Source organism: Loxodonta africana, unplaced genomic scaffold (genome assembly GCF_030014295.1).
Source record: "Loxodonta africana isolate mLoxAfr1 unplaced genomic scaffold, mLoxAfr1.hap2 scaffold_100, whole genome shotgun sequence".
NCBI classification, from domain to species: domain Eukaryota; kingdom Metazoa; phylum Chordata; class Mammalia; order Proboscidea; family Elephantidae; genus Loxodonta; species Loxodonta africana.
Window position 1 is genome coordinate 42,704 of NW_026974869.1, and position 72,089 is coordinate 114,792.

Here is a 72,089-nt window from a genome sequence, read left to right on the forward strand (position 1 = left end):
TATTCACTCTACATAATTTTTCAAATAAAACACTTTCCTTTAAATAGTGTCCCTGAGATTAGTTGTATATTGATCTTTTTGACACGAATTGTAGCAAAGCATTCAAGGTATTATAACATTGTAGGTTAAATTCAGAGTAATAAATGGCCCAAAAGAGTTATTTGAAATCTGAATGGTTGTTATTATGAACAAGACTGCTTTACCACTAGCAGGCCATGTTTTTAAAACTGAAAAATCAGCCACCGTGTTGAAAACCATATTCTTTTTCATTAGAAACCCACTGCCATCGAGTTGATTCCGACTCATAGCGACCCTATCGGACAGAGCAGAACTGCCCCATAGAGTTTCCAAGGAGCGCCTGGCAGATTTGAATTGCTGACCTCTTGGTTAGCAGCTGTAGCACTTAACCACTACGTCACCAGGGTTTCCAGTTAGACATTTAGATTATTTTACATATATAAAAAATAGTTTAAAATTTTATTTTAATTGAGATATATCATCTTTCATATAGAGATCTGTTTCATTCTCCTAGAAGACTTTTTTTTTTTTTTTTAATAAATCATTAAACAGGGAGTTGGGAAATGGATCTGCAGAATTACATAAAAGATTTTCCTGTCACCCCACTTGGGCACAGTATTAGAGAGGCACAGCAAGTCTGTCAAAAAATTTTTAAGTTAAATTATATTATTTGTTTGTCATATATATTAAACAGTCACAGACAAAGCTGCACATATTAGGAAAATCAAGCTACTTGACACTTCTACAGGATGACAGAAAAATAAATTCACAAAGAAATCCAAAGCTGTGAAATCTCTAATTTGAAACACATTTTAGGAAGTGTTACCATTCTATGAGCTTGCAGGATTGCTTTTTTTTTTTTTTTTTTTGCCTCAGCAAATAAGTCTTCAATCATTTACCATGAAAAAATTTAGTAGAAAAAAGAATCAAATGTTCAAACTCATTTTCTCGTCCTTATATAAGACTTTAAACCTCTCGGTGGACACAGGCTGGCTGCCTGATCAGGGTGGAATTCATATTTTGTTTCTCAGAGACCTTCTGGGAAAACTAGACCTGTAGTCCGTGATTAAGCACATTGTACAAATTACAAGTGATATTTTATTAGTCCTGGTGTCTGCATCCCTAGAGGGAGGGAGGGAAATGAACAAAGGGTCAAGCCTCAAAATATATTTGTTCAAGTGAAAAAAAAAAAAATCAAATAATTGATATTAGCTGATTGCTTTAAAATTTTTTTTTAAAAAGTTAACTATTTAACCTTTAAAATATGTATGTAGATTTTGACTCCACATAGTAATCAGCTGATGTATAGTTTGATTTTTTTTCTATACAAAATATGCATGAAATACTGAGGATATTATTAATGTGCTAAATTTTGCAATAATTTTATTCCCAAAATAGGAAGGTTGGCTTGGCCATGGAAGTAAGGGACTCTGATTTCTGAAAGTCCACAGATCAAATACAGATGCTGTAATCCCTAAGGGTTAAAGTGCCCACGTGTAGAGTAGAATTTAGAGTTTGGCATGGTGCTCAATAACGTTGTTCTATTTCGGTGAGATGTACTTAATCTGTAAAAATTGAAGTGAGTTGAAATTTTAAACAGTCAATTCCCTTACCTGATTCTGTGGGATGACATGAAATAGCTGCTGTGCTCAAGAATGGGAAAAGAAAAATTGCAATGACTTAAGAAGAAACTCGATGTGGGTTAGATTTTGGGAAAAAAATACACAGGTTTATTCTCTCATGCACAGACAGGGATGTAAGTCACATCGTAAGATCTTATCTTCATTTTTCTCCAATTATGATATATATGTTATTTTATAATTCATAAATTATAATTTATAATAATTATTCCTTAATTTGAAATATTTTGTCTCATTATTCTCTAAATCACTTTCCAAAGAAAACTCCAGGGGCCAAACAATCACTGAATCAGTTTTAGGAGGAAACACAGGTGTTTAGGAACCCTAATCTCAGATTTTTACTGAACGATTGAGTCCTATGAATAGTCAACATTTGCCTCACATTCAGTCACTTGTGGAAGGATTTCTAGAATGTCGAAGTGACATTTGTAAGTTTTGAATACTGTGAAACTTGTACAGTTTCTGGCAGTTTCTTTAAGAACGAGAGAGCAAAAATACAAATATAAAATCGATATGACTGTGGAAGAGGCCTGCACAGGTGAGAGGATCTGCAGTTCAAGTTTCTTAAGTTTCAGTGAAAATCTACCTCTGAAGTTAGGTTTGATACCTTTAAGTGGTGCTTGTTGTTATTGTTTTATTATCACTTGATATTGTGTGAGAAAAATATTTAAGTGTATTATACACAGAGAGTTGTCAGCTACTTTGAGAGAACATGAAAACCTAGAACTCTTCCTGTGGCATAAAAAGAGAGATATCTCTCAGGGGCCAAACAACTTACAATGTTGTCCAGCATGCTGTAAGCCCTCAATAAATATTAGCTTTAATGATGATTATTAATGATGATGCTGTTTTTACTGCCTTTTTGGATTATTATTTTACACAAACCAAGATTGATTCAAGGATGGAAGCATCTCCTCCACTGCTTTGCTCAAATGTGGACACAAATCCTTCTAAAAGCTTTCCCCATCCCAGTGTGACATGGTTCTACTAAAGTTTCAAGAGAAAAAGAAACAAAACTAGAACAAACTATCTACAGGGAGAATTACTTAAAATAAGCCCTGTACATACAGTCACTCTCTCTGATAAGGTTCAAAGACCTAAAGTTTGGTATTGAAGAAATCTGAAGTATAAGAGAGTAATCAGTAAATAAATAGAGAGAGATAAATGAATGAATGAATAACCAAATAAGCAGAGATATCAAGTTTGGTTCTCCAGAATAGAGAGAGATAAATGAATGAATGAATAACCAAATAAGCAGAGATATCAAGTTTGGTTCTCCAGAGCTCTAGTCAAAACCTGATTTTTGTGTGTTCATCTGACATCCTGCAATTTTGTTGGATTTGTAGATTAAATCTAATAGTTTATTTTTGTTTTTGTTGGTTTGTTGTGTGTGTGTGTGTATTCTTTGTTGTTGTTGTTAGGTGATGTCAACTTTGTTCTGACTCATAGCGACTCCTATGTACACCAGAAGGAAACACTCCTCCGTCCTGTGCCATCCTCACAATCATTGTTATGCTTGAGCCCAGAGTATTTCTTAGGATATTCTGTATATAAGATCATGTCATTTGAACAGGAACAAATTTACTTCTTTTCAAATTTGAATGCCATTTCCTATTTTTTTTTTTTCCTAACTTTTCTGGCTAGTATTTACGTAATAATATGGAATAAGAGTTGTGAAGTCAAGCATCCTTGTTTTGTTCCTGATGTTACGGAAAAACTTTTACTTTTTCACCAATGTGTGTGATGTCAGCCGTGGGCATTTCATAACTGTCCTTAATCAGATACAAGCAGTTTCCTTACATTTCTAGTTTGTTGGGAGATTTTATTCTGAAAGGGAGGGTACTGGAGTGTGTCAAATGATTTTTCTGCATCAATTAATATAATCATTTTTGTTCATTCTCTTAATTAATTGATATTTATGTTTAACCACTTCTGCATTTATGGGATAAGTTTCACTGGGTCGTGGTGTATAGTCCTTCCAATATGCTGCCCTATTTGGTTTGCTAGTATTTTGTTGCAATTTGCTGCTGAATTTGGTTTGTTAGTATTTTATAGACGATTTGCATCCATATTCATAAGGTACATTGTGATTTATTTTATTTTTTTTTTTTGCTTTGGTATCAGGGTGATAATGTCATTCTAGAATGAGTTGACTTCTATTTTTTGGAAGAGTTTGAGAAAGATTATTGTTAATTTCTATCTGGTGTCTTTTTATAATTTCTATCTCCTTATTGGCAGTCTCTATTTGTTAAGACATTATTTTACTGGTTACCTTTAGTCCTTTGTACATGGTATCCATTAGCACCTTGAACATATTTAATACAGTTTATTTATATTATTTCTCTAGTAATTCCAATATCTGAGTTGACTCAGGGATTGTTTCAAATTTATTTATTTTTTCCTGTGAATGAGCCATGTGCTCCTGTTTATTTGCACGCCTAATATTTTGTTGTTGCTGTTGTGGAAAACTGAAAATTGTGAATTACAAACCATAATTATTAAAATTATTGACAATGGATTAAAAACAATCTTGTCAGTGATTATCTTAAATACTTCACAGAAAATGTATACTTTCTTCCAATACCATTATTCATGCACTGTTTGAGCACTGGTTGGATTTTATGGTCATGGCTTATATCCAATTTTATATTTAGTGCCAGGTAGTTTAGCAAGTCACTGCATTATTTATTATCAACAATTAGACTCTAAGAATTTCTCTTGTATTGCTGAATGGAATACAAATGATTAAACCCACATTGCAATAACACATTCATAGCTGTACATGTACTTAAAATATGACCAAGCAATTTCAATCTTTGATGTATATACAAGATAATTCAGTTAATATGTTCTCAAAAAGCATTTGTGCATGAAGTTTTATGGCAGTTTTATTCATGATAGCCAAACATTTCCTGCATCAGAACGGAAACAATTGCTCAGGAACCATACAATGGAATGCAGCTTTGTAATATAAATGATGGAGTTACAGAGACACACAAAAATATGGTTAAATCTTTTAAATGTGTTGACTGAAAGAAGCCAGATATCAAAGTGAACTTTTTTTTTCTGATTCCAAAGTTTCTACCCAATGGTGATGAGAAATAAGAGCTTCTTTTTTTTATTTAATGGTGATAGAAGTCAGAATAATGACTGCGTTTGTGGGGCCAAGAGGTCAACGTGAAAGTAGCACAAGAGATGCTGAATGATGAAAACGTTCCACCTGTGGCTTCCCCCGAACTATAATGATGACAACTCCATACTTCCAATTATTTAGTCCAAGTCTTAGCCCAATTCTGAATGCCTCTTATTTTGTAGCGTTTCATATCCCAATGTGTCCACAAAACTCAAATATCTGCTTTCTCCCAGTCTCCTGAATCTGGCCAGTTTTTGCTCCACCACTAATACCACTTCGATCCAAGGCCATATTTTGTCACAACTGGGCCACTGTAATGGCCTCCTTGTGTTCACATCAATTCTATACTCACAACTCAGCAATGGTTGCCCAGCATTTTGGGTTAAAATCCAGAATCCTCATACTGATCTAATTTATACTACATGTTCTGGCCCCATTACATCTACCTATTGCCTAAGTCTCATCAATTTACTCCTTGATCTTTTCTGACTATGCAGGGCATGTTCCCATCACGGAAGTTCTCACTTGCTCTTTGCTTTTCCCAGAACACTTTTCCTCAGATGTCCACTTGATTCTCTTCCTTAACTCCTTTTAGTCTGACAAATTGTCACATTCTTGTTTCTCCCTTCTCTATTTTACTTATAATTGCAAACATCTTTTAGTTTCCCTATTCCAATTTTCCACTTAGTTTTTCTTCATGGCAATTAATACTTTTTGATATACTGTACAATTTATGCATTAATTTTATATTGTCTTTCACCTCACAATGAAATGTGAACTTTAAGAGAGCAGACATCTCAGTTTTATACTGCTCAACCCCATATCACCAGTGCCTATAATTGCGTCACATACAAAGTTAAAGCATTAAAACTTTTGTTCAATGAATGAAAGAACGAGCGGATATATGAAATCTGCTCTATACTACAGTTTGGTCATCATATATATTATCTAGGTATTACGCATTTTGCAATAAATTATATTTTCTATGCATTTTATTTCAGCAAATTAAAGAAGAAAAATATTTGCTATGACATAGGAGTATTGTGTTTATAGGTACTAAATCTACTGCTTTAGAAGATAAACCACGTAGATAATAGCAACCATTCTCTTGCTTATACATTGTAAATCAATCCAGTTCCAATAGCAGTGATTTAGTTATTTCTGAAGAGAGGAGAAATGAAGGCATTTGTCTAATTATTTATTTTGTAAACATTTCTTTGAGCTTACATCTCTCTAGACAGTAGGCTAATCAAATCATGTTGTTCAGTCTCAAACTATAAAGGGTTCCTAAAGTCGTATTTTCTGTACAAATGTCTATTTTTCCAAAACTCTTTTCATAGCCCCCATGACCTCCTTATTCCTAAGTTTAAAACAGTCTTTTATTTACTGATATCGCTTTGGCTTCCTCTCCATATGAAAGTTCTATAACTACACCATTCATTCCCTCTTTTTTGTTTTGATGTCATCGTTTACATATTGATGTCTTTTGTTCCCTGTTTTTAGCCTTTTAGCTTTATTTTTAAAATTCTTTATTTGGGTTGGTATCTGGGTGGTCTGTCCTGCATCCAAATATCAGATTATTGTTTAATGTTTTTGGTTCTCTATTCGAAGGACTCTCTTTAATATTTCTTGTAAGTTTGGTCTGGTTTTTACAAATTCCCTTAATTTCTGCTTATCTGGAAATATTCTAATGTTGCCATTGTATTTGAGAGACAGTTTTACTGAATATAGAATTGCTGACTGAGTTTTTTTTGTTTTTTGGTTGTTTTTACTTTCTACCTTTTATATAGGTCTTCCCACTGTCTTCTTGCCTACGTGGTTTTAGCTACATAGCTGGAGATTAGTTTTATTGGTTCCCCTTTGCAGATAGGTGACTTTATTTTTCCTTAGCTGATCTCAGGATTCTTTGTCTTTGGACCTTTTTATTTGCACATTTGTTTATAAGTCTTGGTGACTTTCTTTGGGCTCTATCCTGTATGGGGTTCATTGCGCTTCTTGGATGAGTATGTTCTTGTCTTTCATGATGATAGATAGCGAAGTTTTCTGCCAGGATTACTTTGACAATTGTCTCTGTGTTTTGCATTGCACCCCTGCCCCATCCATTGGATCTCTTATCATATGCAAGTTTTTCCTCTTGATAGTGTCCCACATGATTATTAGGATTTCTTCATTCTTTTTCCTGATTTTTCCTCAAAGTGGTATCAAGGGACTTTTCTTTAATTTCACTAATCTGTCTTCCATTGCTTCAATTCTGGTCCTATATCCTTCTTTTGAGTTGTCTGTTTCTGAAATTTTATTCTTAATCTTTTGGCTTTCTAGTTGATGTTTTTGTATGGTTTCTAGTTGTTTCGTTTTTATATTGTTTTCCTGAATTCTTTATCGCTTTTATGAGTTGTAAACAACTTGACAACAATGTTTTTTTTCTTTGTTTGTTGCTTTCTTTCATTTTGTCAGTGCCTTCCTCGATTTTGTCTATATTTTTCTCGGTTTTGCCTGTGTTTTCACAGGCTGTTTCTTACCCCCGGCAGTTTTTTTGTTCTTTATTTCAGTCACTTGCTGACTCCATCTTGTCCTGCTTCTTTTTGTGATTTGATATTGTCTGTTGTTTCCGAAGCATCAAGAAATTATTATATCTATTTATTTACTGTGTGTTTGTTGAACCCTGAAATTTTGTTTTGTTTTGATATATCCAAGTAGGCTGGGCCTGTGTTTTGCTCTGGTCTCTAATTTTGCCATTTGGATGCTCTTTTTCACTACCTTTCTCAGGGTTGGTGGAGGAATGACTGACTGCTTGTGTGAGTGTGGGTCTCTTGTGGGGCTGCTGAGGATACAGGTGGTGTTTCTGTTGAGGTGGTGTGTTTGTCTGTCCAGCTGGACCCTGGCTGTGGGTGCAGTGGGTGATCTTCCTAGTTTTGGGGTTGGGTGCTGTGTGCTCTGCTGATTGCAGGGTGGTTGGGTTTGGGGTATCTGGGTTGTTGGTCCCCAGATGAGTTGTCCGGAAACTCTCATCAATGGTTCCAGGTGAGCAGGGTTATGTGGGGATGTTTAGAATTAGAATATAGAATACAGAAGAATATACAATACACATTATAGAAGAATATACACAGTAGACTATACAATACAGAATATAGATTATACAAGAGCATATAATACAGAATTTAGAATATAGAAAGTAGAATGTAGAATACACAATATAAAATGTAGAATAAAGACTATAGATTACAGATTATAAAATACAGAAAATTATGGAATGTAGAATGTAAAATATAGAAGAATACACTATATTCTATTTTCAAAGTTCTTTTATATTCTGTATTCTATCTTCAGTGTTCTATGTTCCATATTCCATGTTTCAAATTCTCTATTTTCTATAATCTATGTTCTTCTATATTCTGTATTTTTGTATATTCTATAATCCATACTCTGCATTCTATATTTGATGTTCTACGTTCTATATTTTTCTACATACAATATTCTTCTATGTTCTATATTTCATATTCCATATTCTACATTGTATATTTTAAATTCTTCCATATTCTATGCTCTATATTCTGTATTCTACATTCTAAATTCTTTATTCTATGTTCTTCCATATTCTTCTATATTCTATATACTATATTTTTCTGTATTCTATATTCCATAGTCTACATTCTTCCTTCTATATTCTACATTCTTCTATATTCTGTATTCTATATTCTTCTATAGTGTATATTTTGTTTTATTCTATATTCTTATTCCATTATCTTCTATGATCTATATTCTTCTATATTCTGTGTTCTTTGTGCTTTATTTATATTCTATATCTTGTATTCTACATTCGATATTCTTCTATATTCTATATTTTCTATATTCTATATTCCATCCTGTGTTCTGTATTCAATGTTCTTTCTATATTCTATAATTTTCTGTATTCTATATTCTACATTCTATATTCTTCTATAGTCTGTATCATATATTGTTCTATATTGCATATTCTGTATTTTGCATTCTGCATTCTATATTCCATAATCTTCTATATTGTATAATGTATATTCTCTATATTATGCATTTTTATTCTATATTTTATATTCTGTATTCTACATTCTATTTTCTAAATTCTGTATTTTCTATATTCCATTGATTGTATTCTATATTCATTTTTCTCTATAGTCTATATTTTTAATAATTTTCTGTATTCTATATTCCATATTGCATATTATGTATACTCTATTCTACATTCTGTATTCCCTTATAGTCTATCTTCTATATTTAATTCTACATTCTATATTCCAGAATCTTCAATATTCTATAATCTATATTCTTCTATATTCTATGTTCTTTATTCTATATTTTATTTCTATATTTTGTATTCTACTTTGTACATACTCTATTCTATATTTATCTTTATTTTATATTTTTCTATATTCTCTATTCCATCCCTGTATTCTATATCACATATTCTATATTCTGTGTTCTATATTCTATGTTCTATATTCAATATTTTTTATATACTACATTCTTTTGTATTCTATATTCCATAGTCTATATTCTACATTCTGCATTCTATATTCTATAGTCTTCTATATTCTGTATTCTATACTCTTCTACATTCTTATTCTACATTCTATATTCTTCTCTTATAATCTATATTCTTCTATCTGCTATATTCTATATTGTATATTCTAAATTGTATATTAAATATTCTACAGTCTACATTCTATATTCTAAATTTTGTAATATTTTTTCTTCTCTACACTCTATTCCACATTCTATGTTCTCTATTCTACATTCTATATTCCATTTTCTTCTATATTCAACATGTTCTATTCTAAATTTTTCTGAATTCTATATTCTTCTATATTCTATATTTTTAGTGTTTATTCTACCTTCTAATCTCTATATTCTATATTCTTCTGTAATCTAATATTCTCTTGTATTCTCTATTCCATATTCTCTGTTCTACATTCTATATTCTTCTATAGTCTGTAATCTATATTCTTCTACTTTCTTTATTCTATATTCTTCAATAGTGTATATCCGATACCTTATATTCCATATTTGTCCATGTTCTATTTTCTTCTACGTTCTATCTTCTATTTTCTGTAGTCTGTCATCTATATTCTGTATTCTTCTATATTCTGCATTCTATATCCTATATCTTCTATATTCTAAATTTTTGCTCTATATTTTCCTATATTCCATATTCTGTTTTTCAGTTTTCTATATTCTTCTATAATTATACTCTACATTCTTCTATTGTCCATATTCCATATTCTTCTATACTCTATATTTTTTCTTTTATATTCTGCATTGTATTTTCTATGTCCTATGTTCTTCTATATACTATATTCCTCTATATTCTATGTTCTACGTTCTAAATTCTTCTATATTCTGTATTTTATATTCTACATTCTAAATTCTATATTCTCCTATGTTCTATATTCTTTTATATTCTCTTTCTATATTTTTACATATTCTAGGTTCTATATATCATACTCTGTATTCTATATTGTATATTCAAAGTTCTATGTTCTATATTCTTTATTTTTATATATACTATATTTTTCTGTGTGGTATATTCTATGTTCCATATTCTACATTCTGTATTCTTTTAAATTCTGTATTCTTTTATATTTTACATTCTACATTCCATAATTCTCTGTATTCTACAATCTGTATTCTATAGTCTTTATTCTATATTTTATATTCTGTAGTCTACATTGTATATTCTAAATTCTGTATTCTATGTTCTTCAGTAATCTATATTCTTTCTTGTATAGTCTTCTACTGTGTACATTCTTCTATAATGTATATTCTGTATTCTATATCCTAATTCTTCTATATTTTCTATTCCATATTCTGTATTCTTCAATATTCTGTATTCTACATTCTACTATATTCTTTTTCTTGTATTTTCCATACACTCGTATATTCTATATTCTTCTATATTCCGTATTCTATGTTCTCCTATGTTCTATATTTTACATTGTACATTCTATATTCCATTATTTTCTATATTGTATGATTTATAATCTTCTATATTCTATACTTTCCTGTATTCTTCATTGTATACTTTGCATTGTATAATCTGTATTCTACATTGTACATTTTATATTCTTCTGCATTCTATATTCTAAATTTATACTCTATTTTCTTTTATATCCTGTATTCTTTATGCTATAGTCTTCTATAATGTATATTCTATATTCTTCTTTATTCCAAATCCTCTATACACTATATTGTTCTGTTTATAAAGTTCTTTTATATTCTGTATTCTATCTTCAGTGTTCTATGTTCCATATTCTATATTCTATATTTTAAATTCTCTATATTCTACAATCTATGTTCTTCTATATTCTATATTTTTGTATATTCTATATTCCATACTCTGTATTCTATATTTGATGTTCTATATTCTGTTTTGCCACATACACTATTCTTCTATATTCTATATTTCATATTCCATATTCTACATTCCGCATTGTATATTTTAAATTCTTCCATATTCTATGCTCTGTGTTCTATATTCTACATTCTAAATTCTATATTCTTCCATATACTTCTAGTCTATATTTTTCTATATACTATATTTTTCTGTATTCTCTATTCCATATTCTATATTCTTTCTTCTATATTTTATATTCTACTATGTTCTGTATTCTATATTCTTCTATATTGTATATTCTGTATTTTAAATTCTATATTCCATTATCTTCTATATTCTATAATCTATATTCTTCTATAGTCTGTGTTCTTTACCCTTTATTTTATATTCTGTATTCTACATTCTATATTTTTCTATACTCTATATTTTCTATATTACATATTCCATACTCTGTGTTCTATATTCAATGTTCTTTTTCTATATTTTTCTATACAATTTTCTGTATTCTATATTCTTCATTCTTTACTCTATATTCTTCTATAGTCTGTATCATATATTTTTCTATATTGTAAATTCTGTATTTTACATTCTACATTCCATAATCTTCTATATTGTATAATGTATATTCTCTATATTATGTATTTTTTCTATATTTTATATTCTGTATTCTACATTCCGTATTCTAAATTCTATATTTTTCTATACTCCATTGTCTATATTCTATATTCAATGTTGTTTTCTATATTCTATATTTTTTATAATTTTCTGTATTCTATATTCCATATTGCATATTCTGTAAACTATATTCTACATTCTATATTTTCTTATATTCCATCTTCTATATTCTATATTTAATTCTATATTCGAGAATATTCTATATTCTTCTGTATTCTATGTTCTTTATTCTACTTTGTACGTACTCTATTCTACATTCTATATTTAAGTCTATTCTATATTCTCTATTCCATACTCTATTCTATATTCCATGTTCTATATTCTATATTTTTTATATCCTATATTCTTCTGTATTCTACATTCTATATTCCATATGCTATATTCTACATTCTGCATTTTATATTCTTCTATGTTCTGTATTCTATACTCTTCTACATTCTATATTCTTCTGTTGTAATCTATATTCTTCTACCTGCTATATTCCATATTGTACATTCTAAATTCTATATTCAATATTCTAGTCTACATTCTATATTCTAAATTTTTCAATATGCTTTATTCTTCTCTATTCCCTATTCCATATTCTATGTTCTCCATTCTCCATTCCATTTTCTTCTATATTCTATATTCTACATTTTATATTCTAATTTTTTTCTGAATTCTATATTTTTTATGTATATTCTACCTTCTAATCTCTATTCTTCTGTAATCTATTCTCTTGTATTCTCTATTCTACATTCTACATTCTTCTATATTTTGTCATCTGTATTTTACTACTTTATTCTCTATTCTTCAATACTGTATATCCTATACCCTATATTCTGTTTGTCAATATTCTATTTTCTTCTACATTCTATCTTCTATATTCTGTAGTCTGTCATCTATATTCTTTATCCTTCTATATTCTGCATTCTATATCCTATATCTTCTAAATTTATGCTCTATGTTTTCCTATATTCTGTGTTCTATATTTTTCAATATTCTACATTCTTCTATAATTATATTCTACATTCTCCTATTTTCCATATTCCTTATTCTTCTATACTCTATATTTTTCTATATTCTTTTTTCTTTTATATTCTGTATTGTATCTTCTATGTTCTTCTATATACTATATTCCTCTATATTCTATAGTCCATATTCTATATTCTACGTTCTAAATTCTTCTATATTCTATATTTTATACTCTACATTCTAAATTCTTTTATATTCTATTTCTATATTCTTCCATAATCTAGGTTCTATATTCCATTCTCTGTATTTTATATCGTATATTTAAAGTCCTATGTTCTATATCGTTTATGTTTCTATATACTGTTTTTCTGTATGGTATATCCTATGTTCCATATTCTGTATTCTATATTCTACATTCTGTATTCTTCTATAGTATGCATTCTATATTCTTCTATATTTTACATTCTACATTTCATAATTTTCTATATTCTATAATCCGTAACCAATACTCTTCATTTTATATTTTATATTCTGTATTCTACATTCTATTTTCTATATTCCAAATTCTGTATTCTATGTTCTTCTATAATCTATATTCTGTATCGTATAGTCCTGTAGGGTAGCCCGCATGCACGAACAGGCCCAAATAGCGGAGCCCCGCAGGTATGGCGAAGCCCCGCAGGTAAGGCGAAGCCCGAAAGGAGAGTCCCGCAGGCAACAATAGTCTCGAAAGGAGAGCCCCGCAGGCATGAACAGGCCCGAACAGAGAGTCCCGCAGGGAAGAATAGGCCCGAACGGAGAGTTCTGCAGGCAAGTATACGCCCAAATGGAGAGTCCCGCAGGCAAGAATAGGCCCTAACGGAGAGTCCCGCAGGCAAGAATATCCCCTAATAGAGAAGCCCCACAGGCAAGAACAGGCCCAAATAGCGGAGCCCCGCACGCAGAAAAAGGCCTGAATAACGGAGCTCCACAGGCACTAAGAGGCCCGAATAGAGGAGCCCTGCAGACAAGAGGAAGCCTGAAAGGAGAGTCCCGCAGGCAAGAATAGTCCCGAACTGGGACTCACGCAGGCAAGAATAGGCCCGAATTGGAGCCCAGCAGGCAAGAAAAGGCCCTTACACAGTCCCGCGGGCAAGAATAGGCCTGAAGAGAGGAGCCCCGCAGGCAAGAATAGGCCCAGAGTTCCACAAGCAAGAATAGGCCCGAATAGGGTAGCCTGGAGTCGAGAATAGGCCCCAACGGAGAGTCCCGCAGGGGGGAACAGGCCCGAAAGGAGAGTCCGGCAGCCGAGAAAAGGCTCGAACAGAGATTCCCACAGGCCAGAATAGAGGAGCCCTGTAGGCAAGAAGAGGCCTGAACAGGGCCCCGAAGGCAAAAATAGACCTGAACGGAGAGTCCCGCAGGAAAGAACAGGCCCAAACGGAGAGTGCTACAGGCAAGAATAGGCCAGAACGGAGATTTCTGTAGCCAAGAATAGGCCCCAACAGAATCCGGAAGGCAAGAACATGCCCTAATAGTGGAGTCTCGCACTTACCAACACGCCGAATAGCGGAACCGCCACACAGGATCACGCACAAATACCGGAGCCCCGCAGGCACTTACACGCCCGAATAACGGAAGCCCACAGGCTCAAACAGGCCCGAATAACGGAGGCCCGCAGGCTCAAACAGGCCCGAATAACGGAGGCCCGCAGGCTCAAACAGGCCTGAATAACGGAGCTCCGTAGGCACGAACAGGCCCGAATAGAAGAGCCCCGCAGGCAAGAGGAGGAAGGAAAGGATGCTCCCGCAGGCAAGATTAGGCCCGAAGAGAGAGTTCTGCAGGTAAGAATAGGCCCGAACGGAGATTCCCACAGACCAGGTTAGAGGAGCCCTGTAGGCAAGAATAGGCCTGAACAGGGTCCCACAGGCAAAAATAGACCTGAACGGAGAGTCCCGCAGGCAAGAATAGGCCCAAACAGAGATTGCTGTAGCCAAGAATAGGCCCGAACAGAGTCCGGAAGGCAAGAATAGGCCCGAATAGAGGAGCCCCGCACGCAAGAACAGGCCCGAACAGAGTCCCGCAGGCAAGAATAGGCCCAAACAGAGATTGCTGTAGCCAAGAATAGGCCCGAACAGAGTCCGGAAGGCAAGAACAGGCCCGAATAGAGGAGCCCCGCACGCAAGAACAGGCCCGAATAGCGGACCCGCCACACAAGAACACACACGAATATCGGAGCTCCGCAGGCACAGCAGGCCCGAATAGAAGAGCCCCGCAGGCAAGAGGAGGAGAAAGGATGCTCCCGCAGGCAAGATTAGGCCCGAACGGAGGTTCCACAGGCAAGAATAGGACCGAACAGAGTGTCCCATAGGCATGAATGGGCCCTAACAGAAGGTCCTGCAGGCGAGAATAGGCCGGAAAGGAGAGTCCCGCAGGCCAGGATAGGCCCGAACGGAGATACCCGAATGCAAGAATAGGCCCAAATAGAGGAGCCCCGCAAGCAAGAATAGGCCCTAAGGGAGAGTCCCGCAGGGGAGAACAGGCCTGAACGGAGAATCCCACAGGCAAGAAAAGGCCAGAATAGAGGAGCCCTGTAGGCAAGAATAGGCCTGAACAGGGTCCCGCAGGCAAGAATATAGAATGTTGAATACAGTATAAAGAATATGGAATATAGAATACACAAAAATATAGTATATGTAAATATATAGAAAATAGAAGATTGAATATAAAAAATATAGAATATAGAAAAATTTCAAATGTTTAATATAGAATGTAGAATATAGAAGATTTTAAAATGTAGACTATACAATATGGAATATAGAATACAGAAGAATATAATATAGAGAAATATAGAATATAGAACATCAAATAGAGAATAGAGAGTATGGTATATAGGATATAGGAAAATATAGAATATAGAAGAACATAGAATTTAGAATGTGGAATATAGAATATAGAAGAATTTAGAATATAGAATATGGAATATAGAAGGAAATAGTACATAGAAGAAAACTGAACATAGAACACAGAAGATAGAATACAGAATGTAAAAGAATATAGAAAATAGTAGAATATAGAATATACAAGAACATGGAATACAGAAGAATATAAACAAGAATATAGATTATAGAATATACATTACGGAAGAATATAGAATACAGAATATAGAAGAGTATTGAATATAAATTTAGAATATAGAAGAATATAGAATATAGAAGGCTATAGAAAATACAAGAAAAAGAATATAGTAGAATGTAGAATACACAATATGGAAGAATAAAAGAATTAGAATATAGAATATACGTTATAGAAGAATATACACAGTAGAAGACTATACAATACAGAATATAGATTATACAAGAACATGTAATACAGAATTTAGAATATAGAAAGTAGAATGTAGAATACAGAAATAGAATATAAAATATAGAATAAAGACTGTAGAATACAGATTATAGAATATAGAAAATTATGGAATGTAGAATGTAAAATATAGAATACACTATATTCTTCTATTTTCAAAGTTCTTTTGTATTCTGTATTCTATCTTCAGTGTTCTGTGTTCCATATTCTATATTTTAAATTCTCTATATTCTATAATCTATGTTCTTCTATATACTATATTTTTGTATATTCTATATCCCATACTCTGTATTCTATATTCTGTATTTTTCTACATACAATGTTCCTCTATATTCCATATTCTATATTCTACATTGTATATTTTAAATTCTTCCATATTCTATGTTCTGTATTCTACATTCTAAATTCTTTTCCTTCCATATTCTATATTTTTCTGTATACTATAATTTTCTGTATTCTACATTCCATATTCTACATTCTTCCTCCTATATTCTATATTATTCTATATTCCGAATTCTATATTCTTCTATGTTGTAGATTCTGTATTTTACATTCTATATTCTATATTCCATTATTTCTATATTCTATAATCTATATTCTTCTATATTCTGTGTTCTTTATGCTTTATTTCATATTCTATATTTTGTATTCTACATTGTATATTCTTCTATATTCTATTTTTTCTATATTCTATGTTCCATACTCTGTGTTCTATATTCAATGTTCTTTTTCTATATTCTATATTTTTCTGTATAATTTTCTGTATTCTATATTCTACATTCTATATTCTTCCTGTACCATATGTTGTTCTATATTGTATATTCTGTATTTTACATTGTACATTCTATATTCCATAATCTTCTATATTCTAGAATGTATATTCTCTATATTATGTATTTTTATTCTATATTTTATATTCTGTATTCTACATTCTATATTCTAAATTCTATATTTTTCTATATTCCATTGTCTGTATTCTATATTCAATGTTTTTTCCTATAGTCTATATTTTTTTATAATTTTCAGTATTCTATATTCCATATTGTATATTCTCTAAACTATATTCTACATTCTATATTCTCTTATATTCCATCTTCTATTAAAAAAAAAATTTTATTCTATATTCCAGAATCTTCTATATTCTGTAATGTATAGTCTTCTATGTTCTATGTTCTTTATTCTATATTTTATATTCTGTATTGTACTTTGTACATACTCTATTCTATATTCTATATTTATCTCTATTGTATACTTTTCTATATTCTCTATTAATACCCTGTATTGTATATTCCATATTCTATATTCCAAATTCTTCTATATTCCATATTCCACATTCTAAATTCTATGTTCTTCTATATTCTATATTTTCCTATATCCTATATTCCATACTCTATTCTATATTCGATGTTCTATGTTGTATATTCTGTATTTTTCTCTATACTATATTTTTCTGTATTCTATATCCCATATTGTATATTCTACATTCTGTATTCTAAAATCTTCTATATTCTACATTCTGTATTCTATATTCTTCTATATTCAATGTTCTATATTCAATCTTCCATTTTCTATATTTTTACATATACTATGTTTTTGCGTATTCTGTATTCCATATTCTTGATACTATAGTCAACATTCTATGTTCTTCTATACTCCGTATTCCATATTCTCCTACATTCTTTATTTTACATTCTACATTCTATATTCCATAATCTTCTGTATTGTATAATTTACAATCTTTTATATTCTGCAATCTATATTCTCCTATATTTTTCATTCTATACTTTGCATTCTGTAATCTGTTTTCCACATTGTACATTTTATATTCTTCTGTATTCTATATTCTAAACATATATTCTATGTTCTTCTATATTCTGTTATCTATGCTATATTCTTCTATAATGTATATTCTATATCCTTATTTATTCCAAATCCTCTATACACTATATTCTTCTATTTTCAAAGTTCTTTTATATTCTGTATTCTATCTTCAGTGTTCTATGTTCCATATTCTATATTTGAAATTCTTTACATTCTATAATCTATGTTCTTCTGTATTCTATATTTTTCTATATTCTATATTCCATACTCTATTCGGTGTTCTATATTCTGTATTTTTCTACATACAATATTCCTCTATGTTCTATATTGCACATTTCATATTCCATATTCTACTTTCTGCATTGTATATTTTAAATTCTTCCATATTCTATGTTCTGTATTCTTCCATATTCTTCTATGTTCTATATTTTTCTACATACTATATTTTTCTGTATTCTATATTCCATATTCTTCATTCTTCCTTCTATATTCGTCTATATTCTGTACTCTATATTCTTCTATATTGTATATTCTGCATTTTATATTCTATATTTCATTATCTTCTATATTCTTTAATCTATATTCTTCTATATTCTGTGTTCTTTATGCTTTATTTCATATTCTATATTTTGTATTCTACATTCTATATTCTTCTATATTCTATATTCCATACTCCATGTTGCATATTCAGTGTTCTTTTTCTGTACTCTATACTTTTCTATATAATTTTCTGTATTCTGTGTTCTTCCATAGTCTGTATCATATATTCTTCTATATTGTATATTCTGTATTTACATTCTACATTCCGTAGTCTTCTATATTCTGTAATGTTTATTCTATACATTATGTATATTTTTATTCTGTTTTATATTCTATATTTTTCTATATTCCATTGTCTGTATTCTATATTCAATTTTTTTCTATACTCTATATATTTTATAATTTTCTGTATTCTATATTCCATATTGCATATTCTATATACTATATTCTACATTCTATATTCTCTTATATTCCATCTCGCATATTCTATATTTAATTCTACATTCTATATTCCAGAATCTTCTATATTCTATAATCTATATTCCTTTATATTTTATGTTCTATATTTTATATTCCGAATTCCACTTTGTACATACTCTATTCTATAGTCTATATTTATCTCTATTCTATGTTTTTTCTATTTCTCTATTTCGTGCTCTGTATTCTATATTCCATATTCAATGTTCTATATTCTGTATTTTTATATACTATATTCTTCTGTATTCTACATTCTATATTCCTTATTCTATATTCTACATTCTGCATTCTATACTCTTCTACATTCTTATTCTATATTCTTCACTTATAATCTACATTCTTCTATCTGCTGTATTCTATATTGTACATTCTAAATTCTATATTCAATATTCTACAGTCTGCATTCTATATTTTAAATTTTTCAATATTCTTTATTCTTCTCTATACTCTATTCCATATTCCATGTTCTCCATTCTAAATTTTATATTCTATTTTCTTCTATATTCTACATTTTATGTTCTAAATTTTTCTGAATTCTTCTATCTTCTATATTTTTATTGTATATTCTGCCTTCTAATCTCTATATTCTTCTATAATCTAATATTCTCTTGTATAGTCTATTCCGTATTCTCTATTCTACATTCTTCTATGTTCTATATCCTTTTATATTCTATTTCTATATTTTTCTATAGTCTAGGTTGTATATTCCATATTCTGTATTCTATACTGTATATTCTATGTTCTATATTCTAAAATCTTCCATATTCTACATTCTGTATTCTAAATTCTACATTCTATATTCTTCTAGATTCTGTATTCTAGATTTTTCTATATTCTATGTTCTATATTCAATCTTCTATTTTCTATATTTTACATATACTATATTTTTGTGTATTCTATATTCCATATTCTAGATACTATATTCAACATTCCATATTCTTGTATATTCTGTATTCCATTTTCTCCTATATTCTACATTTTACATTCTACATTGTATTTTCCATAATCATGTATATTGTATAATTTATAGTCTATATTCTGTAATTTATATTCTCCTATATTCTTCATTCTATAGTTTGCATTCTATAATTGCTATTCTACATTGTACATTTTATATTCTTCTGTATTCTATATTCTGAATTTATCTTCTATTTTCTTCTCTATTCTGTATTCTTTATGCTATGTTCTTCTATAACGTATATTCTATACTCTTCCTTATTCCAAATCCTCTATATATTATATCCTTCTATTTTCAAAGTTCTTTTATATTCTGTATTGTATACTCAGTGTTCTATGTATCATACTCTATATTTTAAAGTCTCTGTATTCTATGATCTGTGTTCTTGGATGTTTTTCTACATTCTGTATTTTTGTGTATTCTATATTCCATACTCTGTATTCTATATTCGATGTTCTATATTCTATATTTTTCTTCATACAATATTCTTCTATATTCTATATTGCATGTTTTGTATTACATATTATATGTTCTACATTCTATATTTTAAATTCAACTATATTTTGTATTCTATAGTCTATGTTTTTCCACATTCTATCTTTTTATATACTATATATTTCTGTATTCCATATTCTACATTTGTCCTATATTCTATCTTCTTCCATATTCTGTTTTCCTCTATATTGTGAATTCTGTACTTTACAATCTATATTCTATTGTCTTCTATATTCTATAAAATATATTTTATGTTCTGAGTCATTTATACTTTATTTTACAATCTATGTTTTTAATTCTACATTATATATTCTATGTTCAATAATCTATATTCTTCTATATTCTATATTTCCTGTATTCTCTATTCCATACTGTGTTCTATATTGAATGTTCATTTTCTATATGTGGCAAACAGGTCATCCGTGTCCCCACATCCATAAACCACTGGACTGCTGGGGCCCAGGCTGCCAGGATTTAGGCCTTGCCTTTGGAGCCCGGCCACATACACAGCTTTTCACCGGAGGCGGGGATGGGTAGAAAGCAAAAATTTGGAAAATGGCAGCGTCTCCTCGATTTTCCTGGCATTGTCTTTTTGAGCAGAATGCTTTTTTTCCTAGTAGGATGAGGCACTGACACAAAAGGCAAGATTATGTGTGCAGGAAAGGTGTGTGCTGAGAGGGTGACGACGATAAGACCAGGTTGGGATCTTTCATCCCAGGAAAGGACCAGCACAGGGGAAATCTTGAAAACGTGGCCTTCAGTTGACTTTGCCTGTGCTCTCCTTTGGCTGAGTGACATCCTGTGTTTCCTAGCAGGAGAAGGCATTTGTGGAGAGAGGCGGATTCCATGTGTGCAGGCAAAGTGTGTGCTGAGATGCTGAGTCGCTGGAGACCAGGGTGGACTCTTCAGACCCAGAATAGGCCTCTGGCAGGTATGTGTCAATGTTTTCTGCCCTGTGCTCTCAGCTGGGTATTTGCATACAATGTGACCAGCGGAATTAGTAGTCTCCGGAGAGGCTGCCACATGTCAGCAAGCTTCACCTGGCCAGGGTCGGCCCGTGATGTAGATCCCCGGTCAATCACCACTCTCTAGACCTTGCAGATAGACCAGCAGATCTTGTCTGCCCATGGGCAACCAGTAGAGCCAGAGGCCTTCCCCCTTTGCTCTTTCGTCTCTAGGCACCCTGTCAGGCACTCCAAGCTGTGAAGTGACTCAGGGGGAGAAGGAAGAGATTTCAGAGAGCGAACACATCCAGAGAGAGACAGAGAGAGGCAAGAGATGCTGAGTGGGGTTGCATTGCGTACTGATATCCTCTGGAAAGTGGGAAAGAGGTACCTGGCCTGTTGTAGCAATGCCCTGAACCAGTCGGAACCAGAAGCTCCCCTGTGCCTGCGTAGGCTTTCCCAGGGTGTGCTCAAATCCTGTGGCATAGGTCATAATGGAGGGCCCTGTGTCATCTGCCTGGCAGGCCAGATCTCTGCCATTGGCTCAGTCTTGTCACCAGGCCCATCATAAGCTCCGCCCACTGTTCCGGTGGTGGGACTGTCTCCATGGTGATGGCAAAGGAGCCTTAGTCCCGCCCACCTGGCCTTGACTTCACCTAGCTGGCCTGCTGACCCTCACTCAGACCTCTGTGTTGATAAAAATGAATATCCGCCAGCGCCCAGGTGTCAGCATCTGGGATAAAGGATTCGGGACCTTGCCTGGGGCAGAAGGCAGCCTAGGCCAGCTGGTACCTGGAAGTCTAGTGACTTGTGACACTGCTGCCAATGACAAATGGTGACTCCCACTCTCACATATCCCCTGGTGGCAGAATGATAGCGATGGGTGGAGAAACATCGCTCCGGAGCACACGTTCAATGGGGCACCGGCCAAAGGCCAGGGCCAGTAGTGGACGTGGCCGAGCTGAAGGGCGAGCCAGTGAAGGGCCCACGGATTCCTCCTGTATGTGGGAAACATGTCATCCGGGTCCCCACGTCCGTAAACCATTGGATTGCTGGGGCCCAGGATGCCAGGATTTCGGCCCTGCCTTGGCTGCCCGGCCACATACGCAGCCTTCCACCGGAGGCGGGGATATGTAGACAGCAAAAATTGGGAAAACGGCAGTGTCTCCTCGATTTCCCTGACATGGGCCTTTTTGGGCGGCATGCTTTTTTCCTAGTAGGATCAGGCAGTGACGGAGAAAGGCAGGATTATGTGTGCAGGAAAGGTATGTGCTGAGAAGGCGACAAGGTTGAGACCAGGTTGGGATCTTCAGTCCCAGGAAAGGCCCCTGGCAGTTGTGGGTCAATGTTCTCTGCCCATCCCACCTGGCGTGGGGAGGTTTACAGCATACAAAGCAGCAGCGGAATTATTCTTCCCCCAGAGGTTGCGTCTGCCCACAAGCTCCACCTGGCCAGGGTCCGCCCCTACCGTATTGCCCATGTCAAGCAACAGAAGCTAAGACCTTCCAGAGAGACTAACTGCTGTTCTCTACCCACGGGGACGCGGTACAGCCAGAAGCCTCCCCTGTTTCCTCTCCAGGCTCTCTCTCAGGCCCCTCATAGCTGTGATTTGTCTCAGGGGTAGAACGGAGAGATTTCTCTGAATGAACACATACAGAGAGGGGCCATAGATGCTGAGGAAGGGCGCCTTGCCTACTGATATCCCAGCGTAAGTGGACAAGAGGTACCTGCCTGCTGTCCCAGTATGTCGAACCTGTCCACATCAGGGGTTGCCTGCTGTGAAGTTATTCCCTGGGTGCCCTCGATTTTGTGGCCAAGGACAGAAGGGGCCGTTGTGTGTCCATGGGTAAAATGGAGGCCTCTGCCTAACTGGCCTGTTAGGCCGGACCTCTCCTATTGGCTCAGAGTTTGTGACCCGTCCCCGTCAGAAGTTCCGCCCAGCCTTCCGGTGGCTGTCTCCGTGGTGATTGAGAAAGAAGCCTTAGGCCCCGCACTCAGCCTTCACCTGTCCTACCTGGCCTCTTTACCCTCGTACAGACCGCTGTGTGGATGAAAGAAAGGATGTCGGCCAGTGACCACGTGTCCTCATTTCCTTTGAAGGATTAGGCTCCTTGCCTGGGCAGAAGACAGCCAAGGTCAGCCTGAGCCTAGACTCCTAGTGACCCGTGACACTGCAGACAGTGATAGATGTTCACGTCCACGCTGAGGTATCCGCAGGTGGCGGATTGAGAGTGGTCGGAGGAGAAGTGGAACTAGAAATCACACACTCACGGGGGCACGGGCCAAAGGTCAGGGAAAATAGCTGAGGTCGTGGAGCTCTAGCGGGGCCAGGCTAGGGCCCAGGCCTCCCTCCTGTACGTGGCAAAGAGGTGATCCATATGCCGCCATCCGCAGACTCTGGACTGCTAGGGCCCTGGATGCCCGAATTTCGGCCTTGTCTTCGGAGAAGTGACGCACACGCAGTGTGCCCCGGAGCCTGTGGACCAGCACAGGGCAAAATCGTGAAAAGGCGGGCTTCAGTTGACTTTGCCTGTGCTCTCCTTTGGCTGAGTGACATCCTGTGTTTCCTAGCAGGAGAAGGCATTTGTGGAGAGAGGCGGATTCCATGTGTGCAGGCAAAGTGTGTGCTGAGATGCTGAGTCGCTGGAGACCAGGGTGGACTCTTCAGACCCAGAATAGGCCTCTGGCAGGTATGTGTCAATGTTTTCTGCCCTGTGCTCTCAGCTGGGTATTTGCATACAATGTGACCAGCGGAATTAGTAGTCTCCGGAGAGGCTGCCACATGTCAGCAAGCTTCACCTGGCCAGGGTCGGCCCGTGATGTAGATCCCCGGTCAATCACCACTCTCTAGACCTTGCAGGTAGACCAGCAGATCTTGTCTGCCCGTGGGCAACCAGTAGAGCCAGAGGCCTTCCCCCTTTGCTCTTTCGTCTCTAGGCACCCTGTCAGGCACTCCAAGCTGTGAAGTGACTCAGGGGGAGAAGGGAGAGATTTCAGAGAGCGAACACATCCAGAGAGAGACAGAGAGAGGCAAGAGATGCTGAGTGGGGTGGCATTGCGTACTGATATCCTCTGGAAAGTGGGAAAGAGGTACCTGGCCTGTTGTAGCAATGCCCTGAACCAGTCGGAACCAGAAGCTCCCCTGTGCCTGCGTAGGCTTTCCCAGGGTGTGCTCAAATCCTGTGGCCACTAGGTGTCATAGGTCATAATGGAGGGCCCTGTGTCATCTGCCTGGCGGGCCAGATCTCTGCCATTGGCTCAGTCTTGTCACCAGGCCCATCATAAGCTCCGCCCACTGTTCCGGTGGTGGGACTGTCTCCATGGTGATGGCAAAGGAGCCTTAGTCCCGCTCACCTGGCCTTGACTTCACCTAGCTGGCCTGCTGACCCTCACTCAGACCTCTGTGTTGATAAAAATGAATATCCGCCAGCGCCCAGGTGTCAGCATCTGGGATAAAGGATTCGGGACCTTGCCTGGGGCAGAAGGCAGCCTAGGCCAGCTGGTACCTGGAAGTCTAGTGACTTGTGACACTGCTGCCAGTGACAAATGGTGACTCCCACTCTCACATATCCCCTGGTGGCAGAATGATAGCGATGGGTGGAGAAACATCGCTCCGGAGCACACGTTCAATGGGGCACCGGCCAAAGGCCAGGGCCAGTAGTGGACGTGGCCGAGCTGAAGGGCGAGCCAGTGAAGGGCCCACGGATTCCTCCTGTATGTGGGAAACATGTCATCCGGGTCCCCACGTCCGTAAACCATTGGATTGCTGGGGCCCAGGATGCCAGGATTTCGGCCCTGCCTTGGCTGCCCGGCCACATACGCAGCCTTCCACCGGAGGCGGGGATATGTAGACAGCAAAAATTGGGAAAACGGCAGTGTCTCCTCGATTTCCCTGACATGGGCCTTTTTGGGCGGCATGCTTTTTTCCTAGTAGGATCAGGCAGTGACGGAGAAAGGCAGGATTATGTGTGCAGGAAAGGTATGTGCTGAGAAGGCGACAAGGTTGAGACCAGGTTGGGATCTTCAGTCCCAGGAAAGGCCCCTGGCAGTTGTGGGTCAATGTTCTCTGCCCATCCCACCTGGCGTGGGGAGGTTTACAGCATACAAAGCAGCAGCGGAATTATTCTTCCCCCAGAGGTTGCGTCTGCCCACAAGCTCCACCTGGCCAGGGTCCGCCCCTACCGTATTGCCCATGTCAAGCAACAGAAGCTAAGACCTTCCAGAGAGACTAACTGCTGTTCTCTACCCACGGGGACGCGGTACAGCCAGAAGCCTCCCCTGTTTCCTCTCCAGGCTCTCTCTCAGGCCCCTCATAGCTGTGATTTGTCTCAGGGGTAGAACGGAGAGATTTCTCTGAATGAACACATACAGAGAGGGGCCATAGATGCTGAGGAAGGGCTCCTTGCCTACTGATATCCCAGCATAAGTAGACAAGAGGTACCTGCCTGCTGTCCCAGTATGCCAAACCTGTCCACATCAGGGGTTGCCTGCTGTGAAGTTATTCCCTGGGTGCCTTTGATTTTGTGGCCAAGGACAGAAGGGGCCGTTGTGTGTCCATGGGTAAAATGGAGGCCTCTGCCTAACTGGGCTGTTAGGCCGGACCTCTCCTATTGGCTCAGAGTTTGTGACCCGTCCCCGTCAGAAGTTCCGCCCAGCCTTCCGGTGGCTGTCTCCGTGGTGATTGAGAAAGAAGCCTTAGGCCCCGCACTCAGCCTTCACCTGTCCTACCTGGCCTCTTTACCCTCGTACAGACCGCTGTGTGGATGAAAGAAAGGATGTCGGCCAGTGACCACGTGTCCTCATTTCCTTTGAAGGATTAGGCTCCTTGCCTGGGCAGAAGACAGCCAAGGTCAGCCTGAGCCTAGACTCCTAGTGACCCGTGACACTGCAGACAGTGATAGATGTTCACGTCCACGCTGAGGTATCCGCAGGTGGCGGATTGAGAGTGGTCGGAGGAGAAGTGGAACTAGAAATCACACACTCACGGGGGCACGGGCCAAAGGTCAGGGAAAATAGCTGAGGTCGTGGAGCTCTAGCGGGGCCAGGCTAGGGCCCAGGCCTCCCTCCTGTACGTGGCAAAGAGGTGATCCATATGCCGCCATCCGCAGACTCTGGACTGCTAGGGCCCTGGATGCCCGAATTTCGGCCTTGTCTTCGGAGAAGTGACGCACACGCAGTGTGCCCCGGAGCCTGTGGACCAGCACAGGGCAAAATCGTGAAAAGGCGGGCTTCAGTTGACTTTGCCTGTGCTCTCCTTTGGCTGAGTGACATCCTGTGTTTCCTAGCAGGAGAAGGCATTTGTGGAGAGAGGCGGATTCCATGTGTGCAGGCAAAGTGTGTGCTGAGATGCTGAGTCGCTGGAGACCAGGGTGGACTCTTCAGACCCAGAATAGGCCTCTGGCAGGTATGTGTCAATGTTTTCTGCCCTGTGCTCTCAGCTGGGTATTTGCATACAATGTGACCAGCGGAATTAGTAGTCTCCGGAGAGGCTGCCACATGTCAGCAAGCTTCACCTGGCCAGGGTCGGCCCGTGATGTAGATCCCCGGTCAATCACCACTCTCTAGACCTTGCAGGTAGACCAGCAGATCTTGTCTGCCCGTGGGCAACCAGTAGAGCCAGAGGCCTTCCCCCTTTGCTCTTTCGTCTCTAGGCACCCTGTCAGGCACTCCAAGCTGTGAAGTGACTCAGGGGGAGAAGGGAGAGATTTCAGAGAGCGAACACATCCAGAGAGAGACAGAGAGAGGCAAGAGATGCTGAGTGGGGTGGCATTGCGTACTGATATCCTCTGGAAAGTGGGAAAGAGGTACCTGGCCTGTTGTAGCAATGCCCTGAACCAGTCGGAACCAGAAGCTCCCCTGTGCCTGCGTAGGCTTTCCCAGGGTGTGCTCAAATCCTGTGGCCACTAGGTGTCATAGGTCATAATGGAGGGCCCTGTGTCATCTGCCTGGCGGGCCAGATCTCTGCCATTGGCTCAGTCTTGTCACCAGGCCCATCATAAGCTCCGCCCACTGTTCCGGTGGTGGGACTGTCTCCATGGTGATGGCAAAGGAGCCTTAGTCCCGCTCACCTGGCCTTGACTTCACCTAGCTGGCCTGCTGACCCTCACTCAGACCTCTGTGTTGATAAAAATGAATATCCGCCAGCGCCCAGGTGTCAGCATCTGGGATAAAGGATTCGGGACCTTGCCTGGGGCAGAAGGCAGCCTAGGCCAGCTGGTACCTGGAAGTCTAGTGACTTGTGACACTGCTGCCAGTGACAAATGGTGACTCCCACTCTCACATATCCCCTGGTGGCAGAATGATAGCGATGGGTGGAGAAACATCGCTCCGGAGCACACGTTCAATGGGGCACCGGCCAAAGGCCAGGGCCAGTAGTGGACGTGGCCGAGCTGAAGGGCGAGCCAGTGAAGGGCCCACGGATTCCTCCTGTATGTGGGAAACATGTCATCCGGGTCCCCACGTCCGTAAACCATTGGATTGCTGGGGCCCAGGATGCCAGGATTTCGGCCCTGCCTTGGCTGCCCGGCCACATACGCAGCCTTCCACCGGAGGCGGGGATATGTAGACAGCAAAAATTGGGAAAACGGCAGTGTCTCCTCGATTTCCCTGACATGGGCCTTTTTGGGCGGCATGCTTTTTTCCTAGTAGGATCAGGCAGTGACGGAGAAAGGCAGGATTATGTGTGCAGGAAAGGTATGTGCTGAGAAGGCGACAAGGTTGAGACCAGGTTGGGATCTTCAGTCCCAGGAAAGGCCCCTGGCAGTTGTGGGTCAATGTTCTCTGCCCATCCCACCTGGCGTGGGGAGGTTTACAGCATACAAAGCAGCAGCGGAATTATTCTTCCCCCAGAGGTTGCGTCTGCCCACAAGCTCCACCTGGCCAGGGTCCGCCCCTACCGTATTGCCCATGTCAAGCAACAGAAGCTAAGACCTTCCAGAGAGACTAACTGCTGTTCTCTACCCACGGGGACGCGGTACAGCCAGAAGCCTCCCCTGTTTCCTCTCCAGGCTCTCTCTCAGGCCCCTCATAGCTGTGATTTGTCTCAGGGGTAGAACGGAGAGATTTCTCTGAATGAACACATACAGAGAGGGGCCATAGATGCTGAGGAAGGGCGCCTTGCCTACTGATATCCCAGCGTAAGTGGACAAGAGGTACCTGCCTGCTGTCCCAGTATGTCGAACCTGTCCACATCAGGGGTTGCCTGCTGTGAAGTTATTCCCTGGGTGCCCTCGATTTTGTGGCCAAGGACAGAAGGGGCCGTTGTGTGTCCATGGGTAAAATGGAGGCCTCTGCCTAACTGGGCTGTTAGGCCGGACCTCTCCTATTGGCTCAGAGTTTGTGACCCGTCCCCGTCAGAAGTTCCGCCCAGCCTTCCGGTGGCTGTCTCCGTGGTGATTGAGAAAGAAGCCTTAGGCCCCGCACTCAGCCTTCACCTGTCCTACCTGGCCTCTTTACCCTCGTACAGACCGCTGTGTGGATGAAAGAAAGGATGTCGGCCAGTGACCACGTGTCCTCATTTCCTTTGAAGGATTAGGCTCCTTGCCTGGGCAGAAGACAGCCAAGGTCAGCCTGAGCCTAGACTCCTAGTGACCCGTGACACTGCAGACAGTGATAGATGTTCACGTCCACGCTGAGGTATCCGCAGGTGGCGGATTGAGAGTGGTCGGAGGAGAAGTGGAACTAGAAATCACACACTCACGGGGGCACGGGCCAAAGGTCAGGGAAAATAGCTGAGGTCGTGGAGCTCTAGCGGGGCCAGGCTAGGGCCCAGGCCTCCCTCCTGTACGTGGCAAAGAGGTGATCCATATGCCGCCATCCGCAGACTCTGGACTGCTAGGGCCCTGGATGCCCGAATTTCGGCCTTGTCTTCGGAGAAGTGACGCACACGCAGTGTGCCCCGGAGCCTGTGGACCAGCACAGGGCAAAATCGTGAAAAGGCGGGCTTCAGTTGACTTTGCCTGTGCTCTCCTTTGGCTGAGTGACATCCTGTGTTTCCTAGCAGGAGAAGGCATTTGTGGAGAGAGGCGGATTCCATGTGTGCAGGCAAAGTGTGTGCTGAGATGCTGAGTCGCTGGAGACCAGGGTGGACTCTTCAGACCCAGAATAGGCCTCTGGCAGGTATGTGTCAATGTTTTCTGCCCTGTGCTCTCAGCTGGGTATTTGCATACAATGTGACCAGCGGAATTAGTAGTCTCCGGAGAGGCTGCCACATGTCAGCAAGCTTCACCTGGCCAGGGTCGGCCCGTGATGTAGATCCCCGGTCAATCACCACTCTCTAGACCTTGCAGATAGACCAGCAGATCTTGTCTGCCCGTGGGCAACCAGTAGAGCCAGAGGCCTTCCCCCTTTGCTCTCTCGTCTCTAGGCACTCTGTCAGGCACTCCAAGCTGTGAAGTGACTCAGGGGGAGAAGGGAGAGATTTCAGAGAGCGAACACATCCAGAGAGAGACAGAGAGAGGCAAGAGATGCTGAGTGGGGTGGCATTGCGTACTGATATCCTCTGGAAAGTGGGAAAGAGGTACCTGGCCTGTTGTAGCAATGCCCTGAACCAGTCGGAACCAGAAGCTCCCCTGTGCCTGCGTAGGCTTTCCCAGGGTGTGCTCAAATCCTGTGGCCACTAGGTGTCATAGGTCATAATGGAGGGCCCTGTGTCATCTGCCTGGCGGGCCAGATCTCTGCCATTGGCTCAGTCTTGTCACCAGGCCCATCATAAGCTCCGCCCACTGTTCCGGTGGTGGGACTGTCTCCATGGTGATGGCAAAGGAGCCTTAGTCCCGCCCACCTGGCCTTGACTTCACCTAGCTGGCCTGCTGACCCTCACTCAGACCTCTGTGTTGATAAAAATGAATATCCGCCAGCGCCCAGGTGTCAGCATCTGGGATAAAGGATTCGGGACCTTGCCTGGGGCAGAAGGCAGCCTAGGCCAGCTGGTACCTGGAAGTCTAGTGACTTGTGACACTGCTGCCAGTGACAAATGGTGACTCCCACTCTCACATATCCCCTGGTGGCAGAATGATAGCGATGGGTGGAGAAACATCACTCCGGAGCACACGTTCAATGGGGCACCGGCCAAAGGCCAGGGCCAGTAGTGGACGTGGCCGAGCTGAAGGGCGAGCCAGTGAAGGGCCCAAGGATTCCTCCTGTATGTGGGAAACATGTCATCCGGGTCCCCACGTCCGTAAACCATTGGATTGCTGGGGCCCAGGATGCCAGGATTTCGGCCTTGCCTTGGCTGCCCGGCCACATACGCAGCCTTCCACCGGAGGCGGGGATATGTAGACAGCAAAAATTGGGAAAACGGCAGTGTCTCTTCGATTTCCTTGACATGGGCCTTTTTGGGCGGCATGCTTTTTTCCTAGTAGGATCAGGCAGTGACGGAGAAAGGCAGGATTATGTGTGCAGGAAAGGTATGTGCTGAGAAGGCGACAAGGTTGAGACCAGGTTGGGATCTTCAGTCCCAGGAAAGGCCCCTGGCAGTTGTGGGTCAATGTTCTCTGCCCATCCCACCTGGCGTGGGGAGGTTTACAGCATACAAAGCAGCAGCGGAATTATTCTTCCCCCAGAGGTTGCGTCTGCCCACAAGCTCCACCTGGCCAGGGTCCGCCCCTACCGTATTGCCCATGTCAAGCAACAGAAGCTAAGACCTTCCAGAGAGACTAACTGCTGTTCTCTACCCACGGGGACGCGGTACAGCCAGAAGCCTCCCCTGTTTCCTCTCCAGGCTCTCTCTCAGGCCCCTCATAGCTGTGATTTGTCTCAGGGGTAGAACGGAGAGATTTCTCTGAATGAACACATACAGAGAGGGGCCATAGATGCTGAGGAAGGGCGCCTTGCCTACTGATATCCCAGCGTAAGTGGACAAGAGGTACCTGCCTGCTGTCCCAGTATGTCGAACCTGTCCACATCAGGGGTTGCCTGCTGTGAAGTTATTCCCTGGGTGCCCTCGATTTTGTGGCCAAGGACAGAAGGGGCCGTTGTGTGTCCATGGGTAAAATGGAGGCCTCTGCCTAACTGGGCTGTTAGGCCGGACCTCTCCTATTGGCTCAGAGTTTGTGACCCGTCCCCGTCAGAAGTTCCGCCCAGCCTTCCGGTGGCTGTCTCCGTGGTGATTGAGAAAGAAGCCTTAGGCCCCGCACTCAGCCTTCACCTGTCCTACCTGGCCTCTTTACCCTCGTACAGACCGCTGTGTGGATGAAAGAAAGGATGTCGGCCAGTGACCACGTGTCCTCATTTCCTTTGAAGGATTAGGCTCCTTGCCTGGGCAGAAGACAGCCAAGGTCAGCCTGAGCCTAGACTCCTAGTGACCCGTGACACTGCAGACAGTGATAGATGTTCACGTCCACGCTGAGGTATCCGCAGGTGGCGGATTGAGAGTGGTCGGAGGAGAAGTGGAACTAGAAATCACACACTCACGGGGGCACGGGCCAAAGGTCAGGGAAAATAGCTGAGGTCGTGGAGCTCTAGCGGAGCCAGGCTAGGGCCCAGGCCTCCCTCCTGTACGTGGCAAAGAGGTGATCCATATGCCACCATCCGCAGACTCTGGACTGCTAGGGCCCTGGATGCCCGAATTTCGGCCTTGTCTTCGGAGAAGTGACGCACACGCAGTGTGCCCCGGAGCCTGTGGACCAGCACAGGGCAAAATCGTGAAAAGGCGGGCTTCAGTTGACTTTGCCTGTGCTCTCCTTTGGCTGAGTGACATCCTGTGTTTCCTAGCAGGAGAAGGCATTTGTGGAGAGAGGCGGATTCCATGTGTGCAGGCAAAGTGTGTGCTGAGATGCTGAGTCGCTGGAGACCAGGGTGGACTCTTCAGACCCAGAATAGGCCTCTGGCAGGTATGTGTCAATGTTTTCTGCCCTGTGCTCTCAGCTGGGTATTTGCATACAATGTGACCAGCGGAATTAGTAGTCTCCGGAGAGGCTGCCACATGTCAGCAAGCTTCACCTGGCCAGGGTCGGCCCGTGATGTAGATCCCCGGTCAATCACCACTCTCTAGACCTTGCAGATAGACCAGCAGATCTTGTCTGCCCGTGGGCAACCAGTAGAGCCAGAGGCCTTCCCCCTTTGCCCTTTCGTCTCTAGGCACTCTGTCAGGCACTCCAAGCTGTGAAGTGACTCAGGGGGAGAAGGAAGAGATTTCAGAGAACGAACACATCCAGAGAGAGACAGAGAGAGGCAAGAGATGCTGAGTGGGGTGGCATTGCGTACTGATATCCTCTGGAAAGTGGGAAAGAGGTACCTACTGGCCTGTTGTAGCAATGCCCTGAACCAGTCGGAACCAGAAGCTCCCCTGTGCCTGCGTAGGCTTTCCCAGGGTGTGCTCAAATCCTGTGGCCACTAGGTGTCATAGGTCATAATGGAGGGCCCTGTGTCATCTGCCTGGCGGGCCAGATCTCTGCCATTGGCTCAGTCTTGTCACCAGGCCCATCATAAGCTCCGCCCACTGTTCCGGTGGTGGGACTGTCTCCATGGTGATGGCAAAGGAGCCTTAGTCCCGCCCACCTGGCCTTGACTTCACCTGGCTGGCCTAGTGACCCTCACTCAGACTCTGTGTTGATGAATCTTTATCATTTTGGATTTTATATTTAGATCTTCAATCTATTTTGAGTTTTATTTTTGTGCATGGTGTGAGGTATGGATCTTGTGTCTTTTTTCTTTTTTTTCGTGTATGGATATGCAGTTATGCCAGCACCATTTGTTAAAGACTGCCTTTTCCCCATTAACAGACTTTGGGCTTTTTTCAAATATCAGCTGTTCATAAGTGGGTGAATTTACACCTGGATTCCCAATTCTATTCCATTGACTATATATCTGCTGTTGTACCAGTACCAGGCTGTTCAGACTAGACTGGTGGCATAATAGGTTCTAAAATCAGGTAAGGTGAGACCTCCCACTTTCAAACTAGGAATACTTTACCCAACAAAGCTGTCATTTAAAAATGAGGGAGCAATTAAGAAATTCTCATATAAACAGAAAGTCTGGAAATTTGACACCACAAGACTAGCTTTCTGTCTTCTTGAGCTGCCTTTTGAAATTTCCGTTTAGCTCTTTCACATGATCATTTCTTTCCTTTGCTTTAGCTACTGTACATTCAAGAACAAGTCAGAGTTCCTTCTGGCATCCGTTTTGGTCTTTCTTTTCTTTCCTATCTTTTTAATGACCTTTTACTTTTTTTCATGTATAATGTCTTTAATGTGATCCCACAACATATCTGGTCTTTAGGCGGTGAGATTGAATGGTCTCTAAATTCAGGCGGGATATACTCAAGGTGGTACTTTGGATCTCTGGTCTTGTTTTAATTGTCTTTAACTTCAACCTGAAATTGCGTATTAGCAAACCCACCAAAAAAAAAATTTGTTTTTTTTTTTGGTGGGTTTAATGGGTGATCTGCTCCACAGTTGGCCACTGGCCTTGTTCTGACTGATGACATTGAGCTTCTCCTCATCTCTTCCCAAATGTAGTTGATTTGATTCCTGTGTATTTCATCTGGAAAGTTCCACGTATGTAGCTGCCATTTATGTTCGTGAAAAAAAGCTATTTACAATGAAAGATTTATTGCTTTTACAAACTTCTATAATTTCTGGCTTTGTTTCTACCACCAAGGCCATATTTTCTAACTACCAATCTTTCTTTGTTTCCAATTGTCACATTCCATTCTCCAGTAATTATCAATGCATCTTGATTGCATGTTTAATCAATTTCAGACTGCAAACGTTGGTAAAATCTTCTTTTTCTTCATCAGTGGCACTAGTGATTGGTGCATAAATTTCAATAATATTTGTTTTAACTGGCTTCCATGTTGTTGTTTGGAAACCCTGGTGGCATAGTGGTTAAGTGTTGCAGCTGCTAACCAAAAGGTTGGCAGTTCAAATCTGCCAGGTGCTCCTAAGAAACCTTGTGGGGCAGTTCTACTCTGTCCTGTAGGATCACTATGAATAAGAATTAACTTGATGGCAATGGGTTTGGTTTTTGGGGTTTTATGTTGTTGTTAGGTGCCTTCGAGTCGGTTCTGACTCATAGCAATCCTAGAGGACAGAGTAGAATTGCCTCATAGTGCTTCCAAGGAGGGGCTGGTGTGTTTGAACTGCTGACCTTTTGGTCAGTAGCTGAGCTCTTAACCACTGTTCTACCAGGGCACCATGGAGGCTTATGGATATTGTTCTGTCACTGACTCCATTGTACTTCAGGATAGATCTTGAAATGTTCTTTTTGATGATGAATGTAAAGCCATTCCTCTTAAGTTTGTCATTCCAAGCATAGTAGGGCATATGATTGTCTAGTTCAAAATGGCCAATTCCAGTACATTTCAGCTCACTAATGCCTAGGATATCGATGTTTATGCTTTTCATTTCACTTTTGATGGCTTCCAATTTTCCTAGATTCATACTTTGTACATTCCACATTCTGATTATTAATGGATCTTTACAGCTGTTTCTTCTCTTTTTGGGTTTTCCCACATCAGCAAATGAAGATCCAGAAAGATTTATTCTATCCATGTCATTAAGGTGGTCTACTCTACTTTGAGAAGGCAGCTTTTCCACAGTCTTATTCCCAATAGCTCCTAACCTGAGGGTCATATCTTCTGGCTATATATGAGAAAATGTTTGTTATTCACTGGCCAGTTTTTAGAAATTTGACACCCAGGTCCTTCTTCCTAGTCTGTCTTACCCTGGAATACTCCACTGAATCCTGTCAACCATGGATAATCCTGCTGGCATTTGAAATACTGATGGCATAGCTTGCAGGATCACAGCAACATACAAGCTAATGCAGTAGGAAAAATTGGCAGATGAGTAACGGAGAAACAAAAGGGAACAAAGTGCTTGGCATTTCTCAAGATGAAGGAACTGAAGAAAAAATTCAAGGCTCAAGTTGCAATAAGGAAGAAGTCTGTGGGCAAAATACTGAACTCCACATGAAGCATCCAAAGAAGACTGAAGAAATGTATAGAATCACTGCACCAAAAAGAACTGGCCAACATTCAACCATTTCAGGAGGTAGAATATGCTCAAGAACCAATGAAGGAAGAAGTCCAAGCTACACTAAATACATTGGCAAAAAACAAAGCTCAAGGAATTGACAGGATACCAATTTAGATGTTTCAACAAAAAGTTGCAACTATGGAAGTACCAATTTTTCTGTGCCAAGAAATTCGGGAGATAGATAATCGGCCAACCAAGTGGAGAGATTCATATTTGTGCACATTCCAAGGAAAGGTGACCCAATTAAAGGTGGAAATTATATATAAAAAAAAAATCATTAATATCACACGCAAGTAAAATTTTGCTAAAAATCATTCAAAAATACTTGCAGGGGTCCATGGGCAGGGAACTGCCAGAAATTTAGCAGGCAACACACCTGTCAAAAGCAAAGACACAAAGACCTCAAGGGACAGGAAACTGAATGGACACTGGGAACCTGGAGTAAAAGAGAAAGCGGAAAAGAGAATACACAATGCTGGGTTTGCAACTAATGTCACAAAAACTATTAGTGTCTAAATTTTTGAATGAGAAATTAATCTGTGCTGCAAATTTTTGCCTAAATCACTATAAAATTAAACAATAAAAATTAAAAACTTTTCTTCACCAAACAGCTTTACCAAAAAAGTGAAAATGTGAGTTAAAAACCTGGCAGAATGTCTTGGAAATCATATATTAGATAAGAATCTAGTAACCAAAATTTGTTTTAAAATTCAGTAATTCAACAACAAAGAAACAAATAATCCAATCATAAAATGGGTGAAGGACCTGAATAAACGTTTCACCAAATGGCCACCAAACACATGAAAAGATACTCAATGTCATTAGCCTTCAGAGAGGTACAAATCATAAGCAAAATGAGATATAAATTCATTCCCTCTAAGACGGCTAATGGAGCCCTGTTGGTGAAGTGGTTAATAGCTACCCTGCCAACTAGAGTTCGGCAGTTTGAATCTACCAGCGTCTGTTTGGAAACCATGTTGGGCAGTTCTACTGTATCGTATAGGTTCACTATGAGTCAGAATGGACTCGACAGCCACAGGTTTGGTTTTGGTTTTGAGATAGATACTACTCAAAAAAAGAAAATAACAAATGTTGGCAAGGATGTGGGGAAACTGGAATCCTTACACAATGCCGGTGAGACTGTAAAATTGTACAGCCTTTGTGGGAAATAAATAAATAGATAGATTAGATAGATAGACAGATGATAGATAGATAGATGATAGATAGATAGATAGATAGATAGATAGATAGATAGATAGATAGATAGATAGATAGATAGATGATAGATAGACGATAGATAGATAGATGATAGACAGGTAGACAGGTAGGTAGATAGGTAGGAAGGTAGGTAGGTAGGTAGATAGGTACATAGACAGATGATAGATAGATAAACGAATGAATGAATAAATAAATATGTAATAAATAAATAAAAAGAGAGTGAATAGTATATGTTGGTGGCAATGTGGGGAGATTGGAACTCTTGGCCATTGCTGGTGTAAAATGCTACATCCAGGATTTTAAATTGTATGGCACTTTTTTCTAAAAACTAGAAATAGAACTACTCTCTGATCCAGCAATCCAACTTCTAGATACATACCCTAGAGACCTAAAGATAATGATGTGGACAAACATATACACACTTATATTCATTGCTGCTTTATTAACAATAGCAAATGCATGGAAACAAGTGAAGTGCCCATCAAAGGATGAATGGATAAGCAAATTGTGGCACATAGATAATGGAATACTATGCAACCATAATGAACAATGATGACTTGCAAAACACTTTATAGTACGGATGGCCATGGAGGGAATGTTGCTAACTGAAATAAGTCAAGCATATAAGGACAAATATTTTATGATCCCTATTTTACAAAAGGACAAGAATATACATAAGGAGAGAGACAACGTTCATTGGTGGTTACCAGGGAAATGTGGGGGGAGGTGAATGTACACTTTAAATCATAGAGACTTGACAGTTTTTTTTTGGTGATAAGAAGTGTGGCACTGAATGTGGATGTAGTGAGGACAACAGAACCAAAGTAAAAATCAGTGTTTGAGCACATGTGGGTGGGTATAATCATATTGCCATTTGGGTAGATAGAGCTGTGTGTGTAGATGAGAACAGAAAGAAGTATCTATAGGTATGTGTAAATACAGATATGTGGGTGATTTCAAAAACATTCACTGACTACTGAAATACAGATACCTCACAAAAAAACCAAACCAAACCCAGTGCCTTTGAGTCGATTCCGACTCATAGGGACCCTATAGAATTGAGTAGAACTGCCCCATAGAGTTTCCAAGGAGCACCTGGCGGATTCAAACTGCTGACCCTTTGGTTTGCAGCTAGAACACTTAACCACTACGCCACCAGAGTTTCCAGATATCTCACAGACATAACCAGACTCCTTCCAAGACTGGTTTTCTGGATTTAAAGCTTAAGACAATAGTCTCATGGGACAATTCAGTAAACTGGCATAACATAGTTTACACAAATTATAATCTTCATCCTAGTGAAGTGAGTAGTGTCTGAGGTCTTGAAAGCTTGTGAGCAGCCATCTAAGAACTACAGGTTTCTACTCTGCAGCAGCAAAACGGTAAGCAGCCATCCAAAAACTCAGGGAAGAAACAAGTCTACAGGAACTATAACTTCATTTACCCCAAGACCGAAGAACTAGGTGGTGCCCAGCTACCACCATTGAACAGGGTCAAAAAAGATGATTCCGGGGAGTTGGAGAAAAATGTGGAGCAGAACATAAATTCTTATTTAAAAAATCCAGACAAATTGGAACAGTTGAGAACAAAGAACTCCCTGCGATTGTCACCCTGAAACATTCTTTAAACGTATAACCAAGACTGTCCCTTAACATCGCCATATAAAGAAACAGCAGAGAGGCACACAAAATAAAGGCTATTACCCGTAAGATCAGTGCTTTACTGAAAAACCATCAGTATGATAACTGATGGTCAACAATTACTCAACAGCAAAGATGAGAAGATAAGAGGCCAGGGAAACAAGAGTACTAGATTTATAACAAACATAACACAATTAAAGGGGCTGTCAACACATTGTAATAAGTGTAACTAATGTCACTAAAAAAAAAAAAAAATTGTGTGGAAATTGTCAGATGGGAGCCTGACTTGCTGTGTAAACTATCAAAAAAAATTAAATAAAAAAAAAAGATACATTTCTAGGATGGCACCCAGATGTCTAAGTTTATCTCTTCCTTGGGTGGCCAGGCTGGCAAATCTTGGCAAATTTTCAATTGTGCTTTTCACAGTGAGTTGTGTAGCCCTGCAAATGGCTGTCAAGTATTTCCGGTCCCTTTGCTGTGGACAAAACTCTCAAAAATGTATTTGTTAAAACAACAACCATTTGTTTATTCTCACAATTGCATGGGTCAGGTAGGCAGTTCTGCTGATGTCACCTATGCATTGTTGATCTTGGCTTACCTTATGGGAAAAGCTGTCTGGTCAGTTGATTTAAGAGGGTTCATTCTCAAGTCTGGTGGTGGGCTAGACATTAGCTGGTATGACTGAAGAGCAGGATAACTGGGCTATGTTTCTCCCATTAGCCAATATTCTAGTCTCTTTTTTTTTTTTTTTTTTTTCATATGGCAGTTTCACATTGTTCCAAGAGAGTGTGCAAAAGCATCAAAGCCTCTCAAAGTCTTGGAACTGGACTGAATGTCACTTTTGTCACCTCTGTTAGCCAAAATAATTCTCAAGAGTAAACTACATTCAAGGATTGGTCAAACTGATTCAACCACCTGATGTGTACAGCTGCAAAGAGCACTGGACGGCTTGGAGACTTGGGGCTATGTTTTCATTTCACCATAATGAGTAGCAAAACTTTGTGAAGGAAAAGTTGTTTCCAATATATTAGCTTTCAACAAAATTTGGAAGGCAATCTACTTATGTTATATACATTTCAAAAAATATTTTTTGATGAAAGATGAGTGTGAGAAATTGGCAGGTAATTTGGATAGAATTGAAAGAATTGAGCTCAATTCAATTATAACACAATTTTCAACAGCTTCTATTTCCGGCTACTTTAAAAGTGACGAAATTAAGCATTTTGAGCTATTAAAAAATAGAAACAGAATTGAGGCTGAATTTATTGTCTTCTAGGTAAGTTTTATCCTTCCATGGATACGTTAATAAATCTTCATTGAAAATCAAAATATTCTCCTCATAAAAACAAATATTTACAATGATTTTTTAAAATATTGATTAATAATATTTTTTTCTAAATTTGCAATTGAATTATAACTCAATAGTGTAATTTCTATTGTTATAAAATAAACTTACTCGAAAGAGAGCTTTCAATAACACTAAAACATTATAAGAAATTAAAAATAAGAATGTGATTCATAAAATGCCATTATCTGTGAGGAAAGTTAAATTGAAATATGACTTTAGGAGAAGAAGGAAAAATGTAAATCTGATTGTTCAAAATGATTTTTTCATAATTTGAATGAATTTTGATGTATAATGGAGATTACACTTCTTTCTGATATTGAAGCTTATGATGAAATGTTTTATATGTCAAATTGAATTCCTGGGGTGTATATACATATACAAAACTAATTTAATGGCATGTGGACAAAAAATTTGAAAACTACTCTTACATATTAAGTAAACTGAAAGGCAAAGGATCTGCTATAAAGAACCTGGAATGACGCAATTTGAAAATGAAAGAACATGAGATTGTATGAAAGCATTTACTAGAAAAGATGTTTACCAGTGTGGGTAGATTCTTAAAGGATTGCTCCAATTCTGTCAACAGTAGCTTTTGCAACTGGTAGCTGTACCCAAGTTAATTCAACTGTACGGGTCTCAATTTCATCAGCATAAAAGCTAAGTTGGCTGTGTCACTTCAACCACAAAATGAGATTATCATTTCCCACAGGAGGAGTGAAGTGAAAGTTCTCTGTAAAAAGGGATTGATTACCCATCATTGATTCAATTTAAGATAAATACCAGTTATTTCCCAAGACCAAAGAAAATTATAAATTATATAAGTGTCATGTATGTAGTGAAAGATAAATTTGTAAACACCCAGAGAAACAGAAATTAAACAAAAGAAAAACCATTATCTCATCACTCAATTACTAAGACAATGTTTCTACAGTGTTTATATTTGCATGTACAAGACTGTTTAATTCATTCCTTATCAACTCATGCTTTAAAAAAAAAACCATTGCCATTCAGTGGATTCCACCTGACAGTGACACTATAGAACTGAATATTAAAAATTAGAATAATGATCATAAGTTTAAAGTCATATGACTCTTCCAGTTAATTTCTTGGGCCATACAAAATTGTTCTGCAAATTATTTTTTTCTTCCTCAATAAAACTCCTGGCAAATTATTTCTCCCACTATTTTTTTGTTTTATTTGGAATTTAAACTAGAGAAAAGAGAACGGTTTTCAAGTTTGTCAAGCAAAACTGAGTTAAGAAGATAGAACTGATATGTCTAGTTGCAAATGACAGCCTGAATTTCATTTTATTTTGAATAAGTTTAGGTGAACACTACTGTGCAACACTTTGGCAAATTCAAATAAGTTTTTTGAATTTTTCTATGGTGGTTGGGAGTTTTGTTGACAAGCATTTACTAATTATGCTCATGTTCCAAATATATACATATATATATACAAGATAAATAAAGTATTTATAACACTTGTGATGATTAAGTGGGAAAACTAACAGCGTGCAACACAGACAGGGCAGGAACTTATTTTCTCTATTTTTTGCATTTTCTTGTTTTCTGAGACCCATTTCTAAGCCTCCAGTACAGCCTGTTGAAACTATCATTCAGTCCTGTTGGAGCTCCTTTGAAAATATGTTCAGGTTATAGACCTAATTTATTCAACTATAAGATACCACATATACACACACACAGATGCACACACAGACCCACACATACAGTATTCACTCAATAAAAATTGGTGGACTCAATATTACAGCCCCATTTCCTTGAGTTTGTTCATTCTAGTCTGTCCTGAATAAAATGCCTTCTTCACTGAAAAGTGTATCCTAAAATCCTGCCCATTCTCCAAAAAAACCAGGCCATCATCAAATAATATCTTTTTTATGATGATATATTTCTAATATCTCCAAATTGATTCTAATTATTCCTTGGCCCAAACCTTCTAGGGTAATTATTATAGTGGCAATAGCCACTTTCTTTATTGCTCCAGCATCACCACTAGATTATGCATTTCTTGAAGGTGTGTCTTATCTTTAATTCCATTTGTATGTACATATATATATGCATAAGCAAAAAAGTGTGTTTCTTAAGAAATTACTGCACTCCAGGTATCTTATAAGACAGAAGGATGGAATTAATGTTTATTCAGATAATGCAAGGTGCCCCACATGATAACCGTATTATCTTTTGGTCTTCACCCTCAGATAATGACCTATCGCATGATATCACATTTTCATAGATTTAAAGCTAAAAATGAAAGAGCTTGTGGTCTTTTCTTACAATTATGAGACAAAGCCAAATTTAGTCACCTTGAACCAAAATCCAAATCCTTTCTACTGTGCAATATTACTTAAAATTTTTATAGATATCTTCAGAAACAAGCTTTTTAGACAAACTTTATTTCTACTTAGGGACAAATACTACTGAAATACTATGTTTAATGAAAAAAGAATTTAATATCCTTTATCTTCCTGACTGTATTCTTGACATCCTTATTCCTCAGGCTGTAGATCAAGGGATTCAACATGGGGATCACCACTGTGTAAAACACAGAGGCTACTTTGAAAGTGTGCCTGGAGTTTTTTGAGTTGGGCACACAGTAGAGGAACAGGATGCTGGCATGGAAGATAGTGATGGCAGTCAGACGAGAGGCACAGGTAGAGAATGCCTTATGACAACCACTGGCTGAACTCATTTTCAAGATGGTGACAACGATAAACACACAAGAGGTGAGAATGATAAGTAATACACTCACCTCATTAAAAGTACCAATGATAAAAAGCAACAACTCATTGAGGTAAGTATTAGAGCAAGAAAGGGAAAGAAGTGTGGAGAACTCGCAGAAGAAGTGATTGATTATGTTGGAACTATGAAAAGATCATTTCAAAGCAGAGCGTGTGAATATCAAGGAACACCCTACTCCCCATGCATATGATCCCACCACCAGCATAGCACAGAATCTCTGTGTAGAGACTGGCAACTGTGTAGAGCAGAGGGTTACAAATGGCCACAAAGCGGTCATAGGCCATTACAGCTAATAAAATTGATTCAGTCACCACAAAGGTACCAAAGAGAAATAACTGCACTACACATCCTAAAAATGAAATGGTTCTGTCTTCTACAACTAGGTTCTCCAGAATCTTAAGAGCAATGATGGAGGAATAGCAGAAGTCCACAAATGAGAGGTGGCTGAGGAAGAAGTATATGGGGGTGTGCAGTTTGGGGTTAATTTTGATGATTACAATCATTCCAATATTCCCTACAACGGTGACACTGCAGATGGCCAGAAATACCAAGAAGAGGGGAATCTTCAGTTTTGGGTAATCTGAGAAGCCCAAAAGAGAAAATGTGACACCACCTTTATTACCCTCTGACAATAACATGGCTTCTGTTTGTCGAAATCTAAAAGTCCTAGAAGTTAAAAAAAAAATTAACATAGTGGGGATATACAGAGCTTGGATCGACTTCCCATGTCAAGATTGGAAAGCATATCTGTTCTGGAATCTGTATTTTTATTATCCAAAATGTGGTAAATTTCTAAAATTTTAAAATATGATTATCACTTAAAGAATTTAGAGATCGTTCGGTAATTTTAAGTCAAGTTCTCAGGTAACAACTACAGCTCTCCTTGAATGAAATCAGTTCATAGAAGACAAGCTTAGCCCAATGTTGGATTATGTCAGTCTCACAGTCAATAACTAAAATCAGAAAAACCTAAACTATATTATTTAATCAGATCATAACATCTACACACTATGGACATAAAGAATGGGTAGCCTAACACTTCCCATTTGTGTTTTTATTAATTCTGCATAGCACTTTAATCTATGTTTTTCTTCTGACACACTATCACTCATATCAAAATAAATCTCAATTACTTTTTAGCAGCCTGTGTGGTACTATTGGTTAATGCCCTTGGCTAGAAACCAAAAATTTGAAGGTTCCTGCCCACCCACAGGCACCTTTGAAAAAAGGGTTGGTGATCTAATTCTGAAAAATCAGACATTGAAAAATTTATCGAGCATGGTGCTACTCTTATACTTACGAAGTCCCCATGATTCTAAGTTGACTTGTTGGCAATATTTTTTCATTCTTCAAATCTGGTAGTTCTGAGTTCCAATCCTCCCTCATTGTTTGAGGAATAAAAAGGCTAGGGTAGATGATAAATATAATCCAGTCTACATTCTTATTCTAAAGATGGCATAACAGCAGTCAGAAGATGCCTTGAGACATCTAAGTCAATTGGCATAATAAAATCTATTAAGAAAACATTCTGCATCCCACTTTGGAGAGTGGCATCTGGGTATTAAACACTAACAAGTAGCCATCTAAGATGAATCAATTGGTCTCAACCCACCTGAACCAAAGGAGAATGAAGAATACCGAGGACACAAGGTAATTATGAGCCCAAGAGACAGCAAGGGCCACATAAACCAGAGACTACATCAGCCTGAGACCAGAAGAGCTAGGTGGTGCCTGGCTACAACCGATGACTGCCCTGATTAGGAACACAACCGAGAACCCCTGAGGGAGCAGGAGAGCAGTGGGATGCAGACCCCAAATTCTCGTGAAAAGACCAGACTTAATGGTCTGACTGAGACTAGTAAGACCCCAGTGGTCATGGCCCCAGAACTTCTGTTGGCCCAGGATAGGAACCATTCCCAAAGACAACTCTTCAGACAGGGATCGAACTGGACAATGGGATGGAGAGGAATGCCAGTGAGGAGTGAGCTTCTTGGATCAGGTGAACACTTGAGACTATGTTGGCATCTACTCTCTGGAGGGGAGCTAGGAGGATAGAGGGGGGTAGAAGCTGGTGAAAAAGACAGGAAATGAGAGAGTAGAGGGAGGGAGCAGGCTGTCTCATTAGGGAGAGAGCAATTGGGAGAATATAGCAAGGTGTTTATAAGTTTTCCTGTGAGAGACTGACTTGATTTGTGAACTTTCACTTAACGCACAATAAAAATTAAAAACAAGAAAAAAGATGCCTTGACTTTCACAACAACGTGCAGATAAAATCCAGTCTGTGATCCCCAGCCATGCACTCATTTCTCTAGCCTATACAGTGGTCCATTTTATGAGTCTACCTAACATGTTTCCTTTGTTAATGATCATCCTCTTAAATTTTGAGCAAAGTAGAGACTCTAAATCGTGGGAAATAGTCCAATGACACTGTTAGGTGCCACAGAGATGAGAACAGAATGCAGATGAAACACGGGAGAATAGGATTTAGAGATGTTTTCACGCAGGAATAATAACTAAAGACTCTTGGACTGAGAAATTCCCATTCCCACAGCCTCTCCCATTCACTTCTCTTCCTCTGACACAGCTAGGATACTCATTCTGACCCTGTATTATGTATGTATAAGAATTAAAAACATGGAATATTAGAGCACAATGAAGTCATTTCATGAGAAAACTGTAATACAGAAGAATCATTGTATTTCTGGAATTGGTGCCCAGCAACTCTTAGATCCCAACATAATGAGAAACTCCTTCTCTATCTATGATTTTGGTAAGTTTGTCTCTGATTCTGAAACTCAACACATCATTTTCAGTTGGTCCTTGAAATAAAGATGTCAGGTCATATGCTGTACTGAGTCCCCCAATGGCCCTATCCCGTTCCTACATAAACCTGAGTGTTAAAGACAACCTCAAAAGGCAATCCCATTGCACAATTAGTCATTTTAATTATCACATATTTTTCCTTGAAAATACATTTCATTTATCTAAGGCATTTAAATCTTAATTTTAATCAAATATATGTCTTAATGCAATGGTTCTTCTCTGTCCCAAATTGTGATATTAAATTGATGATAAATGTATTTTCCTATTCAATCAAGGAAATAGGATAGCTAAAATTTCTTCCTTGAATTTCCTCCCATTTTATTGTTTGTTTGCTCTCAGGGGATACTTGAGTTCCCTGATTTATGCTTTGTAATTTTAGTTAAAGGCAGAACGATTGAGGGAGATGATGCATATGATGCACATGATAGTTTTCGTTTTTTTTACTAAAGATTCTATCCAATCTCTGATTATTCCACTCTACTTAAAAACTTTTCTACTGTATCTTGACAACTGCTCCAAAAATTTACAAAAGTATGAAAATATACATTCTCAAATCTCACAAGGCTCCTCTATTGCCCCACCCGAGGTACCTGTCATTCAGGGCACTATTACCGAGGGGCCAAGTCCTCTATGCAAAGCTCTGCATAAGGGCTGCACATCCTGTTCCTTGCATGTTCAGACAAGTAGCTTTTGTGATGGCCTGGTATTCCTCAAGAACTCTCTATATCTAATGTTTACGTTTTCCCCCTTTTACTGTGTTCCCTAGATACCCTGCTATCATAATGTCTTTAAATCTTAAAACAAACCTGCTAATGGCAAAGAGAAGGCCTCTCCTTCCTCTGGGACACTGGGCTGGGATTAAAAGTATATGCATCTTATATCTGTGTCACAACCTTGGGACATGAACACTAGAGACTGTGTTGCTCCAATCTCTGGAGGACAAAAGCCAAACAATTAAAATTAACTACCTTTCTCAGCTGTATTAGAAAACCTGGAAGAAAATTATATTATCATTAAGAACACTTTGTAAGAATCATTTTATATTTCAAATTCATTTTGCCGTGTCTCCTGAACACTCCCATGCTCCCCATTAGTTATCAAGTGTATGTATCCATAGAGCTCATAACTGTCAAATAATAATTGGCTGATGATTATGTGCCAATCAGATAGGTGACAGTGATATCTAAAGGCAGTTTTCATTTGTCCTTCTATTAATATGAGCCCGATTGTACAACTCTTCAAACATTTTAGTGTTATTTGTATTCCTTTAATTTGGACTCTTTAATGGTAACTTCCATTCATTTTTTCTATAGGACTAATTGTTGCTTTCTCTTCTGTGTGATATAAGTGGAGATTATTTCCTCAATTTTTCTTTCATCAATTTATTTTATTTTGTTTTTTTCTGTGAAGTCTCTGTATATTCATGTCATCTAAATTTTCAACTTTGTTTTCAAAACCTGTTTTGATGTATGGAGTAAGAAAGAGATACAATTTTATCTTTCTCATATGGCTAAAGAAAGATGTTCATTTGGCTCTTGAATTTCTGTTTGTCCCAATATAACAATATTTTAATAATAAGCCAAAACAAACAAAGAAACAAAAAATCCTGTTGTCGAGTTGTTTCTGACTCGCAGTGACCCTATAGGACAGAGTGGAATTGCCCCATAGATTTTCAAGGAGAGACTGGTGATTTCGAATGCTGACTTTTTGGTTAACAGCCATACTCTTATCCACTGAGCTACCAGGGTTCCATTTTAATAAAAGAAATACTGCAATTTATTTTAAACTTTGTAGGATGAGCCTTCCTACTCTAATTTGGTTTATTTTACTTTTTCAATCTTTTTTTTTTCTTGAATTTCTCTGATTGTTCATTCATTGGAGCACCATAAGAGCAATTTTGAGGTATTATACTTCAGTATCCCAAACGAATCTTGTATTATATTCATTCCCATCCAAGTAAATGTGTGTTAGACTAAATCGTGTCTTAGAACGATTTCCAGACCTGGTAATACTCCAAATGTAGCCTTTGAATAAATGATATTCAGGCATAAACTAGGGATTTTGAAATGACTACAACAATTGTTCTTTCTGAAGGGCAATTGAATTTGAATGATCTCTTAGACTGAGTGAAATAATAGGATGAACGTGCACTAGAATTGGGGTCAAAGAGCTGAATTTCTGTCATCAACCTATCATTTCTGGTTATATGAACTTCTGTGAATCTCAAATTCCTTGAACCTCTGTGTCACCATATATGCAGTGGAATAATCATCCTTTTCCTCTCTCCTTCTCAGCCTAAGCAGATTGTTTCCAGCGTAAGGCTGCTCATCCACGCTGTTGTTGTAGGTGCCGTCCAGTCTGTCCTGACTCATGGTGACCTTATGTACAACAGAACAAAACACAGCCTGGTCCTGTGCCATGCTCGTGATTGTTTTTATACTTGACGCCCAGTGTTACAGCCACTGTGTCAATTCATCTTGTTGAGGGTCTTCCTCTTTTTTGCTGACCTTCAAAAAGGTGGACGGTTTTTACCAAGTGTAATGTCCTTCTGTAGGACTGGTCCCCCCTGATAACATGTCCAAAGTATGAGCGACAAAGTCTCACCATCATCGCTTATAAGTAGCATTCTGGCTGTACTTCTTCCAAGACAGATTCGTTCATACTTTTAGCAGCCCGTGGTATATACAATATTCTTCACCAACATCATAATTCAAAAGTGTCAGTTCTTCTCCTTATTCATTGCCCTGCTCTCACATGCAAATCATATCAGGCAATTGAAAACACTATGGCATGGGTCAAGCACACCTTAGTCCTTAACGTTACATATTAGTTTTAACACATCAAAGAGTTCTTTTGCACCAGATCTGACAAATGCAATGTGTCCTTTGATTTCTTGTCTGCTGCTTCCGTGGACATTAATTGTGGATCCAAGTAAAATGAAATCCTTGACAGCTTCAATAATTTCTCATTTTATCATGATGTTGCTTATTGGTCAGCTGTAAGGATTTTTGTTTTTGTTTTTTATGTTGAGGCATAATCCAGACTGAAAGCTGTGGTCTTGGATCATTACCCAGTAAGTACCTCAAGTCCTCTTTACTTTCAGCAAGCAAGGTTTTGTCATCTGCATAACACAGATTGTTAATGAGTCTTCCTCAAATCCTGATGCTGCGTTCTTCTTCATTTATTCCAGCTTCTCAGAGTATTAACTCAACATGCAGATTGAATTAGTATGGTGAAAGGATACAACCTTGATGCACAGTTTTCTTGCATTTAAACTACACAGTATCCACTTGTTCTGTTCAAAAACTGCCTCTTGAACTAAGTACAGGTTCCTTGTGAGCACAATAAAGTGTTCTGGAATTCATGTTCTTCACAATGCTGTTCATAATTGGTTATGATCCACAGAGTCAAAGGCCTTTGCATAGTCAGTAAAACACAGGTAAACATCGTTCTGGTATTCCATTTTCAGCCAGGATTGATCTGACCTCAGTAATGATATCCCTGGTTCCCTGTCATCTTCTGAGTCCACCTTGAATTTCTGGCAGTTCCCCGTCAATATATTGTTGTAGCCACTTTTGAACAATCTTCAGCAAAATTTTTCTTGTGTGTGATATTAATGACATTGTTCAAAATTTCCTCATTCTTTTGGATCACCTTTCCTGGAAATAGGCATAAATATAGATCTCTTCCAGTGAGTTGGCCAGGTAGTCATTTTCCAAATTCTTGGCTTAGGCAAGTGAGTACTTCCAGCGCTGCATCCATTTGTTGGAACATCTCAGCTGGTATTCCAACAATTCCTTGAGCCTTGTTTTTCACCAGTGCCTTCAGCGTAGCTTGGACTTCTTCCTTCAGTAGCATTCGTTCCTACTCATTGCTATCTCCTGAGATGTTTGAACATCGACCAATTGTTTTGGTATAGTGACTCTGTGTATTCCTCCCATCATCTTTTGGTGCTTCCTAAGTCATTTAATATTTTCCCCCATAGAATCCTTCAATATTGCAGCTTGCTGCTTGAATTTTTTCTTCAGTTCTTTCAGCTTGAAAAATGCAGAGTACATTCTTCCTTTTTGGTTTTCCATCCACAGGTCGTCACACATGTCATTATAATACTTTGTTTTCTCAAGCCACCCTTTGAAATCTTCTTTTCAACTATTTTACTTCATCATTTATTCCTTTTGCTTTAGCTACTCAACATTCTAGAGCAACTTAGAGTTTCTTCTCACAGCAACTTTTTTTTCATAATTTTTATTGAGCTTTAAGTGAACGTTTACAAATCAAGTCAGTCTGTCACATATAAGCTTATATACGCCTTACTCCATACTCCCACTTATTCTCCCCCTAATGTGTCAGCCCTTCCAGTCTCTCCTTTCGTGACAATTTTTCCAGTTTCTAACCCTCTCCACCCTCCTATCTCCCCTCCAGACAGGAGATGCCAACACAGTCTCAAGTGTCCACCTGATACAAGTATTCTCACATTAACTTTGATCTTATTTATTTAATTATTTTTTTCTGTTTAATGAGCTCTTGCTTTCTTCATGTATGATGTCCTTGATATCATTCCACAACACATCTGGTCTCTGGTCATTAGTATTCAATATGTTAAATCTCTTCTTGAGATGGTCTCTAAATTCAGGTGAGATGTACTCAAGATCAAACTTTGGCTCTTGTAGACTTGTTAATTTTCATCAGTTTCAACTTCAACTTGCATATGAGCAATTGATGGTCTGTTCCACAGTTGGCCCCTGGCTTTGTTCTGACCGATGATATTGAGCTTTTCCATCCTCTCTTCCCATAGATGTAGTCAATTTGATTCCTGTGTATTCCATCTGTTGGTAGAAAAAGGTATTTGCCATAAAGAAGTCATTGGTCACAAAAAATTCTATCATGCAGTCTGTGGCATTGTTTCTATCATCAAGGCCACATTTTCCAACTACAAATCCTTCTTTGTTTCCAACTTTCACATTCCAATCTCCATGTATTATAAATGTATCTAGAGTGCATATTTGGTCAATTTCAGACTGCAAAAAATTGGTAAAAATCTTCAATTTCTTCATCTTTGGCCTTAATGGTTGGTTCATAAATTTGAATAATGCTCTTATTAACTAGTCTTTGTTGTAGGTGTATGGATATTATCCTATCACTGACAGTGCTGTGCTTCAGGATAGATCTATGTGTTCTTTTTGACAATGAATGCAACACCATTCCTTTTCAAGTTGTAGTTCCCAGCATAGTAGACAATGGGATTGTCTGATTGAATATGGGCAATACCAGTCCATTTCAGCTCACTAACTCCTAGGATATCAATGTTTATGTGCTCCATTTCATTTTTGACCATTTCCAATTTTCCTAGATTCATACTTTGTACATTCCATGTTCCGATAATTAGTGGATGTTTGTAGCTGTTTCTTTTCATTTTGAGTCACGCCACAGCAACAAATGAAGGTCCTGAAAGTTTAACTCCATCCATATGATTAAGGTTGACTCTACTTTGAGGAGGCAGCTCTTCTCCAGTCATCTTTTGAGTGCCTTCCAACCTGAGGGTCTCATCTTCTGGCGGTATATTAAGCCATGTTCTGCTGCTATTGATAAGGTTTCACTGGCTAATTCTTTTCAGAAGTGGACTGCCAGGTCCTTCTTCCTAGTCTTCTTAAGTTGGAAGGTCAGCTGAAACCTGTCCAGCCTGAGTAACCAATGCTGGTATCTGAATACTGATGACATAGCTTCCAGCATCACAGCAAACACGTAAGCATCCATGTGCTGTGGTATAGGCCCTAAGATACCTAAAAATAATGACTCAAACATACTATGCACACTTTTGTTCATTGCTGTTTTATTCACATAAACAAATAAATGGGAAAAAAAACTAACTTTGCAGTAACAGATGAGTGGATAAGCAAATTGTGGCACATACATACAATGGAATACTTGCTGTTTTTAAGTGCTATAGAGTCAGTTCCGACTCATAGCAACCTCATGGACAACAGAACATAGCACTGCCCAGTCCTGCACCATCCTCACAATAGTTGTTATGAGTGAGCCCATCATTTCAGTCACTGTGTCAATCCATCTCATGAGCGTTATCCTCTTTTCTGCTGACCCTCTACATCACTAAGCAGGATTTTCTTTGCCAAGGAACAATGATGATTCCACAGAACTTATTATAACACAGATGGACCTGAAGGGCATAAAGCAAAGTGAAATAAGTCAAGCAAACATGGACAAATATTGAATGATCCCTCTTTTTTAAGATGACAAGAATAGATAAATATAAAGAGACCAATGTCCAGTGGTGGTTACCAAGGAGAGGAAAAAAAAAAAGAAAAAAAAATTTTTTTAGTGGTGCAAAAATTGTGGTTTATAGAGACTAGTATTTCTGGTGAAGAGAAAAGTGGCAGTGAATGTGGAGGTAGTTAGCACAGCACAACCAAAGTAAAAACCACTGTCTGAGCACCTAGCAATGGATATATGCAAATCAGTATATGTGTATGCACAGGTTTGTATATAGGCGAGAACAGCTAGAAGTATCTACAGGTGTGTGTAAACTGAAATATGTGGGTGTAGGCACATATATTTACTGAAGACACAAATATAGACACTCCTCATACATAACCAGACAGCTTCATACATTGGTTTTCTGGATTTGGAGTTTTAGGACCATAATCTCATGGGACAACTCAGTCAATTGACATAACATAGTTCACAATGATAATGATCCGAATCCTAGAGAAGTGAAAATGTCTGGGATCATAAGATCTTGTAATTAGCCATCTAAGACACAAATTATAGGTCTCTATTGACCAGGAGCAAAACAGCCAGAATGAAACCCAAAGAGCAGAGAAGAAACAAATCTACATGAGCCACAACCTCATCCACCCTGAGACCAGAAGAACTAAATAGTGCCAGCTACCACCATTGACCATTCTAATCAGGATCACAATAGATGGTAAATGTGGAGCCAAACACAAATTTCTATTAAGATAAAAAAAAAAAATCGGACAACCTGGAACAGTAGAAAACAGAGGATTATCTGAGACTGTTGCCCTGAGACACTCTTTAAACCTAGAACAGAATCTGTCCCCTGAGATCAACTTTTAGCTAAATAGCAGAGCGTCACACAAAATAAAGGATATTGCCCGTAAGATTAATGATCTACTGAAAAACCATTAGTACGAGATCAAAACTTCAACAGTTATTCAAAAGCAAACACAAGAAGACAAGGGGGAAGGGAAACTGGAGTACTAGAAAATGGAATAATCAGAACACAATTAAGGGTAATGTCAACACTTTGTGATGAATGTACCTAATGTCACTGAACAATTTGTGAGAAAATTGAAAACAGAAACCTAAGTTGCTATGTAAATTTTCACCAAAAATTCAATAAACCAATAATAATAATAGATACAATTCTAGAATGTTGCCCAGATATCTAACTGTGTCTTTTCCTTCAGTGACTAGGCTGCCTAATCTACAATTTTGCCTCTCACAGTGAATCACATAGCTCCTGGAGTATAGAATGATCAAGGCAGGGAATTTGGGGTCCCTTTTTATTACCATGGTGTATTATGGGATGTGTTGGAGATATTTTCATTCATTTGAACTATTTCCAAAAAAAAAAAAAAAAGTGTATAATTCTATTAGACGAATGTGTATCATGTCCTAGATGAAAAAAGAAGTAAATTCCTTAAAAATTATTGGAAGTATTAATGGTGTTGAAAAGTTAAGTGTCTTTATGTGCATTTTGTTAGAAAATCACAAAACAAAACAAAAAAATTAAGGTTTACTACAATCCCACAAACCCAATCAAATCACTTAGCAATTAGGGAAAGGGGAGAAACAGCAGATGTGTTTAAATAAGGCTCTGTATGACACTGCAAATTTCAAGATAAGCTATAAGGTGAATAGACAACAAAGAAGTATGCATAGTACCCTAGATCCTCCTCCCTTTTCCATTTCATCCATTTCCATCCAAACTCAAACGCCTCTTTAAAGGTCCATTTTGAAACTCTTAAGTCCAGTGAAGAAAACGTTTCCTCAGAATGTAAGTTAATTCCACCATTTTCTTGACAGCTTTTTTCATATACTTGTTTCTAAGGTATAGTCAGGGGGTTCAGTGTGGCTGTCACTACAGTATGGTACACCGTGGCCTCCTTGTCAGTGTCCACACTGCTGCCAGGGTTGGACCTGAAATGAATGAAAGTATTGTTCCATGGAAGACAACAATGGCTGTGAGGTGGGAGGCACAGGCGGAAAAAGGTTTATGTCTTTCCTTTGCAGAGCACATCCTCGAGATGGTGATGAGAATAAACAAGTAGGAAGTAAGGATGGCAATGATAGTGACGATCTCATTGACAGTGGCCACAATGTACGATGGAAACCCTGGTAGCGTAGTGGTTAAAGGCTACAGCTGCTAACTGAAAGGTTGGCCGTTGGAATCGACCAGGTCCTCCATGGAAACTCTATGGGGGTAGTTCTACTCTGTCCTATCGGGTCAATATGAGTTGGAATTGACAATGTACAACAGAAGTTCATTCATAGAGACATCAGATCTAGCAAGATATAAGAAAAGGGATTGATTGCAAAAGTAGTGTATAATCATGTCTGGGAACTGGGACAGGATCTCAAGAGCTATACACACGCAAATCAGAGAACACACGGCTCTTCAGAGGTATCAGCCAGGCACCAGGTCCTCACAGAGTTTCTGGGACATGATGACCATGTAAAGCAGTGTGTTGCAGGTGGTCTCAAAGCAGTTGTAGGCCATCACGGCCAGCAGGATGACCTCAGTGTTTGCATAATTACAAAACAAATAGAACTGCACAATGCATCCTAGGAAGAAAATGGCTTTGTCCTTGTTTATGCATATTTCTTTACATGGAAAGATTGGTATTAGACACATGTTTTAACCTATATGATGACATGGTGAATTCTGATAAACAGTAGTAATGACAGTATTTGTTTACTAGATTATTTTTTCAAAGTTCAACCCCAAACTATTGTTACTGAATGCATGTCTCCTGAGAAAGAGTCAAATGATAGCAAAATTGTAAAACAATGAGGAAAAAAAATAACTGGCAATGATTCCTTATATCTACTGGACGGCAGTGGGTTTTTTTTTTTTTTTTTTTTTGGTTTTGTAGGCAAAACACTCACAAGAAAGTTATTTTGTTTATGTATTTATCTTAAAGAAATGGGAAGTGTGCTTTAAGAGTGATTTAAATTTTTAAAAAATATTGGAAGGGATTCATGTCATGATCACAATCCATGAATTGAATAATCTCAGTGTGAATCTCCAAGCCGTTGATGAGAATGAATTCAAAGCATACAGGATAATTCCATTTTATATAAAATATTATATTAGCAATTGTCAATGAAATTATAATATATTAATATTTCTGAAGTTTTTAATTGGATTGTTTTAAACAAGGAGCCTCTGAATGGAAGAATAACCAATAGCCTACATTGCCATATAATAAGCCTTGGGAATATGTTTATGGTAACCTTGCCAGAACCTGAGAAAGTGAGTGACTCTACTGACTACACAAAGAAAACATCCAAAAATGTTTTTATTAAACTAACAATCATTACTACTGCTCACTATTATATGGGTCAGGTGGGCAGTTGTGCTGATCTGGTCTGTGCTTGGCTGATCTGGGCTGAGCTTACTTAGGTCTGTGAGATCAACTAGCAGGTCAGCTGACATAAGAGGGTCACATTCTCAAATCTAGTGGTGGGCTAAAGGCCACATAGTACAATGGAATGAGCAGGCAACTGGGTTATTTTTCCCTCATTAGCCAATATTCTAGTCTGTTTGTTCATATGGCAGCTTCCCAGGTTTCCAAGAGTGTGCACAAAATCCTGAAATCTCTCAAAGTTTTGGAACTTGCTTCAATGTCATTTTTGCCACCTCTGCTAGACAAAATAACTCACAAAGGTAAAAGCTGCATTCAAGGATTTGTCAAATTGAGAGCTCTGTTGAAAAAAGGATTCAGTAATTATGCCCATGTTCCAAAAACTATAAACAAATCATATATAACATTTTTGATGGCTGAGTATGCAAAATAATAGCATAAAACACCGATAGAGCAGCCACTCAATGTCCCAATTTTTTGCATATACTGGTTTTCTGACATCTATTTCTAAGCCTTTGGTAAAGCCTATCGAACTAATCATTCTATTACACTGGTACTCTTTCTAAAACATGTTCAGGTTATAGAAAATATTTATTTAGCTTTTCAGTCATGTCAATTTAACCTGAATATAAGATACCACAAACACACACACACACACATAAACACACACACACAGATGCAATCACACACATTATACAGTATTCAGTCAATAACAAATTGGTTGACTTGATGTTACATTCTCATTTCCTTGAGTTTGTCTATTCTAGTCTCTCCTGAAAAAAATGCCTTCTTCACTGAAATGTGTCTCTTAAAATTCTATCCACACTCCATGCCAACTTAAAACAATACCTCATTTCTGAAGACATATTTCTAATCTCCCTAAGTGGATTTGAACTGTTCCTTGCCTCAAGCCTTTTAAGATATTTCTTATAGTCTGACGTTTACAATAGCCCCTTTTTTTATTGCTCCAGCGTTACCACCAAATTACGCATCCCTTGTTTTGAAGGCAAAGCCTATGTCTTATCTTTATTGCCATTTGTAGATATGTCATCAAAAAATGTGTGTTTGCTTAGAACCTACTATACTCCAAGGACCTTATAAGAAAGAGGGATGGAATTAATGTTTATTTGGATTTTGCAAGGTGCCTTTCATGGTATCTATATTATCTTTAGGTCTTCATTATCAGATTATGACCCAGTTCCTGTTATCACAGTTGCATAGATTTAAAAATTAAAATTAGAGGTGGTGATTTTTTTTCCTGCAATGAGGAGACAAAGCCAAGATTAGTCTCTTTGAACCAAAATTCCATATCCTTGCCATTGTACAGTATTAAAGATTAATTTTAAAGGTATCTTTTAAAATAATCTTTTTGGAAGTACTTTGTTTATAAATTGGCGACAAATTCTACTAAAATAATATGTTTAATGAGAAAAGACTTTAGCATCCATTATCTTGCTGACTGTATTCTTGACATCCTTATTCCTCAGACTGTAGATCAAGGGATTTAACATGGGGACCACCACTGTGTAAAACACAGAGGCTATTTTGATCGTGTGCCTGGAGATTTTGGAGTTGGGTACACAGTAGAGGAACAGGATGGTGCCATGGAAGATAGTGATGGCAGTCAGATGAGAGGCACAGGTAGAGAATGCCTTATGACGACCACTGGCTGAACTCATTTTCAAGATGGTGACAGCAATGGACACATAAGATGTGAGAATGATGAGTAATGTACTCACCACATTAAAAGTAGCAAAGATAAAAAGCAACAACTCACTGAGGTAAGTATTAGAGCAAGAAAGGGAAAGAAGTGAGGAGAACTCACAGAAGAAGTGATTGATTGTGTTGGCACCATGAAAAGATAATTTCAAAGCAGAGCATGTGAGTATCAAGGAACACCCTACTCCCCATGCATATGATCCCACCACCAGCATAGCACAGAGTCTCTGGGACATGGCATCTGTGTAGAGCAGAGGGTTGCAAATGGCCACAAAGTGGTCATAGGCCATTAGAGCTAATAGAAGGGATTCAGTCACCACAAAGGTACAAAAGAGAAAGTATTGTACTACGCATTCTAAAAACGAAATGGTTCTGTCTTCTACAACTAGGTTCACCAGCATCTTGGGAGCAATGATAGAGGAATAGCAGAAATCCACAAATGAGAGGTGGCTGAGGAAAAAGTACATGGGGGTGTGCAGTTTGGGGTTAATTTTGATGATTACAATCATCCCAAGATTCCCTACAACAGTGAGACTGTAGATGGCCAGAAATACCACGAAGAGGGGAACCTGCAGTTCTGGGCAATCTGAGAAGCCCAAAAGAGTGAACATGGCCCCACTTTTATTTCTCTCTGAAAATGACATGGCTTCTGTTTGTTAAAATCTGAATCAATCCTGGAAATTAAAAAAAAAAAAATTAAACATAGTTAGGATGTAGGATGCTTAGTTAACTATCCTTCCCTGAGACTGGAAAAGATATTTCTTTCAGAATCTATGTGTTTATTAATTGAGAAATGCTAAACTTCCAAAATTTTAAAACATGATAACTTTTTAAAAAGTTTTTCTTAAGGAAAACCAATAAAGCCATTGATTTGAACTTTAAGTTCTCAAGTCTAATTTTTAGTATTTTCAAATATATGAAATATGAGGTTTCGAGATTACATAAAAACCCGTTGCCATTCAGTCGATTCCAACTCATAATGACCCTATAGGATAGAGGTGAACTGCCCTACAGGTTTTCCAAGGAGTGGCTGGTGGATTCAAACTGTCAGCCTTTTAATTAACAGCCAATCTCTTAGCCACTATGCCACAAGGGCTCCAGAGATTACATGGTAATTTGTAATCCTAGTTAAGGCTTGAAAGTTAGATAGATTGATGATAGATAGACGATAGAGAGAGAAAGAGAGATTGTAGATGATGATGATGATAGATAGATAGATAGATAGATAGATAGATAGATAGATAGATAGATAGATAGATAGATAGATAGATAGATAGATAGATAGATAGATGGATGATAGAGAGAGAGAGAGAGATCCTTTTAGTAAAGATTCTGCCTAATCAATGATTATTCCGTTCTGCTTAAATACTTGTTGATTCTACCTTGACAACTGCTCCAAAAAATTTACAGAAGAAAATACACATTCCCAAAACTGTCAGGGGACATCTATTCCCCAACCCCAGGTCCTCATCCAGGGCACTATTATTGAAGAGTCAAGTCCTCTATGCTTGGCTCTATGCATAAAGGGTGCACATCCTGTTCCTTGCATGATCAGATATGCACCCTTTGCCCTGACTCTATATTCCTCATGAACTGTCTGCATCTAAAGTTTGCATTTTCCCCCTTAGTTGTTTTCTAGATACCCTATATTGAAGTTAATATCATTATGTCTTTCAAATTTTAAAACAAACCTGCTAACGGCAAAGAGAAGGCTTCTCCTGCATCTGGGAAACTTGGATGGGAGTGAAGTATATGCAATGTTAAACATCTGTAGTCACAACCTTGGGTCGTGAACCCTAGAGACTATATGTTGCCCCATTCTCAAGAGGACAATAACTAAGCAATTAAAATTAAGTACTTTTATCCGCTGTACTGCAAAGCCTGGAGGAAAATTACGGTATCATTAGGGAAATTTTATAAGAAACATTTATATTTCAAAGTCATCTTCCCGAGTCTCCTGGACATTGCCATACTCTCCCATAATTATCAGGTATATGTATCAATGCCAAAAAAAAAAAAAACAAACCAAACCCACTGCCATCGAGTTGATTCTGACTCATAGTGACCCTATATCAATAGGAGACACATTATTAAATATGAATTGACTGAATGCTGTGTGCTGTTCTAACAGGTGAGAAACAATGTCTTAAGTGCAGTTTTCATTTGTGCTTCTATTATTATGAGTCCAACTGAACAACTCTTGGTATATTTTAGAGCTATTTGTATTTCTTTAATGTGGACTCTTTAATCATATCTTATGTCCATTTTTCTATAGGACTAATATTCTTTTTCTACTCTTATAGAAGCGGTGATTTCTCATTTTTTCTTTTGTCATGTTAATTTTTTCTCTCTTGTTTTTGATATTAAGTTTCTCTATATTCATGTAAACTAAATTTGAAACTTTATCTTCATCACCTACTTTGATGTGTGGAGTAAGAAAGTGATCCAATTCCATTTTTCCTCAAATGGCTAAGGAAAGATCCCCTATATGGCTCTTGAACTTCTCTTTGTCAAAATATAACACTATTTTAATAATAGACACTTTATAATTTATTTTCAACTTTTTAGGATTAAGCTTCCTACTCTAGTTTGTTTTTTTCACTCTTTTTTTGTCCTGAATAACCGTTTTTATTTATTCATATGAATATTAGAACCGAAAATTTAAAGTGTAATTCCTCAAAATTCCCACATGAATTTTGTATTACTTTCATCCTTGCCCTAATAAATGTAAATTAGTCTAAACAAATCTTAGAAATATTTCCAGACCTGATACTACCAGTAACAAAACTTCTAAGTAAATAACATCCAGGCATTATCTAGGAATATTGAAGTGGCCCCTGCGAATGTCCTTTCTGAAGGGTAAATTAATTTTCATGAACTCTTTGACTGACAAAGTGAAATAATAATCAAATGTCCACTAGCATTGGAGTCCAAAGAGCTATGTTCCTGTGTTAAACCAGTCATTTCTGGTTATAAAAACTTGTGTGAATCACAATCACACAGGTTCAAAACTGTGTCATCATCTATACAGTGGTTGTTGTTGTTATGTGCCATTTAGTCAAAGCGACCCTCTGTATAATGAAACGAAACACTGCTCGGTCCTGCATCATCCTCATGAGCATTATGACGTTTGAGCCCATTGTTGCAGCCACTGTGTCAACCCATCTTGTTGAGGGGTCTTCTTTTTTTTCTGACCCTCTGCTTTGCCAAGCATAATGTCCTTTTTCAGGGGCTGATCCCTTCTGATAATATGTCCAAAGTATGTTAGACAAAGTCTCACAATCTTTGCTTTCAAGAAGCATTCTGGCTGTACTTCCTCCAAGACAGATTTGTTCATTCTTTTGGCAGTCCATGGTCTAGTCAATATTCTTCATTAACATTGTAATTCAAAGGTGTCAGTTCTTCCCTGCCTTTCTTATTTATTGCCCAGCTTTCAAATGCATATGAGGCGATTGAAATACCATGGCTTAAGTCAGGGGCACCTTAGTCTTTAAAGTGACATCTTTGGTTTTTAACACTTTAAAGATGTCTTTTGCAGCAGATTACCCAATGCAATGCGTCATTTGATTTCTTGACTACTGTTTCCATGGGTGTTGATTGTGGATTCAAGTAACCTGAAATCCTTGACAACTTCATTCTGTTCCTCTTTTATCGTGATGCTGTTTATTGGTCCAGTTGTGAGGATTTTTGTTTTCTTTATGTTAAGGTGCATCCACATTGAAGGCTGTGGTCTTTGATACTCATCAGTAAGTGCTTCAAGTCCTCTTCACTTTCAGCAATCAAAGTTGTGTCATCTGCATATCACTGGTTTTTAATGAGTCTTCGTCCAATCCTGATACCCCGTTCTTCTTCATATAGTCCAGCTTCTCAGATTATTTGTTTAGCACACAAAGCGAATAGGTGTGGTGAAAGGGTACAACTCTGATGCACAACTTTTCTGACTTTAAACCAAACAGTATCCCCTTGTTCTGTCTGAACTGCCTCTTCATCTATGTACAGGTTCTTCATGAGCACAATTAAGTATTCTGGAATTCCCATTCTTCACAAGCAATTTTATCCATACATTGTTATGATCCACATAGTTGAATGCCTTTGCAGAGTCAGTAAAACACAGGTGAACATCTTTCTGGTATTCTCTGCTTTCAGCCAGGATCCATCTGAGATCAGCAATGATATCCCTGGGTCCACATCCTCTTCTGAATCCAGCCTGATTTTCTGGCGGTTCACTGTGGATATATTTCTGCACTTGCTTTTGAATGATCTTCAGCAAAATTTTGCTTGCATCTGCTATTAATGATATTGTTATATAATTTCTACATTCAGTTGGATCACCTTTCTTGGGAAAAGGCATAAATTTGGATCTCTTTCAGTCTGTTGGCCAGATAGCTGTCTTCCAAATTCCTTGGCATAGAGGAGTGTTCACTTCGAGAACTGCATTCGTTTGTTGAAATATTTTAATTGATATTTCATAGATTCCTGGAGCCTTGTTTTTTGCCAATGCCTTCAGTGTAGCTTGAACTTCTTCCTTCAGTACCATGGGTTTCTTTTCATAAGCTGTCTCTTGGAATGGTTGAATATTAACAAATTCTTTTTGGTATAATGCCTCTGTATATTCCTTCCATCTTCTTTTGATGCTTCATGCGTTGTTTAATACTTCCCCTTAGAATCTTCACTATTGCTCCTGAAGGTTGAATTTTGTCTTCAGTTCTTTCAGCTTGAGACATGCCAAACACGTTCTTCCCCTTTGTTTTTCTATTTTCAGCTCTTTGCACAAGTCATTATAATACTTTGTCTTCTCACACTGCCCTTTCAAATCTTCTGTTCTGTTCTTTTACTTCATTATTTCTGCTTTTTGGTTTAGCTGTTTGATTTTCAAGAGCAAATTTCATGGTCTCTTCTAACATTCATTTTGATCTTTTCTTTCTTTCCTGTCTTTTTAATGAGCTCTTTCTTCATGTATGATGTCCTTGATGTCATTCCACAACTGATCTGGCCTTTGGTCGTTAATGCTCAATGTGTCAAACTTATTCTTAAGATGGTCTCTAAATTCAGGTAGGATATACTCAAGGTTGTATTTTGGCCCTCCGGTCTTGTTCTAATTTTCTTCAGTTTCAACTTGAACTTGCCCATAAGAAATTGATGGTCTGTTCCACAGTCAGTACCTGGCCTTGTTTTGACTGATGATATTGAGCTTTTCTATAGACTCTTTCCACAGATGTAGTCAATTTGATTACTGCGTATTCCATATGACAAGGTCCATGTGTATATCCACCATTTATGTTGGATAGATAAATGTGACATCATAAATATTAAAAGTTTATGCTCAGCAGAAAGCTTTATTAAAAGAGTAAACAGAAAACCTACTGACTGAGAAAACATCTCTGAAAATGTTTTATCTGATAAGGGTCTAATATCTAAGACCTATAAAAATTGCAACAACTCACCAACAAAAATACAAACAACCCAATCACAAAATGGGCAAACACATGAACAGAACGTTCAGCATAGAGGATATCCAAGCAGCCAATAAACGTAAGAAAGGTTTTCAAGTTTATTAGCTATTACCTTACCTTTACTCACTGTCGTCGAGTCAATTCTGACTCATAGCGACCCTATAGAACGGAGTGGAACTGCCTCATAGAGTTTCCAAGGAGCGCCTGGTAGATTTGAACTGCTGACCTTTTGCTTAGCAACCATAGCACTTAACCACTGTGCCACGAGGGTTTCCATTAGAGAGGTGCATATCAAAACTACAATGAAATATCTTCTTACCCAGGCTCAAATTCCACTGATTAAAAAACTACAGATAACAATAAATGTTAACAAGAATGTGGGGAGATTGGAATCCTTACCAGTGTTGGTGTATCTTTAAACGGTACAACCACTATGGAAAATGGTATGGTGCTTTCTCCAAAATCTAGAAACAAAAGAATCCTATGATCCAGCAATCATTAAAACATTTCTGATCAGAACCTTTGGTACACAACTAAAGCAGACTTCAGCAGTCAATTTATAGCAATAAATGAACACATTAAAAAAAAAAAAGAAGAAAAAAGAAAGAGCCAAAATCAAAGAATTATGCATAAAACTTCAACAAATAGAAACGGCATAACAAAAGGAACCCTCAGTTAGTAGAAAAAAGCAAATAATAAAAATTAGAGCAGAATTAAATGAAATAGAGAACAGAAAAACAATTGAAAGATTTTACAAGACCAAAAGATGTTTCTTTGAAAAGATTAACCAATTCAATTAACCATGGGCCAGAATGACAAAAGAAAAAAAGGAGAGGAAGCAAATAACCCAAAAAAGAAATGAGATGGGTGATATCACAATAGATCCAACTGAAATTAAAAGAATCATATCAGATTTCTATGAAAAATTGTATGCTTACAAATTTCAAAACCCAGAAGAAATGGACTTTTTTCTAGAAACACAATCCCTACCTAAACTAATGCAAACAGAGATAGAACAACTAAATAAACCTATAACAAAAGAAGAAATTGAAAAGGTAATTAAAAAAATCCCAACAACAACAAAAGCCCTGGCCATGACGGCTTCACTGGAGAATTCAATCGAACTTTCAGAGAAGAGTTAGCACCACTACCATGAAAATATTTCAGAGCATAAAAAAGGATGGAATACTCCCAAATTCATTCTATGAATCCAGTATTTCTCTGATACCAGAACCAGGTAAACAGACCAACACACACACACACACACACCCAAAGAAAATTACAGACTTATCCCTCATGAACTTAGATGCAAAAATCCTCAACAAATTCTAACCAACAAAATTCAACAACATATGAAAAAAATAATTCACCATGCCCAAGGTTGATTCATACTAGGTATGTAGGGATGGTTCCACATTATAAAAACAATCAATGTAATCCATCATATGAATGAAACAAAAGACAAGAACCACATGATCTGATCAATTGATGCCAAAAAGTTATTTGTCAAAGTCCAGCACCCACTCACGATAAAAAATTTCAGAAAAATAGGATTTGAAGGGAAATTCCTCAACATAATATGTGGCATTTATACAAAGCCAACAGCCACCATCATCCTAAATGGAGAGAGTTTGAAAGCATTCCTCCTGAGAATAGGAACCAGAACAGGATGGCTTATTCGACATTGTGCTGGAGGACCTAGCCAGAGAAATTAGGCTAGAAAAAGAAATAAAGGCATCCAAATTGTAAAGAAGGAGTAAAAATGTCTCTACTTACTGATTACATGACCTTACACACAGAAAACCCTAAAGAATTCTCAAGAAAACTACTGGAACTAATAGAAGAGTTCAGCAGGGTATCAGGATACAGGATAAAAGTACAAAAATCACTTGGATTCCTCTACACCAGAAAAAGAGGAAATCACCAAGTTGGTACCATTTGCAATAGCCCCCAAGAAGATAAAATATTTAGGAATAAATCTAACCAGAGACATAAAAGACCTATACAAAGAAAGCTACAGAACATTGCTGCAAGAAATCAAAAGAAACACACATAAGTAGAAAAACATACCTTGCTCCTGGAAAGGGAGAGTCAACGTTGTAAAAATGTCTGTTCTACCTGAAGCAATCTATAGATACAATGTAATCCCAATCCAAAAAACAATGACATTTTTTAGCGAGATGGAGAAACAAAACATAAACTTCACATGGAAGGGAAAGAGGCCCCTGGTAAGTAAGGTATTACTGAAAAAGAAAAACAAAATGGGATGCCTCACACTACCTGATTTTAGAAACTATTACACTGCCACAGTAGTCAAAACAGTCTGGTACTGGTACTACAAGAGATACATAGACCAATGGAGCAGAGTTGAGAATCCAGACATAAATCTATCTACATATGAGCAGTTGATATTTGACAAAGAACTATAGTCCATTAAATGAAGAAAAGAGAATATCTTTAACAAATGGTGCTGGCATTACTGGCTACCCGTCTGCACAAAAATGAAACAGACCCATACATCACATCACCCACAAAAACTAACTCAAAATGGATCATTGACCTTAATATAAAATCTAGAACAATACAGATCATGGAAGAAAAAATAGGGACAATGCTAGGAGCCCTAATACATGGCAAAAACAGTATATAAAACATTACTAACAGTGCATAAACACCAGAAGAGAAAGTAGGTAACAGGGAGCTCCTAAAAATCAAACACCTATGCTCCTCCAAAGGCTCCACCAAAAGAGTAAAAAGATTACCTGCAGACTGAGAAAAACTCTTTGGCTACAAAAAGTCTGATCAGCATCTGATCTCTAAAACATGCATGGTATTGCAATAACTCAACAACAAAAAGACAAATAACCCAACTGAAAAATGGGCAAAGGATATGAACAGGCACTTCACCAAAGAAGATATTCAGACAGCTAACAGATACATGAGGAAATGTTCACAATCATTAGCCATTAGAGAAATGCAAATGAAAAACTACAATGAGATACCATCTCACCCCAACAAGGCTGGCAGTAATCAAAAAAAAAAAAAAAAAAAACACTAAATAATAAATTGAGAGGTTGTGGAGAGACTGGAACACACACGATGCTGATGGGAATGTAAAATTGTACAGCCACTTTGGAAATTGATTTGGCGCTTCCTTAAAATGCTAGAAATAGAAGTACAATAAGATCCAGCAATTCCACTCTTTGGAATGTATTCTAGAGAAATAAGAGCTCTCACATGAACAGATATATGCACACCCATGTTCATTGCAGCACTGTTTACAATAGCAAAAAGATGAAAGCAACCAAGGTGCCCATTAACAGATGAATGGATAAAGAAATTTTGATATACTCATTCACATAATGGAATACTATGCAACGATTTAAGAACAAGAATGAATCCATGAAATGTATCATAACATAAAGGAATCTGGAAGGCTTTATGCCGAGTGAAATTACTTAGTCACCAAAGGCCAGGTATTGTATGAGATCACTATCATAAGAGCTCAAGAAAAGATTAAACACAGAGAAAATATACTTTGATGGTTATGAGGGTAGGGAGGGTAAGAGAGGGGTATTCACTAATTTGATAGTAGACAAGAATTATTTTAGGTGAAGGGAAAGACAACACACAAAATAGGAGAGGTCAGCACACTGGACTAAACCAAAAGCAAAGAAATTTCCTGAACACAGCCAAGTGCTTCAAAGGCCAGAACAGCAGGGAAAGGGGTCTAGGGGCCATAGTTTCTGGGGACATCTAGGTCAATTGGCATAACAAAATGTTTTAAGAAAATGTTCTGCATCCCACTTTGGTGAGTGGCATCTGGGGTCTAAAATGTTAGCAAGTAGCCATCTAAGATGCATCAATTGGTCTCAACCCACTTGGAGCAAAGGACAATGAAAAACACCAAAGACATAAGGAAAATTCGAGACCAGGAGACAGAACAGGCCACATAAACCAGACTACATCGGCCTGAGACTGGAAGAACTAGATGGTGCCCAGCTACCACTGATGACTTCCCCTGACAGGAACACAACAGAGAATCCCCGATGGAGCAGGAGAACAGTGGTATGCAGACCTCAAATTCTTCTGAAAGACCAGACTTAATGACCTGACTGAGACTAGAGAGACCCTGGAGGTCATGGTTTCTGGACCCTCTGTTAGGCCGAGACTAGAACCATTCCTGAAGCCACCTCTTCGGACAGGGATTGGACTGGGACTATAAGACAGAAAATGATAGTGGTGAGGAGTGAGCTTCCTGGCTCCAGTAGACACATGAGACCCTGTGGGCAGCTCCTGTCTGGAGGTGAGATGAGAAGGTAGAGGGAGACAGGAGCTGGTTGAAAGGACACAGGAAATACACGATAGAGGAGTTGTGTTCTGTCTTATTGGGGGGATAGCAGCTAGGAGTACATAGCAAGGTGTGTATAATATTTTGTATGAAAGACTGACTTGATTTGTAAAATTTCACTTAAAGCACAATAAATAAAAATAAAATAAATAGTGAAACCAAACTGGAATATTAAACAGGGCGCTCCGAGACTGTTTCTCTGAGACATTCTTTAAACCTAGAACTGAATCAATCAATCCCCTGAGATCAACTTTTACTAAATAGCAGAGTTTCACACAAAATAAAGGATATTTCCCATCAGATCAGTGATCTACTGAAAAACCATCAGTATGAAACCAAAAGGTCAACAATCATTCAAAAGCAAAAATGAAAAGATAACAGATAAGGGCAAATAGAGTCCGGGAAATGGGAAAATCAGAACACAATTAAAGACAATGTTGACACATTGTAATAAACGTACCTAAAGTCACTGAACTATTGGTGAGAAAACTATAAAACAGGGACTTAACTTGCTGTGTAAATTTTCACACACACACACAAAAAGAAAATAATAATGAAGAAAAAGATACAATTCTGGAATGTTTCCTAGATGTTTAATGATCTCATCCTTCCATGAACAGGCAGGCAAATCTACAATTGTGCCTCTCACAGAGAATCACATAGCCCCAGGAGTATAAAATGAGTTCAGCACAGAATTTGGGGTGCCTTTATCACGGTGAGTTTTGGAGAAAGTTAGAAATATTTTCATTCACTTGAACTTCCTCTAAATTAAAAATAATAATAACTATAATGTATATGAGGTTTTTTTTTTTTTTTATATGAGGGTATGAGACAAATATATATCATTCCCTGGAAGAAAAAAAGTAAATTCATTAAAAATTATTAGAAGTATTAATAATGCTGGAAAGCCACGTGTCTGTACGTGCATTATGTTAGAAAATCACAAAACAAAAAAATTAAGGATTAATACAATCCCACAAACTCAGTCAAAATACTCAGTGATTGCAGAAAGCGGGGAGACAGCAGATGCATTCGAATTATTCTCTGGACTGAGCTGGAAATCTTAAGATAAGCCTAAAAGGTGAAGAGATAATAAAGAAACAAGCATAGCACCCTAGATCCTTCTCCCTTTTCCATTTCATCCGTTTCCATCCAAACTCAAATCCCTACTTAAAAGTCCCTTTTGAAAAACGTAAGTCCAGTAAAGAAAATGGTACCTCAGAAAATGAGCTGAATTCCACGATTTTCGTGACAGCTTTTTTCTCATACTTGCTTCTCAGGCTATAATCGGGGGATTCAGTGTAGCAATCAGCACGGTAAGGTACACCATGGCCTCTTTTCAGTGCCCAGACTGCTGCCAGAGTGGGACCTGAAATGAATGAAAAGTATTGTTCCATGGAAGACAAGGATGGCTGCAAGGTGGGAGGCCCAGGTGGAAAAGGCTTTTTGTCTTGCATTTGCTGACCACATTCTTGAGATGGTGATGAGAATAAACAAGTAGGAGGTAAGGGCGGCAACAATGGTGATGATCTCATTGACGGTGACCACAATGTAGTGTAGCAGTTCATTCATAGAGACATCAGTTCAAGCAAGTGATAAGAAAAGGGATTGATTGCAGAAGTACGGTTTGATCATGTTGGGAACTAGGACAGGATCTCAACATGCAAATCAGAGAACACATGGCTCCTCACAGGTATCATCCAGACACCAGGTGGGACATGATGACCGTGTACAGCAGTGTGTTGAAGGGGCCTCAAAGTAGTTGTAGTCCATCACGGCCAGCAGGATGACCTTAGTTATTGCATAATTACAAAGCACATAGAACTACACAAGGCATTCTAGGAAGACAATGGCTTTGTCCTTGTTTATGCATATTTCTTTCCATTGAAAAGATTGGTATTAGACATGCGTTTTAACCTATATGATGATATATTGAACTCTGATATACAGTAGTGATGACAGTATTTGTTGACTAGATTATTTTTTTGAAACTCAACCCCAAACTACTGTTACTAAATGCATGTCTCCTGAGAAAGAGAGTCTAATGATAGCAAAATTCCAAAACCATTAGGAAAAAAAAAACATAACTGGTGGTGATTCCTTACATCACGTAGGCAAAACACTCACAAGACGGTTATGCTGCTTATTTATTTATCTTAAATTTAAAGAGATGGGAAGGGTGCTTAAAGGATGATTAAATAAAATATATCAAATGGGGTTCATGTCATGATCATAATCCATGAATTGAATAATCTCAATGAGAATCTCCAAGTTATTGATAAAAACGAATTTAAAGCACACAAGGTAATTCCATTTTATAAAACATTATATTAGCAACATTCAATGAAATTACAATATTTAAATATTTCTAAACTTTTTTCTTTGATTTTTATTGTTCTTTAAGTGAAAGTTTACAAATCAAGTCAGTCTCTCACACAAAAACTTATATACACCTTGCTACATAATCCCAATTTGTCTCCCCCAAATGAGCCAGCCCACTCCCTCCCTCCACTCTCTCTTTTCACAACCATTTTGGCAGCTTCCAACCACCTCTACCCTCTCATCTCCCCTCCAGGGAGGAGATGCCAACATAGTCTCAAGTGTCCACCTGATCCAAGAAGCTCACTCCTTACCAGCATCCCTCTCCAAATCCTTGTCCAACCAATTCCTGCCTGAAGAGTTGTTTTTGGAAATTGTTCCTGTCCTGGGCCAGCAGAAGGTCTGGGGGCCATGACCACCGGGGTCCTTCTAGTCTCATTAAGCCTTGTCTTTTTAGGAGAATTTTGGATCTGCATCCCACTGCTCTCCTGCTCCCTCAGGGGTTCTCTGTTGTGTTCACTGTCAGGGCAGTCATCGGTTGTAGCCGGGCACCATCTAGTTCTTCTGGTCTCAGGCTGTTGTAGTCTCTGGTTTATGTGGCCCTTTCTGTCTCTTGGTCTCCTAATTACCTTGTGTCCTTGGTGTTCTTCATTCTCCTTTGATCCAGGTGGTTTGAGACCAACTGATGCACCTTAGATGGCCGCTTGCTAGCGTTTAAGATCCCAGGCACCTCTTTCCAAGGGGGGGTGCAGAATGTTTTCTTAATAGATTTTATTATGACAATTGACTTAGATGTCCCCTGAAACCATGGTTCCAAAACCCCTGACCCTGCTACACTGACCTTCAAAGCATTCAATTTATTCTGGAAACTTCTTTGCTTTTGGTTTAGTCCAGTTGTGCTGAACTTACCGGTATTGTATGTTATCTTTCCTGTCACCTAAAGCAGTTCTTATCTATTATCTAATTAGTGAATACCCCCTCCCACCCTCTCTCCTCCCCCCTCTCATAACCACGAGAGAATATTTTCTTTTCTGTTTAAACTATCTCTTGAATTCTTGTAATAGTGGTCTTATACAATATTTGTCCTTTTGCAACTAATTTCACTCAGCATAATGCCTTCCAGATTCCTCCATGTTATGAAATGTCTCACAGGTTCCTCACTGTTCTTTATCAATGCATAGTATTCCATTGTGTGAATATACCATAATTTATTTATCCATTCATGCATTGATGGGCACCTTGGTTGCTTCCAGGTTTTTGCTATTGTAAACAGTGCTGCAATGAACATGAGTGTGCATATATCTGTTCATGTAAAGGCTCTTATATCTCTAGGATATATTCCAAGAAGTGGTATTACTGGATCATATGCTAGTTCTATTTCGAGCTTTTTAAGGAAGCGCCAAATTGATTTCCAAAGTGGTTGAACCATTTCACATTCCCACCAGCAGTGTATAAATGTTCAGTCTCCCCACCGCCTCCCCAAATTTATTGTTTTGTGTTTTTTGGATTCATGCCAGCATTGTTGGAGTGAGATAGAATCTCATTGTAGTTTTGATTTGCATTTCTCTAATGGCTAATGATAGTGAGCATTTCCTCACGTATCTGTTAGCTACCTGAACGTCTTCTTTAGTGACGTATCTGTTCATATCTTTTACCCATTTTTTAATCGGGTTATTTGTCTTTTTGCAGTTCAGTTTTTGCAGTATCATGTAGATTTTAGAGATCAGGTGCTGATGGGAAACGCCATAGCTAAAATCTTTCCCAGTCTTCAGGTAATCTTTTTTCTCTTTTGGTGAAGCCTGGATGAGCATAGGTGTTTGATTTTTAAGAGCTCCCAGTTATCTAGTTTTTCTTTTGCATTATTAGTAATGTTTTGTATACTGTTTATGCTGTGTATTAGGGCTCCTAACATTGTCCCTATTTTTCCTTCCATGATCTTTATAGTTTTAGATTTTATATTTCGGTCTTTGATCCATTTTGAGCTCCTTTTGAGTGCTATCATTTTGATGTCTTTTTTTGTGTGTTGACAGTTTCTTTTTCCACTTGATTTTATGTGCTGTGTAGATTTTCTTTATATATTGTCCTTTCCTCATATTTGTTGTTGTTGACTATGTTTCTGCTGAGTCTCTATTTTTCCCTTGTATTTTATTTTGATGAGTAGGATAGTTTGTCTCCTTTGTGGTTACCTTATTATTTACCTCTATTTTTCTAAATTTAAACCTAACTTTTATTTCTTTGTATCACCGTATCTTCCTCTCCAGATGGAAGATCTATGATTATGTTTCTTAATCCCTCATTACTGTTTTAATGTTGTCTTCTTTTATATAATAACATTGCTGTTACCCTGTTTTGAGCTTTTTTTTTTTTTAATCTTCCTTTTTTTTTTATTTCCCTGTCTGGGTTGATTTCTGATTGCTCTGCCCAATGTTCTAGTCTTGGTTTGATACCTGATATTATTGATTTTCTAACCAAAAGACTCCTTGTAGTATTTCTTGTAGTTTTGGTTTTGTTTTTACAAATTCCCTAAACTTCTGTTCTTCTAGAAATGTCCTAATTTCACCTTCATATTTAAGAGACAATTTTGCTGGATATATGATTCTTGGCAGGCAATTTTTTTCCTTCAAATTTTAAATAAGTCATCCCATTGCCTTCATGCCTGCATGGTTTTTGCCGACTAGTCCAAGCTTATTCTTATTGGCTCTGCTTTGTAGGTGACTTTTCGTTTAACCCTAGCTGCTGTTAAAATTCTCCCTTTATCTTTGGTTTTGGCAAGTTTGATTATAATATGTCACTAATTTATATGGTGTTTGATGAACATCTCGGATAGATATCTTCTTATCTTTCACCATATCAGGGAAGTTTTCTGCCAACAAATCTTCAACAGTTTTCTCTGTATTTTCTCTTATCCGTCCCTGTTCTGGTACTCCAATCACTCATAGGTTATTTCTGTTGATAGGGTCCCACATGATTCTTAAGGTTTCTTTTTTTTTTTTTTAATCTTTTATCTGATTTTTCTTTAAATATATTAGTGCTAAGTGAGTTCAGAAATTCTGGCTTCTACTTGCTCAATTCTGCTCCTCTGACTTTCTGTTGAGTTGTCTACTTTGTTATTTTATTGTTAATCTGAATTTCTGATTGCTTTCTGTCTATGGATTTTTCCAGCTTATTGAATTTTTCATTATGTTCCTGAATAATCTTTGTGATTTCTTCAATTACTTCATCTGTCTGTTCCTTGGCTTGTTCTGTGTATTGCTTCATTTCCTTCCTGATGTCTTGAAGGGTTCTGTATATTAATCTTCTGTATTCTCGCTCTGGTAATTCCAGAAATGCACTTTCATCTAGAAGATTCCTGGGTTCTTTGTTTTGAGAGTTTGTTGAGGTGATCATGGTCCATTTCTTTATGTGACTTGATATTGACAGTTGTCTCCGAGCCTTCTATAAGTTATTGTATTAGTTTATGCGTGCTTGCTGTGTCATAGCTTCTTGCTTTGTT

The 72,089-nt window shown here is 38.2% G+C and overlaps 2 protein-coding genes across 2 annotated transcripts; both read right to left on the minus strand.

Annotated features, from left to right (window-relative positions):
- Positions 1-13,846: 13,846 nt before the first annotated feature.
- LOC135229136 (olfactory receptor 5J3-like) lies at positions 13,847-47,545 on the minus strand. Its single transcript, XM_064278918.1, has 4 exons — positions 47,364-47,545; positions 42,499-42,968; positions 14,319-14,412; positions 13,847-14,213 (listed from the first exon to the last, which is right to left on the minus strand). Exons 1-4 carry the CDS (start codon positions 47,543-47,545, stop codon positions 13,847-13,849), a joined length of 1,113 nt encoding a protein of 370 aa, XP_064134988.1.
- Positions 47,546-55,941: 8,396 nt separating this feature from the next.
- LOC100665197 (olfactory receptor 5D18-like) lies at positions 55,942-57,202 on the minus strand. Its single transcript, XM_064278917.1, has one exon. The coding sequence runs from the start codon at positions 57,115-57,117 to the stop codon at positions 56,176-56,178; it is 942 nt and encodes a 313-aa protein (XP_064134987.1). The 5' UTR covers positions 57,118-57,202; the 3' UTR covers positions 55,942-56,175.
- Positions 57,203-72,089: the final 14,887 nt, after the last annotated feature.

Excerpts from the sequence above, each read along its gene's own strand:
- LOC135229136 (XM_064278918.1), bottom strand. The coding sequence starts at position 47,545 with ATGGCACAGGACCAGGCTGTGTTTTGTTCTGTTGTACATAAGGTCACC. Across the intron at positions 42,969-47,363 it reads GCATATATGGTGACACAGAG|GACTTTTAGATTTCGACAAA; the intron begins GTTCAAGGAATT and ends TTTAACTTCTAG. Across the intron at positions 14,214-14,318 it reads TTCCGCTATTCGGCGTGTTG|CACTCTCCGTTTGGGCCTGT; the intron begins GTAAGTGCGAGA and ends TCTTGCCTGTAG.
- LOC100665197 (XM_064278917.1), bottom strand. The coding sequence starts at position 57,117 with ATGTCATTTTCAGAGAGAAATAAAAGTGGGGCCATGTTCACTCTTTTG.